Genomic DNA, 71,593 nt, shown 5'->3' with positions numbered 1-71,593 from the left:
ACCAAGAAGGCCACCAAGACTCAGACGTTCTGAAATGCAAAAGCAAGGCAAGACTTTATTCAAGTGAGCTGCAACTCAGGCCTCGTCCTACCCACCAACACAGTGGAGGTTAGGAGGAAGCCCTGAGCTGTGAATGCACAAGGCTTATAAAGGCAAAAAGCAAAGTTACAGCCGTCAGGTGTTCAAGCAAGACAAAAAACAAAATTACAACCATCCAGTGTTCAAGCAAGACAAAAAACAAAGTTACAGCCGTCAGGTGTTCAAGCAAGACAAAAAACAAAATTACAACCATCCAGTGTTCAAGCAAGACAAAAAACAAAGTTACAGCAATCAGGTGTTCAAGTAAGCAAGATTAGGACACGGGTACAAATGTGATTGGCTCAGGGCTCGAGGCACAGGACTCGAGGCATTCTGGGGGCAGTTAGAGTTAAGCATTCCCAGCGGTTAGAGTTCCTGACCGGCTGGGCCCTAATAAGCTTGTCCTGGGTTTGCTCACAGGGCCTGCTTATCTCAGGTTCACGTGGTAAAGTGGGGTTCGCATGGTAAAGTGGGGCCTGACTTCAAAGTCTGGCTCTTCAGTGTATGGGAGGCAAGCACTCTACCCCTAGGCCATATTCCCAGCCCCTTTGCAAATCTTATAAAGAGGAGAAACAGCAGAAAAAAGGATAAAGAAAAGAATAGAGAGAGATGGGAATCCTGTTGTTCTAAAATAAACTAGTCTTCTGACCCCCACACTTCCTTCACTGTTGCCTAAGTTTCCAGAACCCATGGCCAGGGACTTAAGAGATTAAAAACAATTTTAAAAAAATTGTTGGGCCTGGGAATATGGCCTAGTGGTAGAGTGCTTGCCTTGTGTACACAAAGCACTGGGTTCGATTCCTCAGCACCACATATATAGAAAAGGCCAGAAGTAGTGCTGTAGCTCAAGTGGTAGAGGGCTAGCCTTGAGCAGAAAGAAGCCAGGGACAGTGCTCAGGCCCCGAGTTAAGCCCCAGGACTGGCAAAAACAAAACGAAACAAAGCAAAAAACAACAACAACAACAAAAACCCCTAAAAAATAATGTTTTTTGTCAGTCCTGGGACTTGAGCACTATCCCTAAGCTTTTTTTGTTCAATACTAGTGCTCTGCTACTTCAGCCATAGCTCCATTTCTGGCTTTTTTTGGGGGGTGGGGTGGGGGCTAATTGGTGTTAATTGGAGATAACTTTCTAATGGACTTTCCTGCTTGGGCTGGCTTCAAACCACAATCCTCAGATCTCAGCCTCCTGATTAGCTAATATTATAGCCATGAGTCACTGGCACCCAGAATTAAGAGATTTTTTTTTTTTGCCAGTTCTGGGGCTTGAACTCAGGGCCTGGGCACTGTCCCTGAGCCTCTCTGTATTTAAGGCTAACACTCTGCTTCTTGAGCCAGTGCCACTTCTGGCTTTTTCTGTCTATATGGTACTGAGGAATCAAACCCAGGGCTTCATGCATGCTAGCTAGGCAAGCACTTTACCACTAGGCCACATTCCCAGCCCAATGCCTATTTGTTTTTTATTTGTTTGCTTTTTGTCAGTTGTGGGGGAGGGGTGTTGAACTCAGGGCCTAGGCACTGTCTGTGAGCTCTGCAGGCTAACTCTCTAAGCTCTACTATCTTGAGCCACAGCGCCACTTCTGATTTCATTTTATTTATTTATGTTTTTAGTAGAGGCAAATAGGGCACAATTGGAGTGTCATCTGGGAAGTTTCTAGACCTACAAAGCCTTCTAATACCTAATAGTCAGAGGAGCTAGCCATAAGGTTGCCAAGCCACATCTATGGTGCTTGCTGTGGTATGGCCCAGGAAGAAGAAATCTGTCTGAGGCCCAAATCCTGGCACAAAATGGGTCAGTGGGTTGAGGCTGGGGGCATTCAATAAAGGCTAGTGGCTTTCAGACTTGAGACCAGAGACCAGGAGTTCAGGTCCAGGGTTCTGGTTGCCTTTCTGGGACCCCTCTGACTGAGAGCCTGGATCAGGAACTTGTAGCCTCAATAAATGTTGGAACAGCAAGGGATATTGATGAGGTCTTGTAAGAAGAAGGCATCCAGTCCTTCTGTAGACTCATTGGGACTTCACCACCTGCTCTGGGGCACCAGATTCTGAATTGTTATGTTAGGAATGTTCTCTCTTTTTATCTATTAGCGAATGTTAGTTATGCAAGATTTGTTGTTGTTGTTGTTGGTCATGGGGCTTGAACTCAGGGCTGAGCCCTGTCCCTGGCTTCTTTTTGCTCAAGGTTAGCACTCTACCACTTGAGCCACAGCACCACTTCTGGCCTTTTCTATATATGTGGTGCTGAGGAATTGAACCCAGAGCTTCATGTATACATGGCAAGCACTCTACCACTAGGCAATGTTCGCAGCCCAAGGGTTTTTTTTTTTATTAATTAAATTTTGTTGACAAGGTGTTGTGCAAAAGGGGTACAGTTACATAATAGGGCAGTGAGTACATTTCTTGTGATATCTTACACCATCATTTTTATTTCCCTTCCCTAGATCAGGTAGGCATATATACAATACCCAATGTACCAGATCATATACAGTAGCCACGTGGCGTACGCCAAAGGAAATTCACCTAGAACTTTAAATATAATGTCAACAATAGAGTTTGCTTATCCTTGTCATATGTGATCCTATATACATAGCTGTTGAGCTATTGTGATCCACTGAGAGGTTTATTTTAGACCTTTTTATGTTTAGTAGTTGTTTGGTTTTAGATACATAATGTAAGGTCACTGACCCAAATCTGTGGAAATACCATTTGACAAGAAGTTTTTTGTTTTGCAGACCTGGTCTCTACTGTTCCCCCCCCTCCACACACACACCCTAAAAGTCATATATCAAGGATACCATGCCCCTTTGTTCTCTGTGTTCTAGGCTTGTCTCACTCAGCATTATTCGTTCAAGTTCTGACCATTTCCCTGCAAATACCAACATTTTATCATTTCTAATCACTATGTAGTATTCCATTGTGTATAGGTACCACACTTTTTGGATCCATTCATCTGTAGAGGGGCATTTGGGTTGTTTCCATATTTTGGCTATTGTGAATTGTGCAGTGATAAACATGGATGTGCAGATGTCTTTATGATATCCCGAGACCTGTTGTTCAGGATAGATGCCTAGGAATGGTATGGCTGGGTCACAGGGTATGTCTATGCTGAGCTTTTTGAGGAACCCCCAAAAGTGGTTCTCCAAAACTCTCCAAAGTGGTTGTAACAATTTGCACTCCCACCAACAGTGGAGAATGGTTCCTCTTTCCCAAGGTTTGTTTTTTTTTAAGTTAAAATTTTATTTACAAAGCTTTTTTTTTTGTTATACAGAATGTAAAAATGCTGTTGCAATCTTGGTGAAACTGGTAGCCACAGAGGGTTGACTCACCAATCACAGCCATCCACACTACAGCAAGAGTCTTACACAAAAACCTAACAACGCTTACAATTTTGTTGGGGACAAGTCCCCAAGCTTGGTGGATTACCAAGAGGTACTAAAGAGAGGAAGGCGGACCAAGGAAGGCGGACCAAGGTTTTGTTTTTTTTGCCCAGGCTTGCTTTATTTTATTTATCTTTTTATTAATTGGACATAAATTTTTTTACAAGGTGTTGTGCAAAGAGGGTGCAGTTACATAGTAGGGCAGTGTGTACATTTCTTATGATATCTTACGACCTGTTTTTCTATCCCGTGTCTAGGTCAGGTTGACATATATGCAATATACAATGTATCAAGAACATATACAGTATTCACAGACTTGGTCTCTACTGTCTCTCCATCTCCCTTTGTTAACAGTCATATATCAGGGAGATCATGCCCCTTTGTTTTCTGTGTTCTAGGCTTGTCTCACTCAACATTATTTGTTCGAGTTCTGACCATTTCCCTGCGAATAACAGTATTTCACCATTCCTAATCGCTATGTAGTATTCCATTGTGTATAAGTACCATATTTTTTGTATCCATTCGTCTGTGGAGGGGCATCTGGGTTGTTTCCATATTTTAGCTATTGTGAATTGTGCCGCGATAAACATGGAAGTAAAAATGCCTTTTTGATATCTTGGATTTTGCTGTTTAGGATAGATGCCTAGGAGTGGTATGGCTGGGTCATAGGGTAGGTCTATATTGAGCTTTTTGAGAAACCTCCATACTGTTCTCCAAAGTGGTTGTACTAATTTGCACTCCCACCAACAATGGAGAAGGGTTCCTCTTTCCCCACAGCCCCTCCAGCATTTGTTGTTTCCTGAGTTCAGAGTATAGGCCATTCTAACTGGGGTGAGGTGGTATCTCAGGGATGTTTTTATTTGCATTTCCTTTACTAGCAGGGATGTTGAGCATTTCCTCATATGTTTCTTTGCCATTTTTATATCTTCTCTTGTGAAGTCTCTCTTTAGCTCTTTTGCCCATTTCCTAATAGGTTTATTGGGCTTGGAGGGGCTTAGTTTTTTGAGTTCTCTGTAGATGACAGATATCAGGCCTTTGTCTGTTGCTGTGCTGGTAAATATCCTTTCCCATATCGTTGGCTGTCTTTCTATTTTGGTGGCTATGTCCTTAGCTGTGCAGAAACTTTTTAATTTGTAGTAGTCCCATTTGTCCAGTCTTTCCCCTATTTGTTGTGCCCCTGGGACTCTATTCAGGAAGTTCCTTCCTGTGCCTATAAGTTCTAGTGTCTTTCCTACTCTGTCCTTCAGTAGTTTCAAGGATTCAGGTCTGATGTTGAGGTCCTTGATCCATTTTGAGTTGATCTTGGTGCATGGTGATAGGCTTGGGTCTACTTTGAGTTTTCTGCATATGGCTGCCCAGTTCTCCCAGCACCAGTAGTTGAAGAGGCTATGTTTATTCCATTGTATGTCTTTAGCTCCTTTGTCGAATATCAGTTGGCTGTAAGAGTGCGGTTTTATTTCTGGGTCTTCAGTTCTAATCCATTGGTCTTCCGATCTGTTTTTATACCAATACCATGCTGTTTTTGTTATGATGGCCTTGTAGTAGAGCTTGAAGTCAGGTATTGTGATACCTCCTGCACTGCTTTTTTTGCCTAGAATTGCTTTGGCTATTCTAGGTTTTTTGTTGTTCCATATGAATTTATGGATTGGTTTCTCTATTTCAGTGAAGAATGTGGCTGGGATTTTGATAGGTATTGCATTGAATTTGTATAACAATTTGGGCAATATGGCCATTTTCACTATATTGATTCTGCCTACCCATGAGCATGGGAGGTCTTTCCATCTCCTTGTGTCTTCTTTGATTTCCCTTATTAGATTTTTATAGTTTTCATTAAATAGGTCTGTCACGTCCTTGGTTAAGTTGATCCCTAGGTACTTTATTCTTTTTTTGGCTACTGTAAATGGAATTGTTTCCATAATTTCCTTTTCGGTTTGTCTATTGCTGGTGTACAGAAAAGCTGCTGACTTTTGTGGGTTGATTTTGTATCCTGCTACTTTGCCAAATTGGTTTATTAGGTGTAGGAGTTTGGGTACTGAGTTTTTTGGGTCCATCAGGTATAAGATCATGTCGTCTGCGAATAGGGATAACTTGATTTCTTCCTTGCCGATGTGGATCCCTTTGATGTCCTCCTCTTGCCTTATTGCTATGGCTAGGGATTCCAACACTATGTTGAAAAGAAGTGGGGAGAGTGGGCATCCTTGTCTTGTTCCTGAGTTTAGGGGGAATGATTTAAGTTTCTCTCCATTTAATATGATATTAGCAGTTGGTCTGTTGTATATGGCTTTTATTGTTTTGAGGAATGTTCCATCTATTCCTGTTCTCTCCAAAGCTTTTAATAGGTATGGATGTTGTATTTTGTCAAAGGCTTTTTGGGCATCGACTGAGATAACAATGTGATTCTTGATTTTAGTTCTGTTTATGTGGTGAATTACGTTGATTGATTTACGGATGTTGAACCATCCTTGTGACTGAGGGATGAAGCCTACTTGGTCATGATGTATGATATTCTTAATCAGTTTCTGGATCCTATTAGCTAATATTTTATTGAGGAGCTTTGCATCTGTGTTCATTAGTGATATTGGTCTGTAGTTCTCTTTTTTTGTTGGATCTTTGCCTGGTTTGGGGATGAGTATGATATTAGCTTCGTAGAATGAGTTTGGGATTTCTTCCTCCGTTTCTATTTCGCGGAAGAGTTTGAGGAGTATTGGAATTAGCTCCTCACTAAAGGTTTTGTAGAATTCATTGGTGAATCCATCTGGGCCTGGGCTTTTCTTAGTAGGGAGGTTCTTGATTACCTCCTGTATCTCACTGTAAGTTATTGGTTTATTTAGTTGATTTATTTCTTCTTGGTTCAGTTTGGGCAGTTTGTACTTCTCTAAGAATTGATCCATTTCTGTAAAATTATTGTTTTTTGCTGAGTAGAGGTTTTGGAAATAGCTCCTTATGATTGTTTGAATATCGTGTGTACTTGTTATAATTTTTCCTGTGGAGTCCCTGATTTTACGAATATGAATCTCTTCTCTTCTTTTTTTTGTAAGTCTTGCAAGGGGTCTGTCAATTTTGTTTATTTTCTCAAAGAACCAGCTTTTAGTCTTATTTATTTGTTGAATGGTCTTTCTATTTTCAATCAGATTTATCTCTTCTTTAATCTTCGTGATCTCTCCCCTCCTAGTCGTTTTAGATTCTGTCATTTCTTGTTTCTCCAGTTGTTTTAGTTTCATCGTGAGGGTATTCACCTGCTCTGCTTCCATTCTTTTAATGTGGGTGCTGAGTGCAATGATCTTGCCCCTCAGTACTGCCTTAGCTGTGTCCCATAGGTTTCTTTGTGATGTGTTTTCTTTGTCATTGTGGCTTATGAATTCGTTGATTTCATCTTTAATTTGATCTGTGGCCCAAGTGTTGGATAGCAGCATGGGGTTTAGCCTCCAAGAGTGTGTATAGGCTCTGTGGTATCCTTTGTTGTTGAGGGTTACCTTTAATCCACTGTGATCAGATATAATACATGGGATGACGTCAATACTTTTGTATTTGCTGAGGTTCTTTGTGTGGGCTATGACGTGGTCTATTTTGGAATATGATCCATGGGCTGCTGAAAAGAAGGTGTAGTGGGTCTCTATAGGGTGAAAGGTTCTGAATAGGTCTGTTAGATCCATTTGGGAAATGGTGTTATTTAGGTCCTCAGCTCCCTTACTAATCCTCTGGGTGTTGGATCTGTCTCTTGGAGAGAGAGGAGTATTAAAGTCACCCACTATGATTGTGTTTGCGTCTATCTTGCTCTGTAATTCTTTGAGAATTTGCTTGACATATGTAGGGCCTCTTTTGTTTGGTGAGTATACATTTATCACCGTGATTTCTTGATTCTGGATTTTTCCTTGTATTAATATGTAGTGTCCTTCTTTGTCTTTTTGAGTGGACTTTAAAGAGAAGTCCAGCTTGTCTGAGATCAGAATGGCTACACCTGCCGTTTTGGTGGATGCGTTTGCTTGGTAGATCTTGCTCCATCCTTTCACTCGAAGCCTGTTTTTGTCCCTTGCTGTAAGGTGGGTCTCTTGTAGACAGCAGATGTCAACTTTTTGTTTGCGAATCCATTCTGCCAGTCTGCTCCTCTTAATCGGGGAGTTTAAGCCATTTATATTTAAAGAGATCAAGGATAAGGGTGTTTTTTCTCCTTCCATTTTCTTGGTGGGCTGTTTTTTCTTCTTCTTTTTTTTTTTTCTTGTCTTTAGTGAGCTTGTGTTTCTGCTGGACTTTGGCTATTGAAGTTTCTTTCTGATTCTGTCTGTGTGTCTTCTACGATCTCTGTTGGGTGGGGATCCCCTCTTAATATTCGCTGAGGGCTGGTTTTTTATTCACATACTCCTTTAACTCCTCTTTGGTGTGGAAAGATCTGGTTCTCCCTTCGAATGTGAACTCCAATTTCGCTGGATATTTGATCCGAGGTTGTAAATTGTTACTCTGGAGTACTTGGATGGTGTTCTTCCACTCGCTTCGAGCTTGGTAAGTTTGTGTGTATAAGTCGGATGTTATTCGAATCCTCTTCCCATTGAAAAAAGTTTCCTTCTTCGCTTTGGCTGAATTCAGAATTTGCTCTTTAATCTTGAGGTCTGTAGTCTTGAATATTATGTGCCTTGGGGTGGCTTTCCTGGGGTCTGGCCTGCCAGGTGTCCTATAGGCTTCGGTTACCTGGATGGGGTCCCCTGTGAGATTGGGGAAGTTTTCTGCAATAACTTTATTGAGAACATGATTAAGCCCTCTGCTCTGATATTCGGCTCCTTCTTCTATTCCAATTATGCGCAGATTATATCTCTTGTCTTTGTCCATTAGTTCCTGGATTAGTCTTCCCTGAAGCTTCACCTTTTCTTGGAGTGTGGTCATTTTCTGGTTGTTGTCAGCTGCTTCATCGTCCAGGCGAGAGATTCTGGATTCTATGTGGTCTACTCTCTGTGTTATGGTTTCAATTGCGGAGTTTATGGATGTCAGAGAGCTATTTATGGTTGTCATATCAGCTCTGATCGTGGAGATTTCTTCCTTTAAAGAGTTGTATTTTAAATCTATTTTTTCATGCATTTCAATTCTCAGGATGTGGAGATTTTCTTTAACGGCAGCTTGCATTGTATCCATTTTTGCTTCCATTTCTTTAAAGCAGGCTTGCATTGTATCCAGTTTTGCTTCCATTTCTTTCTTGGCTTCCTGGGTGTCCTTCCAGATTTCCGCTCTAAATTCCTGGAATTGTTTTCTGATTTCATTTCTGACGCTTTCGATCATTCCTGTTAACATGGCCTCATTTGCTTTTTTATTCTCCATCTCCTCTTCAGTCGTGCTGCTTTTTGGAGCTGGCGAGTTGGCTTGCCATTTGATGAACTGAGTTATGTTTCTTTGTGATTTGCGCATCTGGAGATCTGGATGGCTTCTCAGGTTTGGTTCTTCCCTCTCTCCTGTGTAGGCGTGTCTAAGGCAGCAGGTGCTGCTGCTGTAGCTCCGCCCACCAGTGCAGGGTACACGCCTACCAGAGCAGGCGCTGTCACCGGGGGCCCCGCCCTCCTGTGCGCTGAGCGTCCACTGCAACAGGCACTTCAGCGGGATATGCCTCCCAGAGCAATTCCTGGGTTGTTGGGTTGTGCTTGTGCCCTCCCACGAGTCCGTTGGGGGGGGGGGGCGGTATGTGTGGGGTCCAGTGGGATCGACTGTCCGGGTGTGGCTTGGCACCTTCAGTCCTCACCTCTGCTGTGAGTGGGGGACGTGATCAGGCTCAGGTGACCCTGCTGGGCTGGTATTGCCCACCAACGCCTGTGGTTTTAGTTGTAAGAGCCTTCGAGGTCCAGGCGCCTCGGGTGGGGTTTGCACAACCAGCCATCTCCCGGCCCCTGTTGGGAAGGGGGCGGGGCCGGTTCTGCCAGTTCAGGAACCTGTGGGGCCTTGGGGCTGCTCCGCCCTTCCCCTGCTAAACTGACTTCCCAGCGCCTGATGGGAGCTTCCCCGCCTGATTTGGGGATTCTTTGTTCCCTCAGGGGTGGGGGTGGGGAAGGGAGGGCACTCACTTTTGCTGCTTTGTGTGTGTGTCCCGCGCAGCCATTGGCCCTCCAGGGGTTGGCTATGTGTCGTGGTGGCTTCCCTGGTTCCCGATTTCTGCCGTGCTGAGTTCCTTTGTCTGGACCCGGTGTGGACCCGAACTTCTCGTCGCTGCCGGTGTGTGTCTTGGTCCGCACCCTGCCTTGTGGCCGTGGGGTCTCCCGCTATATGAATTCTGCGCTCCTGGCAGCCTGTCTGCCGATCGCCGGGTTCCCCTTTCCCAGCCTGACCCTGTTTGGGCCAGGGTCGGCTGGTGGGGGGAGGGTGTCCCGGTGAATCTCCGGCTCCGTGTAGGTTTTCGGTTCTTCTTTTTTGCTCCTTTTTGTTTTCCTGCGTTTCTCCACTGCTTCTGGCTGCTGGTTTTGCTGGGTTCTTGATGGGGTGTTGGGTGTTGGGGTTCCCAGCTCACTATGCCGTTGGAGCGAGTCGGGGTGCCTCCCTATTCTATCGGCGCCATCTTTCCCTTCCCCACGCGGTTTTTAATTGTTACATTTTACATATCTATTTAATCTATTCCAATCAATCTCTCCCCTTCAATCAGTCTTCCTTATCCCCTTCCCCAAACAATTTCAACCGGTTTTATTGTTCTGTTGTCATACATACAAACGATTTCCTTTAACCATATACATACTCATTCTTAGCCCAATCCCGTTCCACTTGTACCTACTCCTAACAGTGCTCATTTCTCTATCCCCTTAAGCCCCTATAGTCAACAACTTTCATTGGGATTCATTATGTTGTTTTCCTTCCTTCCTTCCTTCCTTCCTTCCTTCCTTCCTTCCTTCCTTCCTTCCTTCTCTTCCTCCCTCTCTCCCTCCCTCCCTCCCTCTCTCTTTTTTTTCCCCCAGTCCTGGGCCTTGAACTCAGGGCCTGAGCACTGTCCCTGGCTTCTTTTTGCTCAAGGCTAGCTCTCTGCCACTTGAGTCACAGTGCCACTTCTGGCTTTTTCCATATATGTGATGCTGAGGAATCGAACCCAGGGCTTCATGTATGCGAGGCAAGTACTCTACCACTAGGCCATATTCCCAGCCCCTTCTTTTTCTTTCTTTCTTCCTTCTTTTTGCCTGTCCTGGGGCTTGAACTCAGGGGACCTGGGCTCTGTCCCTGAGCTTCTGTGCTCAAGGGAGCCCTCTGTCACTTGAGACACTTCTGGTTTCTGGTGGTTAATTGGAGATAAGAGTCTCATGAACTTTTCTGCCTGGGCTTGCTTTGTACTACAAGCCTCAGATATCAGCCTCCTGAGTAGCTAGGATTACAGGCGTGAGCCACCAGCACCCAGCGACTCTTTCTCTTTTTTAGTAATTGTCTCTTCTCTGCTATTCCAGGCCTCCTACCTCCTAGATTTGTTTGTCTGTCCCCTCCTTCTCTTCCTTTTCCTTTCTTTTTTTCTTTCCTTTATTCCTTTTTTCTTTTAAGCTGTTCCCTGGCTTGAACTCAGGGCCTGGGCTCAGTCCCTGAGTTTCTCTGTGCTCAAGGCTAGCACTCTACCACTTGAGCCAGAGTTCCACTTCTGGCTTTTTCTGTATATGTGGTGCTGAGGAATCAAACCCAGGGCTTCATGCATGCTAGGTAAGTACTCTAGCACTAAGCAACATTCCCAGCCCATTTTATTTTCTTTTTAGGTCTAAAACCAGGACTCAAACTCTGTACCTGCTGCCTCTTTTCTCATTGGCTAGCACTCCACAAACTGAGCCATGCCTCCAATCTCTCATTCTTTCTTTTTTTGTGCCAATAATAGGGATTGAGGGAAGGAAAAAGAAATCCTTCTGAGAACAATGCTTCCACAAATTAATTCTTCCTTTGACATATTCTAGAAAATTAGCCTCAAATAATCAATGTGACTAAAGAGGTCAAGATGTTCAGATGGGTGCCTTTGATCACTAATACCAAAAGGGAGCATACATGATGTACTTCCTAATGAAAGGACATGGTGCCACCTGTGAAGCAGGAGTGCTCAGAATAATTGATCCAAAGTCAAATCAAGATGCAAATGTAGTACAGGAAGAGATTATCTATCTATCTATCTATCTATCTATCTATCTATCTATCTATCTGTCATCTATTTTTGTGTCAGTCCTGGGGCTTGAACTCAAGACCTGGGCAACTGTCATTGAGTGTTTTTGCTCAAGGCTAGTGCTCTGTCACTTGAGCCACAGCACCACTTCTGGCTTTTTGGTGGTTAATTGGAGATAAATTTGATTTTTCTGCCTGGGATGGCTTTCTACCTCAATCCTCAGATTTCAGCCTCCTGAGTAGCTAGGATTACAGGTGTGAGCCACCAGTGCCTGGACGGGAAGAGGCCAATTTGAGAGACTGCTTGGAGTCATGAAGATGCTGGTTTCAAACAGGAAGAGGGAAGGGTATGAGTCAAGGTGTCAAGGTGACAGTGACTCGAGTGAGTCTTTGGTTGCTGACATCAGGATTTCTCCTGTGACCTCTGAATCGTACAAATTGTTTTGACTTAATTCTCAGATGAAGAGGATTAAGTTAATCACACAGCTCAATTCCTAGTGCATTATAAAGAGTAGTCTGTGCCAGACTCTTTTTCTGTTTGATTTATCCCCTATTAACCCAATGCCACTTGCATATCTTTCCTCTCCCAAGGCCTGCATTCTAATTTACAATTGGCATCTTTGCCTGTACACAGACACATAGACAGATCCACCACATCTGGGGCTTGAACTCAGGGCTTTGGTCCTAAGCTTTTGTGCTGAAGTCTAGCACTCTACCACTTCAGTTATAGCTCCACTTCTGGCTTTTTGTTTTGTTGTAGTTAGTTAGAGATAAGAGTTTCATAGATTTTCTTGCCCAGGCTGGCTTTAAACTGCAATTCTCAGATCTCCTGAGTAGCTAGGATTATAGGCATGAGCCACCGACACTCTGGCACATGTATGCTTTGGTTCACAAACTGTGTATAATATACATTTGGGCATTGTGCTCCAGTGCTGTGAGCACAGCTGTACTGTAAAGTGCACACTGGATCTGTGACTTCTAGAAGCCCATGAGGACAAGAACCAGTTTCAACAAACTATTTGCCTGGGTTTGGATACCCAAATTACCTCTCACTCAGTATGCCATAAATACTGCTTATGTCCTTTTATGTACCTGAGACTATTTATCCTGCAAAAGCCTAAATACTGTGCAAGCTCATTCAATGAGAGCAAGTATTTATTGATTTACATACAGGATTAGGCATGGCACAGGGTCTTGGGCTTATAATGGAAAACAAGACAGACGAGGTGCTTGCTCTTCCACACTCACATTAGAATGTATGAAAACAATAAAAATTTATAGGTAGTAAAAATATTTATGCAGAGAATTATAACATGATGTCGTACTGATTGTTACTTTTATTAAATACGTAAGAATAACCTAGAGTGGGGTGCTGGTGGCTTACACCTGTAAGGAGGTTGGGATCTAAGGATTGTTGATGGAAGCCAGCCCAGGTAGGAAGGTCCATGAGACTCTTATCTTCAATTAACCACCAAAAAACTGGATGTGGAACTGTGGTTCAAGTAGCAGAGCACTAATCCTTGAGCGCAAAAGCCAGGGACAGCTTCCAGGCCCTGAGTTGAAGCTCCAGGACTGTCACAAGAAAGAAAGAAAGAAAGAAAGAAAGAAAGAAAGAAAGAAAGAAAGAAAGAAAGAAAGAAAGAAAGAAAGAAAGAAAGAGGGGCTGGGGTATGGCCTAGTGGCAAGAGTGCCTGCCTCATATACATGAGGCCCTGGGTTCGATTCCCCAGCACCACATATACAGAAAATGGCCAGAAGTGGCGCTGTGGCTCAAGTGGCGGAGTGCTAGCCTTGAGCAAAAAGAAGCCAGGGACAGTGCTCAGGCCCTGAGTCCAAGCCCCAGGACTGGCCAAAAAAAAAAAAAGAAGGAAAGAAAGAAAGAGGGAGAGAGGGAGGGAGGGAGGAAGGAAGGAAGGAAGGAAGGAAGGAAGGAAGGAAGGAAGGAAGGAAGGAAGGAAAGAAGGAAGGAAGGAAGGAAGGTTGAGTCATGGATCAAGTGGTAGAGTACCTTCTTAGCAAGCCTGAGGTCCTGAGTTCAAACCCCTGGACTTCCTAACCCCATAAAAGAGTGGATAACTGCTGTGTTTATATATCAATAAAATCAACTTTTAAAAAAAAGTTAGAAAGAAAGGGGGAGGGAGGAAGGGAGGGAGGGAGGGAGGGAGGGAGGGAGGGAGGGAGGGAGGGAGGGAGGGAGGGAGGGAGAGAAAAGAATAACCATTAGAGATAAGACCTTGACTGATAAGGAAAAGTCTGCTAGACTTGACACATAGAAAGGTCCTTAGGAAGGAACAATTTGGACAGTTGGGGGAGCAGCAAGAAGGTCAGGATAGGTAGACTGCTAGAGATGGAGTAAGATGGAAGATAATTGTATTTATATGTATGATCACAAACATTGCAAGTTAAAGCAAATATGTAGCTTTCAGTTTCTGTAGATGAGGAATCCAGGAACAGATTCACTGGGTCTTCTGTCAAGCTGCAGTTAAGATGTTGGTTAGGTTGGCACTGGGCACTGGTGGCCTCACATCTGTGATCTTAACTACTCAGGAGGCTGAGATATGAGGAGCACAATTTGAAGCCAGACAAGGCAGGAAAATCTGAGACTCTTATCTCCAATATATCACCAAAGAGCTAGAAGTAGAGCTATGGATCAAGTGGTAGAGCACTAGCCTTGAGCAAAAAAGCTCAGGAACACAGTGCCCTGGTCTTGAGTTCAAGCTCCAGGACCACGACCACCACCACCACCACCACCACCACCACACACACACACACAGATGTTGGCAGAGTTTTTATCAGAAGATCTGCTTCCAAGCTGATGTAGTTGCTGGCAATCCAAGCTCTGGATTGAAGGGTTCAACATCGCTTGCTGCCAGCTAGAAGATGCCCTCAGTGTCCTGATGTGTGGGCTTCTCAACATGGCTGCTTGCTTCCTCCAAGCCAACAGAAGGGTCTTCTAGCATCTAATTTGCTATTATGGAAGCGGTACCTCATCCTCTTTGCTGTATTCCATGGTTAAGTCACATCCAGGCCCCGCTTTCCCAAAGGGGAGGGGAACACACAAGAAACAAATACATAGAGATAGGTCCACTTTAGATTGTGGGAGAACTATCTCTGGAAATTTCTTTTAGTGCTAGTACTGGGTCTTGAACTCGGGGCATGGACACTGTCCCTGAACTTTTTGCTCAAGGCTTAGTGCTCTACCACTTGAGCCACAGCTCCACTTCTGGCTTTTTGGTGGTTAATTAGAAATAAAGAGTCTTATAGACTTTGCTGCCCAACCTGGTTTTGAACTGTGATCCTCAGATCTCATACTCTAAAATAGCTCGGATTATGGGGCTGGGGATATGGCCTAGTGGCAAGAGTGCATGCCTTGTATACATGAAGCCCTGGGTTCGATTCCCCAGCACCACATATACAGAAAATGGCCAGAAGTGGCGCTGTGGCTCAAGTGGCAGAGTGCTATCCTTGAGCAAAAAGAAGCCAGGGACAGTGCTCAGGCCCTGAGTCCAAGGCCCAGGACTGGCCAAAAAAAAAAAAAAAATAGCTCGGATTACAGGTGTGAGTCATTGGTGCTTAGTGCCATCTTTTTCTCTTAGGGTGCTGGTAGTTGAACTAGGGTCCCCCACATACTGTGTATTCTACCGCTGAGCTACACCCCACACTATACCATCTTAAGTAAATACATTTTTTTTGTTGTTGTTCCTAAGCAGGAATACCATTAGGAACATTGAGCAAGGTATTCTATAAGATTACATATTCTGAAATGTCCTTCTGCTCCATTGTCTAGAGGAAATGATAGTGGGACCACAGAGGTAAGAAATATAGAGGAAGCCAGGTACTGGTAGCTCAGGCTTGTAACCTAGCTACTCAGGAAGCTGAGATCTGAGGATTGCAGATCAAAGCCAGCCTGGGCAGGAAAGTCCATGAGACTCAACTCCAATTAACCTCCAGAAAACCAGAAACAGAGCTGTGGCTCAAAGTGGTAGAGTACTAGCCTTGAGCAAAAAAGCTCCAGGACAGTGTCCCGGCCCTGAGTGAGAGAGAGAGAGAGAGAGAGAGAGAGAGAGAGAGAGAGAGAGAGAGAGAGAGAGAGAGAGAGAGAGAGAGAGAGAGAGAGAGAGAGAGAGAGAGAGAGGCTTAGAGGAGGATGTTGCCATAAGGCAGCATAAGAGATAGTGGTCTGGCTTCAGGGGTAGTATATACAGAGAGATGTGGGCACAATTGTCATCAACTTGATTTACTGCAAATTATGTTGTTTGCCCAAGTTCAGAAACTCCTTAGAGGACCCGGAATTAGAACTCTGACCATTTCTCCTTCTCCTGTGCCCTGACAGGTGCTGTGACATAGATACAGATTGTCTCCATTCCAACCTGCATTTCCTGCTTCCTCTCTCACTTCCAGTTTAGCTTGACACAAGCAAGCAAGCTTGCTGGTTGTTAAATGGAGGTAACAGTCTCAGGGACTTTCTTGCCTGGGGGGGGCTTTGAACCTCACATACTCAGATCTTAGCTTCCTGAGTAGCTAGTATTACAAGTGTGAGCCACTGGCACCTGGCTTGTTCTCTTCACTTTGTGGTAGACTAAATAATTACTGCCAAGGATTTGGTAGGTAGGATCTAAAACAATTCAATTTGGTGAAATACTTGGACACTGGACAATCATCATCATCATCACCATCATCATCATCATTATCATCATCATTAATTTGCTGCCACTCCTGAGGCTTGAACCCTGGGTGCTGGGTGCTGTCCCTGAGCTTTTTTGCCCAAGGCTAGTGCTCTACCACTTGAACCACAGCTTACTTCTGGCCTTTCTTGTGGTTAATTGGAGACATTCCTGCCCAGGCCGGCTTCACACTGTAATCCTCAGATCTCAGCCTCTTCAGTAGCTAGGGTGGCATGTGTGAGACACTGACGCCGCCTTTTCTTCTATTTATGCAATAATAACTTCATGCAACCTTCTGATGATTTTTTTTTTTTTACTAGTTCTGAGTGCCAATGAGTGGAACTTTTCACAGTCACAAATAACACAGGCTAAATAAAGCCAAACCCATTCCTGAAGGCTGTGAAGTCACCTACTCCACACTGGGAGGACCCTGGGCCTTCTGCTCTCAGTCCTCGTCCTCCTGAGGAACCACGTGCCCTGAGGGGCATTTCAACCGCGGGAACCCACCCAAGCCACAAGGGCATGAGGGCCAGTTTACGTGTCAAGGACGCGGCTCCACGGCGAGATTGAAATCACCTGTTCAAAGTGGGGCAGTCGGTTTGGTCCTGGATACAATCAGGGAGTCGGAAGGGCAGGAGGGGGCGGGGGTGGAGGGGGGGTTGTGTCTGGACTGCCCGCGCGCGTCTTCACGCTTGCCACCGGGTGGCCAGCGATCTGCGCAAGCGCAACGCCAGACGGCCCACCCACGGTAGGCGGGGTCACGGGAAGGAGGCGGGCCTGCAGGGAAGAGGCAGGCCTGGGGGGCTGGCGCGAGAGCCTGAAGGGGCGGGGCCTATGGCGAGTCCTATAAAAGTGGTGCGCGCGCTTGGCGGAAAGGGCGGGCCTGAGCGCGGGCGGCAGCGGCGGCTGCGGCGGCGGAGTCTGTGGTGCCTGTGGTGCCGCAGACTCTGCGGGCGAGGCCAGGCTGGGACGCGGGAGGAGACTGGAGGACACTCGCGAGTGCGGGGGTGGCGCCGGTCCACCTGCGCGGCTCGCCTGGCTCCCGCTGGCTTTCGGAGGTGGGCGCGGGCTGCGGCGGGCGCGGCGGCCAGGGGGAGGTGAAGCTGGCGGCTGGCGGCCTCGGTGGGCGCGGTCGGCGTGGCGAGGGCCGGGACTGAGGGCCGGGACCGGGGCGCCCGCTGGAGCGGGGTCGGCGTCCGGGGCAGCAGCGCCTGCGTTCCCCCAGCGGCCTGGCAGGAGAGACCCTCGCGTCCCCGGGCAGTGGCAAGGCGCCCAGGCGACCCCCCTCAGCGCGGTCGATGTGCAAGGGGCCTGGATTCCTTGACATTGGGGTTCTTGAGAGAGGAACGGAGTGGGGTTCCTAGCTACCAGAGGCCCTTGATGGCACAGTAGAGGGCTCACTCGCCCCAGGGATGAGCTGTTAGGCCACTTGGATTGTGAATGTCTTGGCGTTAGTTTAAAAACCATAGGAAATGATCGTGGGGTGCAGCTCAGGAGAGTTGCCTGGTCATCTCTCCAGCAGTGATGACCTTATCTCCAGGACCTAGAGACCTAACAAGAGCTATCAAAGGGAACTGAGCATTTTGGTCTAGAAACTGTTGGAGATTTTCACGTACCTGTCATTCATGACTGAGGGTGGGCGGTGAGGGGGCCTTGACCATAGAAAATCCAGAATGTGTTTTGTCTTTCTGTGAAGCGAGGAGCTGGAAGCTATTGCTTGATTAGCAGTTCGTCCTCCCTGACTCTGGAAAATCAAACTTCTGGAAGCATCCTCTACGTTGTAGGTTTTGCCAACATAAAGACAATCCTGGGCTGGGAATATGGCCTAGTGGCAAGAGTGCTTGCCTTGTATACATGAAGCCCTGGGTTCGATTTCTCAGCACCATATATATAGAAAAGGCCAGAAGTGGCACTGTGGCTCAAGAGGCAGAGTGCTGGCCTTGAGCAAAAAGAAGCCAGGGACAGTGCTCAGGCCCTGAGTTCAAGCCCCAGGACTGGCAACAACAACAACAAAAAAGACAATCCTTACTAGCTTCTGCTTTGCCATAATTACCTTGAAAGTTGTGGGATAGAAGTGTACTATCTAGAGCTCTATTGATCCTCTTATTGTTTAAATATTTTTTCTTGTCCTTCAGCATCATCTGTTTCCATGGTGCGACTCTCTTCATCCCCTTGTAGTTACCAGTCACCTTCAGGCCATTCAGAGGAGGGAAGATACCGGAATATGAAGTCAGCCAAGCCCCAAGTGAATCACAGTCAGCCTGGGGAAAGCCAGCAGGCTTCCCTTGTTTCTGCTGCATCTCCTTCCCAGGCATATGAGACCTATATTGATAATGGACTCATATGTCTTAAACACAAAATTAGGAACATCGAGAAAAAGAAGGTAACTCTCCCCTCTCCCAAACTTGTATATGCACAGGTTTAAAGAGCTGACGTTTTCTTGATATTAACTAGCATGGTCTTCCTTCCTGACAGTTTGACTAGCCTTGGGATTTACTTGCCTGAGAATAAACAAGCTGGCTAAATGGTGACTGTATGAAATGCTTGTTTCATTTATCAACACAGCTGAGTAATGATTTTCTTTAGAGTAAAATTATTATGAATGCTGAGTTTGAAATGTGTTAGCTGTTTTAGGTTACATAGATTCCTTGAGTGTACTAATGTGTCTTCTCCTAGATGAGTAATGTCCTAATTTTTAAGCATGCTTTCCTGTGACTTTCTGCAGAGTGGATATTGCAGTGGAGCTGCTGCAGTCCTTGGAAGCTTTAACCATGGTGGAGCCAGAAAAGTGTTTCAACACTAATTTTTGTGTTGCTAGGTATTGGTTCAATATTCATTGGTGAAAGTATTGTAGAGAGCCTTGTAAAGAAACTCAGGAATAATCATCATCCTGATGTTACAGTAAGTGCTGATATAGGGATCCAAATCATTTTCATTTCCTGAGTTATGTAGGCTGTGAAACAGTGCTTCATTTTGCTTTGTAGTGTCATGATTCTTCTGTTTTCAACAGTTAAGCAGATAATTAAGGTTGAGTGATTCACTATATGCACCTATATACTGGCAGACATTTTTTGTCCAAGTCCTAGTTAAACCTTAGGAAAGTTACTTTTGCTGGAGGGATTTGAAGAGGTGTGTGTGGGTGTGGGTGTGTGCGCGCGCACGTGAGCATTTGTGCTTGAGTCCTGGGGCTTGAATGCAGGGCTTGCATGCTGTATCTGAACTTTATTTGCTCAAGGTTAGCACTCTACCCCTTGAGCTACAGCTTCACTTCTGGCTTTTTTGGGTAGTTAATTGGAGAGTCTTGCTCAGGCTGGCTTTGACCCACAATCCTCAAATCTCAGCCTCATGAGTAGCTACGATTACAGGTGTGTATTAGCCAATTCTGTCTTCTTGCTGTGCTTTTAAAAGCTAGGAAGCTAGTGAAGGAAGACCAGTTGCTGGTAGCTTTTCTAGCTCTCACCGGTTAGCTCTTGAGTGAATGTAGTTGATCACAAGTATGATAAAGTGTGGGTTTTCCCAGTCAGTACAAATCCCTACCACTGTGAGAATCAGTCACCGGATGTACTAGTGGAGATTCACTAATGGCCTTACTGTTTGAAAAATAATAGGAGAAACTGCCTATGTGGCTATCTATGCACTCTAGAGTGACAGTAGTACCTCTTTCTATTTGAATTCCTGTCTGGAAGTATTGGTGCTTTTAGTTGAAGCTTCTGGAACAGTGTTGTTGTTTTGTTTGTTTCGTTTTGTTTTTTGGAACAGTGTGTTTTGAGTTTTTTTGTTTTTTTTTGGCTAGTCCTGGGGCTTGAACTCAGGGCCTGAGCACTGCCCCTGGCTTCTTTTTGCTCAAGGCTAGCACTCTACCATTTGAGCCACAGTGCCACTTCCAGCTTTTTCTGTATATGTGGTGCTGAGAATTAAACCCAGGGCTTCATGTATGATAGGGAAGCACTCTACCATTAGGCCACATTCCCAACCCCTGGAACAGTGTTTTAAGACTTAATTTTATTTATTACTTATTTTTGTTGGCTGTAGGACTTGAACTCAGGGCCTAGGCACTGTCCATGAGCCAATTTGTGCTCAAGACTAGGTGCTCTAACACTTGAGCTATAGTGCCACTTCCAGTTTTTGAGTGGTTAATTGGAAATAAGAGTCTCAAGGAGACTTTTCTGCCTTGGCCAGCTTCAATACATGGTCCTCAGATCTCAGCCTCCTGAGTAGCAAGGATTATAGGAGAGAGTCTCTGGCACCTAGCTGTTTTAAGACTTTTAAGCCTATGTAAGAAGAATCTGAAAAATACTTGTGGACTACTGTAGATATGGTTGGTCTTTGTCACTGTGGGCCAAAAAAATGCAATTTAGTTTTCATGCATTAAATAGCAAACCTAGTATAAAAATAGCCTTATATTATAGCTGCTATAATGCTAGAAAAGACAGTTTTACATTTCTGTATTTCCACTGGAGAGTTTTTTGTTAGGAAAAGAACACATAATTCAACTTAACTGAACTAGTAGTTTCAGAGTGAAGTTAGAGCAGGACTACTTAGCCTGGACACTACTGACATTTTGCCAGATAATTCCTTGTTGTGAGGCTGCCTGGGCATTGTGGAATATATAGCAGTATTTCTGGCATTTACCCACAAGATACATTGTCCATCTTTCCCTGACTCCCTGAGTGATGAAAATTGTTCCTGATAGAGTGCCACAGAAGTGAGGGCCTGTGATGGACTAGGTAAATCCAGTCCCTGTGCTTTAAGTAGTCTAATTAGAAGTTGAAGCCATTAAAAAACTACTATCTAGCTCTTTCCTTTCCTTTCTTACTTTCTCTTGCTCTCTTTCTCTTCTTCCTTCCCCTCTGTTCTCCCATGCCTCCATCTTCTGTGGGCTGGCAGTTTGCTCTCCCTCCACAATAAACTCTTCTCTGCCTGCAAAAAACCCAAAAAAGACCACTATCGAATATTGGTAATTTCACGTTGGTATTATTATTATTTGTGCTGGTCCTGGGGCTTGAAATAGGGCGTGAACACCCTGCATTTTTGCTCAAGGCTAGCAGTTTACCACTTGAGCCACTTTTGGCTTTTTTGGTAGTTAATAAGAGACTCACAGATTTTCCTCCCTAAACAAGCTTCAAATTTTAATCTTCAGATCTCAGCCTCCGGAGTAGCTAGGATTACAGGTGTGAGCCACCAGTGCCCAGCAAGCCACCAGTGCTGGGCAATAGCTTGTATTCTTTTTTTTTTTTTTTTTTGCCAGTCCTGGGCTTGGACTCAGGGCCTGAGCACTGTTCCTGGCTTCTTTTTGCTCAAGGCTAGCACTCTGCCACTTGAGCCACAGTGCCACTTCTGGCCGTTTTCTGTGTATGTGGTGCTGGGGAATTGAACCCAGGGCCTCATGTATAGGAGGCAAGCACTCTTGCCACTAGGCCATATACCCAGCCCTAGCTTGTATTCTTAACAGCTGTGCTGTGATGCCCCAAATTCCTCCTCCCCTAAACTGAATATCAAACAGGTACTCAAAATATCTGTTTTTATATTATTTTATGTTCCCTGGGATCCCATTAGTCACATGGCCAAAATGTTACTGCTATTAGGCTCCTTGTTCAGGAATCTATTCATATGTGGTAGGAACTCTGCCATATGCCTCATTTCTTTGTCAGTAAAATGAGACTATTACCTATATCAGAGTGGTGAGAACTAAATGAAAAGAGAAGCCACACTACCTGTCACCTCCCGCTGCTGTCACTTTGCGGTGGGTGCTGGACCCACAGCTCCTACCAGTATGAATATTTACCACCTTAGAGGCACTGTGCTATGGAAAGAGTGGTAAGGGGGTAAGTCAGAATGTTTGAAATGTCAGCATCAGAGCAACCCAGACCTCATGACTTGTACTTGACGTTTTTGATCTGTTCTGAGAGCGGAGACCCTTGCATCTTTGGAGACAAACTCCTGAAGCCCCAAAGTCAGCCAGGCTGGATTGGAAGGTTTCTCATTTCCTTGGCCAGCACCCCAAACAGCCTCCTTGATTCCATGGGACAAAGTCCAGCTACTCAAAGCAGGCTATTGTTTTCCCCTCCCAGACTGGAACTCATATACAGTAGCTGTCTGTCTGTAGTAAAATAATATTTTTTAGTTTGATAGCTTACTCAAGAATCTTCCCCGCCCCCCCAAAAAAGGAATACGATCTTGTATTGTTTATTTGCCTTAATTTTGTAGCACACTATAATAGATGTTTTGTTTTCTAGCTCAAACTGGAAGATTACAAGGATCGCCTAAAAAATGGAGAGCAACTTAACTCAGACCAGTTGGTAAGTAGCTTATGATCCTTGGTCAGACCTGGTTTCCTGTTCTCATTAAAACTCTAGGTGGCTTTAATGATAGGCTGAAAGGGATTTAGAATCTGCTGGCTCTCTAAAGATTGTGTCATCTTTGTTATATCTTACAGATTTTTCTGTTGTCTGATAGGTGGTTTAGATGGGGGTATAGTGGCAAGAGCGCTTGCCTCGTATACATGAAGCCCTGGGTTTGATTCCTTAGCACCACATATATAGAAAAGGCCAGAAGAGGCGCTGTGGCTCAAGTGGCAGAGTGCTAGCTTTGAGCAAAAAGAAGTCAGGGACAGTGCTCAGGTCCTGAGTCCAAGGCCCAGGACTGGCAAAAAAAGGGGGGGGGGAGGGGCTGGGAATATGGCCTAGTGGAAAGAGCGCTTGCCTTGTAGATGGGGGGTATAGGTTAAATAGTAGTGAAAATGTTACCAGTGCTCAGTTACCAGGTAAACTTAAATTTGATGCTAGGTTAGATTAAAGGAGAAGTTTTTTTCAGTACTTTTTCTTAGTATTCACTGTAGCTTGCCTCAGGTATCTCCAGTTGCTTACCCTTGCTTTATCATGGTTTCCCAGTACTTTTCTACTTTGGATTTCCATGACCCTGGTAGGCATGATTAGCTGATAACTGTCTGGCTTACCTCTGTTTTTTTGTCTTGGAGATTGAATTTTGGGCCTAATACATGCTAAACATATGCTGTACTTCTGAGGTATACTCCCAGCTCTGATATCTAGCCTTTTAAAATATAACCTTGGTGAAGTTGGGCCCTAGTGGTTTGTGCCTGTAATCCTAGCTATTCATGAGGCTGAGATCTGAAAATTGAGGTTCAGAGAGTCAGCCTGGGCAGGAAAGTCCATGACATTCTGTTGTGCCAAGTTGCAAGACCACCCCCAAGAAGACCACCGAGATTCAGACACTCCGAAATGCAAAAGCAAGGCAAGGCTTTATTTAACGAGCTGCCAACTCGGGCCTCGTCCTACCCACCGACACAGCGGAGGTTAGGAGGAAGCCTCGAGCTGTGATTACACAGGGCTTATAAAGGCAAAGAACAAGGTTACAACAATCAGCTGTGCAAGCAAGATTAGAACACAGGTACAAATCTGATTGGCTCAGGGTTCGATTCTAAAATGGGGTTCACGTGGTGGGGCCTGACTTCAAAGTCTGGCACCTCATTTCCCCCTTTTTCTTTTTGGTACCTTGGGAGCCAATCATGGCTCCATTCTGTCCATTTCAATGGCTTGCATGTCTAGGGGATGATATAGAGGTAAGGCATGGGCCAGTAGGGCCAAAAGTAGTATCCGAAAATAACTCTGGTCCCTCGGTTTTAAAGGGGGGCTGATGGGTGAAGATCATCCATCTTCTGTAACTTCTTCAGGCTGACTCAGGGGCGTAGACCTTACCTAGCCAGGAACCTATAACCTTAGTCTCAGTCTTGAGGCGAAGGCAAAGCGGCTGAGTTGGGTGCTTGGAGACCTCCCATGTTCCATCACGGTAGTTGTCATCCAGGGCAAAGGGGTCAGCTGGCCTGGCGTGGAAGCAATGAACCCAAGTGGCGATGCCGTCTAGGGTCCCTTCCACCGTGGTTCTAAGGAGTTTAGTCTCCTGGGTAGGATTTCTTTCAGGATCTTCTTAGCCACTACATTCGCAGTCTCATGCTTTGTTGGATAGACTTCAACCCATCCTGAAAAGGTGTCTACAAAAACTAGCAAATATTTGTAATTTCTGTGAAATCTACTTCCCAATACACGCCTGGCCTATTCCCACAGAGGCAAGCTCCTTTAGTAATCTGTTGATTGGGGGCATTGGTAAGCTGACAGATCTTGCAATTTTTAACAATATACCTTTGCAGGCCTTTAACAGATCTCAATAAGGACACAATCTCAGGTCTACAAGCTTTCTTTACTAAACAGATGTATGAGCTTAAAATTCTCACTGCCAGTCAGGGCTTTGAGTAAATGCGGGGGGTGAGATTTTAATCTATCCTCTCATTTGACAAACTTACCCTTACTAACCACTATCACAGATGACTGGCAAATTCCTGCCCAGTAGACAGACATGGGCATTGGAAAGGCATGCTTATGAACTATTCTTCTAGGACTTCCCGGCTTTAACTTTTGAAAGGCCAACAGTAGTGACTCTAGGATCTGACACCATCTCTGCCATCCAAGCAGTGGCTTACTGCCTCTGGATGCTCCATCACTTTTGTCCCAGGAGGAGTGACTTTCGACTTGGACTCAGGGCCTGAGTGCTGTCCCTCAGCTCTCCAGCTCAAGACTAGCACCGTACCACTTTTGAGCTCCACACTACTCCATTCCCAGCACTCTGCTGGCTGATTAGAGACAAGCCTCTCACAGGGACCTTTCTTTGCCCGGGCTGGCTTCGAACCGCAGATTCAGATCAATGAGTCTTATAAGGGGCCACTTTACTCCAATTATAAGCAACAAGGTGGTCCACACAGAAGTAGTTTTTAAGCATGCTCTCTTACCTGGAACTTATTAAGGGTCAGTATTAGATCTTGACAAACTTGTAGGAATCACCTGTGCTTCTCTGTGGGCCTGCTGGAAACTGTTACAAAAAAACCTACAAAGAAGCTGGAATGGCAATTAAACATTTTGGTAGCCATAATTCTCCTTTTCTCACTTTGCAATAATTATTTAGGACAATTTTACTTCCAAATTTCTTCCAAAAGGCTACAAAAACAAAACAATTAATACAAAAGGAGGAAAACACACAGGCCTAAGAAAAGTTACGAGTTGGAGATCTCCCAAGCTGGCCCACAACCTCCTACAAGGGTGCAGAAGGAATGGACCCGAGTTGGTCCACAACCTCCTGCAAGAAGGAGTGCACCCGAGTTGGCCCACAACCTCCTGCAAGGGTGCAGAAGGAGTGGACCCGAGTTACGAGTTGGAGATCTCCCAAGTTGGCCCACAACCTCCTGCCAGGGTACGGGAGGAGTGGACCCAAGTTGGCCCACAACCTCCTGCCAGATAAGCAGAAGGAGCAGACCCAAGTACAAGGTGGGCGGGTTGAGTCTCGTTTAGGAGGTCCTCCTGGTCAGTTCCGGCCAAAAACCAAACTGACTCGCGCCCTACAAGCAAAAGCAAAACAGACAAATTACAGGACAAGACAAATGAACAGTGCTGTTTTCTTACCTTCGGAGTCTGGGATCTCGGGGTCTCTGGGGCTATCCCGGACGAAACCCCAAATGTTGTGCCAAGTTGCAAGACCACCCCCAAGAAGACCACCGAGATTCAGACACTCCGAAATGCAAAAGCAAGGCAAGGCTTTATTTAACGAGCTGCCAACTCGGGCCTCGTCCTACCCACCGACACAGCGGAGGTTAGGAGGAAGCCTCGAGCTGTGATTACACAGGGCTTATAAAGGCAAAGAACAAGGTTACAACAATCAGCTGTGCAAGCAAGATTAGAACACAGGTACAAATCTGATTGGCTCAGGGTTCGATTCTAAAATGGGGTTCATGTGGTGGGGCCTGACTTCAAAGTCTGGCACCTCATTCCAGTTAATTTATAAAATTGGATTACCACCAAGTAGTCATTAAAAAAGCCAAAAGTGTAGCTGTGGTTCAAGTGGTAGAGTGCTAGCCTTGAACAAAAAGGGTACAACACATAGCACTCAGGGCCCTTATTTTAAGCCCTAGGACTGGCACACACGCACAAAATTAACCTTACTATATAAAAATGGTTGAAGTGTGACTCAACTGGTAGAACACCTGCCTTGAACACAAAAGCTGAGAGAGAATTATTCTTCAAGTCCCTAGTATTGGCATTCACATCCACACATAAATAACCTTAGGGTAAATATGAAAATATTCATTGTTTTTCTTTTACATTATTTAACTTGGCCCACAGTATACCTGGTAACTGCAGATTTTATCTAATTTGTGAAGAAGAGTCTTTACAATATGGGATAAAAGAATACGTCCTTGATGTTTTCTGCTTTTTTGTTTTTGTTGTTTTCTTTGGTTGGTTGTGGGGTTTGAACTCTGGGCGTGGGCACTGTCCTTGAGCTCTTCAGCTCAAGGTTAGCGCTCTACCACTTTGAGCTGCAGCAATACTTCCCGTTTTCTAGTGGTTAATTAGAGAGAGATAAGAGTCTCACAGCCTTTCTTACTAGGGCTGGCTTTGAACCATGATCCTCAGATCTCAGCCTCCTGAGTAGCTAGAATTATAGGTGTGAGCCACTGGTGCTGGCTTGTTTTCTGTTTTGAGTTGATCATATTCCTGGTTTCTTTTTTTTTTTTTTTTTTTTTGTCAGTCCTGGGGCTTGGACTCAGGGCTTGAGCAACTGTCCCTGTCTTCTTTTTGCTCAAGGCTAGCACTCTGCCACCTGAGCCACAGTGCCACTTCTGGCTGTTTTCTATATATGTGGTGCTGAGGAATTGAACCTAGGGCTTCCTGTATGGGAGGCAAGCACTCTTGCCACTAGGCCATATTCCCAGCCCAGGAATTTTTTTTTTAAACTTTTCTTTTTGTGCCTGGGCTTCACAACATAGTCTTGGTTGTCCTTAGACTCAAAATCCTCCTGGCTTCACCAGCTGGAGTGCTGGGTTTACAGGCATATACTACCATGCCCCACCAGGCAAACTGTTGTTGGACCCGGGTAGCTGCAGCCGTAGTCAGGACATAGGGGATGCAGAGGCGAGTGGACCAATGCACACTTTATTTTAGGAGTGCCAGGGTTTATATAGGGTTAGAAATCAATCCACAACTTCAAGAGTAAAATTAATACAGAAAGATATCCATATCAATACAAAAATTGCAGATGTCGCTACTACTAGGGATGTCTACTGCAAAGGATGTTGCTATGTCGCTACAACAAAGGGGTCAACACTACAACAAAGGATCAAACCAGTCAAGGCAAAACTCTATCACCTAGCTACTATTTCCTCAATTGACTTCCCTATTTACTGTAAAAAGCTTTCCCTGGAGCAGCTGGGCAAACAAGTCTCCCCAAGGAGGCTCTATTCAGGGGAGGAGACTCTCATGACAAAGTGGCTTCCTTTGGCCAACAAACACAGGAGACTCTTTAATGGAGATGTTTTCCCATTGGCCTATTAGTTTGCTAATAAGGCATCAGAATATCTGTGCCGAGGCTAAGTCCTCCACTGGTCAGAGAAATTATTCTCCAGCAAACTGTAATCTTCATATTTCATACCTTCATAACCACTTCTTGTTTCTGTAATAAATATATGAATATTGATTTCTTAAGTAATAAGCTGACAGTTGCCAACTTTCTATTGCATAGAGATCAGTCCTCTGAGGTGTGTGCTTTGTTGAGATGGGTTCTCATGAACTTTTTACCTGAGCTGGCTTTGAACGTCAGGAGTAACTTGGATTACAGACATGAGCTACCATACCCAGCTGAAGTTGCAACTTTTTTTGTTTGTTGTTTTTTGTTTTTTTTGTCAGTCCTGGGGCTTGAACTCAGGGCCTAGGTGCTGTCCTTAAGCTTCTTTTCCTCAAGGCTAGCAGTCTGCATTTTGAGCCATAACTCTACTTCTGTTTTTTTTCTGTTTATATGGTACTGAGGAATTGAACCCAGGGCTTCATGCATGCTAGGCAAGCACTGTACCATTAAGCCACATCTGAGACTTATTTATTTATTTATCTATCTATCTACCTATCTATCCATCTATCTATCTATTTATTTATTTATGGTCAGTCCTGGGGCGTGGACTCAGGGCCTGAGCACTGTCCCTGGCTTCTTTTTGCTCAAGGCTAGCACTCTGCCACTTGAGCCACAGTGCCACTTCTGGCCGTTTTCTGTATATGTGGTGCTGGGGAATTGCTCATGTATACGAGGCAAGCACTTTGGCCACTAGGCCATATCCCCAGCCAACACATCTGAGACTTCTAAGCATGGTACTTGAGGACATTTCAGATTTTTTCACTTGAGGATGAGGGATGTTCAACTGGCATATGACTGTTCAAATGATTTAAATTCTGTTCAGATTGCAGCATTTTTGAGGCAGTCAACAGAATACCTACTTCAGATGTGCTGTCAGTTATAGTATCTAGTGTGAGCTTTATGTTCATGGACTTGATCATGAACAGAGAGGAAACAAGCAAATAAATCCATGTGGAATTGTGGTGGAGTGCTCAATAGTGAAGTACTTGACTAGCATATGCAAGGGCCTGGGTTCCCAAATCAACCCTGGAAAGAAACAAGTAAAAGGAAGTAATCAAATACAAATACAAGTTGTTAGGAGAATGAGATATAGTGATGTAGGGTCTAGTCTAGTATGGACTGTTTCCCTGAGCAAGGAACGCTTCAGCTGAGGCTGAAAACATGGGTAAAACTTAGCTGAAAATAGGGGGAAGGAAGAAGAGCAGCTGGCTTGGCAGATGCTAGCACGTGCTTGAAAAAGAATGCAATGTTTTCATGAAGACCTTTTCTATGAAACTGGAAAGGAGGCCTGAGTGTATATAGTGATAAAACTGAGGGGAAGTTCACATGATTCTCCATGTGCCATGGATGCTCAAGGCATCAGAAAATGTAGGAGTGGCTTAAGCGAAGAACAAATACAAATTTTCAGTTAAAAAAAAATCACTTTTACTGCAGGTTAAAGAATGATTGGAAGCCAGGAATTGGTGTAATCCTGGCTACTCAGAAGACAGATCTGAGGATCATGGTTCAAAACTAGCCATGGAAGTGGTAGAGCGCTACCCTTGAGCAAAAAGAAGCCAGGGACAGTGCTCAGGCCCTGAGTTCAAGCCCCAGGACTGGAAAAAAAAAGCAAACAAAACAAAAGTAGCCATGGAAAGAAAGTCTATCAGACTCTTATCTCCAGTTAGCCAGCAAACAAACTGGAAATGAAGCTGTGGCTCAAGAGATAGAACACCAAACTAGAGGGAAAAAGCTCAGGAACAGTGCCCAAGCCTTGAGTTCAAGCCTCAGTATTGGTACAAACAAAACTACTTTGATTGCAGCATAAAGAATGATTTGGAGATAGTAAATTTAGCAATCTAGGGGAAAGGTTAGGGTAACTATACTGAGGAAGTAGGGAAGAGGTTGAATCGAGTAGCTGAATATGAGAGTTAAATTCCATATGGTTTGATAAGTAAATGTAGGAACAGAGAGTAGAGCCAAAAGTCCTTTCTGTCATACTTGAGTGGTTTGGTGGATGATAAAACATTGTATGGAATGAAAATATTGGGAGAGTAGATGGTTTCAGGAGTATGGGTAGACAACTGATGTTAATGTTCCTATGAGTAATCAAGGGGTCATGTCTAGTAGATATTTAAGTATATAAGTCTGGACCATAAAATTCAGTCTAGATATACATCACCAGTATGGCTGCTAATTGAACCATTAGAGAAGAGTCTATCATGGGCAAGAGTATAGAAAGCAGAACAGAAGCCAAGGACAGAGTCCTGAGGAGCTCTGACATTTAATGTTTGGATAATAACAGCTAGAAATAATTCCATAGCACTTACAGGGGTCAGGCATCCTTCTGAGTGTCCTATATGTATTAAATCATTTAATTGTACATCATCTATGTGAATTAGCCCTATTATGTCTGTTTTTTATGGACACTAAAAACAGGTAAGAAGTTAATGGAAATTTTATTGGTAAATTATTGGAGAAATGAGAAAAAAGGGAAGTTTAACAGTATAGAAAATAGAGAAAGAGTCAGGTGTCTTACTTATGCCTGTAATCCTAGCTACCCAGGAACCTGAGCTATGAGGATTGAGGCATGGTGTGTTTTTTTTTTTTTTTGTTGTTGTTGTTGCCAGTCCTGGAGCTTGAACTCAGAGCCTGGGCACTGTCCTTGAGCTTCTTTTGCTTAAGGCTAGCACTCTAACATTTGAGCCACAGTGCTACTTCCGGCTTTTTCTGTTTATGTAATGCTAAGGAATCGAACCCAGGGCTTCATGTGTACTAAGCAAGCACTCTACCACTAAGCCACATTCCCAGCCCCTCAAGGCTGGCTTTTTGCTGGTTAATTTGGAGGTGGAGTCTTGTATTTTTTTTTACTCCAACTGGCTTTGAACTGTAATTCTACATCTCAGTCTCCTGAGTAGCTAGAATTGTAGGTGTGAGCCAAAGGCACTTGGCTTTCCACAAAGATTTGAGTTCACTTCCCATCCTTCTTCACCCCTTTACCCCCTGCTTATCTTTTATCAGTTTGCAGCATTTAAAAACTTGCTTAAGTTTTTAATAAGAAGTGATATTTTTAGTATCACTTGTTATTTCTCTTATAATAATTATGTCTTTAAGGTAATTATTTCCCTGTATTTTCTATCTATCTATCTATCTATCTATCTATCTATCTATCTATCTATCTATCTATCTATCTATTTATTTATTTATTTATGGCCAATCTTGGTTCTTGGACTCAGGGCCTGCGCACTGTCCCTGGCTTCTTTTTGCTCATGGCTAGCACTCTGCCACTTGAGTCACAGTGCCACTTCTGGCCGTTTTCTGTATATGTGGTGCTGGGGAATCGAACCCAGGACCTCATGTATACAAGGCAAGCACTCTTGTCACTAGGCCACATCCCCAGCCCCTTCCCTGTATTTTCTATCGTATTGTAAATGTCTTTAGGTAGCCTATTCTGTGAGATACCTTGTACTACTACTTTTCAGTGGCAAATGAGTATTGACAAAGGAATCTTACTGATGTGGTGCTTTTGAAAATCTACAGACATCTAACTTAAATCCTCTATAAAGGGCTCTATTAGAGCTCTGATTTTCAATGTAAAAGTAGATTTTTTTAGCACTAAAATTTAATCTCTAGCCTATTTTTGCATTTAACTTTATATAACTTTTACTGATAGTTTTCTTTACACTTATTTGTGAAAATTTTATTATAAAGGTGATATACAGAGGGGTTACCATTTCATAAGTCAGATAAAGAGTACATTTCCTTTTGGACAATGTCACCCCTTCCCTTACTCTCTCCCAGTTTTTCCCTCCCACCCCCACTCATAAGTTGTATAGTTCATTTTCAACATAGTGTCTAGTGAATACCACTGCCCTACTGATTTTTTTTAGGTAATTACTTTTCTGTGTTTCTGAAGTTAAACAGGTAGTTTATAAAATCTTAACTTTTGTGATACATTTTTCTTAAGCCGCATCTCCAACCCTGCTGTGTTATTAGAACACTTATTTTGAGATATTTGTTTTTACGTAGTCACAGAATTGATGTTTTCTTATCTGATTTGATAGGAAGCAGTAGAAAAATATGAAGAAGTGCTACATAATTTGGAATTTGCAAAGGAGCTTCAGAAAACCTTTGCTGGACTGAGCCAAGAAGTGAGTATGTTTGCTTTTCCCCAAACACTTTCAACCACTTACCTTGAAGAAAATGTTAGTGTCTACTAATGATACTTGTTATCTTTTGGATTTCTGTTAATATTGTACTGGGGGTGGGAGATTGAAAAGAGCAAAATTTTTCAAGTTTCTAGAATCTAAAGGGAGAATGCATGCCTCTTGTCTTTCTATTTGAGATAGGATTTCACTATCTTGCCCAGACTGTCCTCAAACTTATGAGACTCCTGCTTTAGTCTTAGTGATGGGATTAAAAGCATGTGTTACCATGCTTGACTGAACATCTTTTTTTTTTTTTTTTTTTTTTTTTTTTTGCCAGTCCTGGGCCTTGGACTCAGGGCCTGAGCACTGTCCCTGGCTTCTTCCCGCTCAAGGCTAGCACTCTGCCACTTGAGCCACAGCGCCGCTTCTGGCCGTTTTCTGTATATGTGGTGCTGGGGAATTGAACCTAGGGCCTTGTGTATCCAAGGCAGGCACTCTTGCCACTAGGCTATATCCCCAGCCCCTTGACTGAACATCTTTCAGAGAGTATATTGTTACTATATCAACAACACATCTATTAAAATCTTAAGAGTTTTTGTTTATCTTCTTGTTGGAAAATATCCAGTGTTATGAAACATTGCATTCAAAACCTACAAGAGGCTGGATGTTGGTCGTTCATGCCTGTAATCCTAGCTACTCAGGAGGCTGAGATCTGAGGATCGCTGTTCAAAGCAAGCCTGGAGAGAGAAAAGTGTACTCAGAAAAAGCCAGAAGTGGTGCTGTGGTTCAAGTGGTAGAGCACTAGCCTTAAGCACAAATAGGCTCAGGGATAGTACCCAGGCCCTGAGTTCAATCCCCAGGACCAAAAACCTACAAGAGGAAAATTATGTTCTTAGTGGAACTAATGTAATTTTTTTTTTTTTGTACTGTGGGGCTTGAACTCAGGGCTTGGGTGCTGTCTTTGAGCTTTTTTGCTCAAGGCTAAATAAAGGCTGGTGTTCTAACACTTGAGGTGTTGCTTTTACTCTGGCTTTTTTTTTGGGGGGTGGGGTTAGTTAATTGGAGATTAAGGTCTCATGGATCCTTTATTTTGGAAAATTTGAACTTTGGAGTAATTATGTATTTGTAATGAGTTATTTTGAGGCTAGGACTGAAATCTTAATATGAACATCATTTGTGTTTTACATATATTTATACACATAGCCTGAAAGTAATACACTGTGTTTGGTGCATCTACAATTTAACTGTGACCCATCGCAGTCAAGTGCCTTACTTTCAAATCCTTAATCTTTAGCCAATCTTTGATTAGTTGCAAACCGACTTTTAAATCACAGGAGATCAGATGTGAATTTTCTACTTGATATGACATATTGGTGCTTAGTAAATCTTAGATGTGTGTATGTGTGTGTGTGTTTGAATTTAGGGCCTTACACTAAACAGTATTTTACAACTTAAGCCATGTGCTTATCTCCAATTGTGGAGTTTTCAGACAGGGATGTTCAAAATGTATGACCTTTCTAAGACATTTTATGTATCTATTGAGGGTTTTTTTTTGTGGTGCTGATAGTGGAGCTTAAACTTAGGACTTTTTTGGTCAAGGCTGGTACTCTACCATTTGTATTAATACCGCCACTTCTAGCTTTTTGCTTGTTAATTGGAGATGAGTCTCACAGACTTCTACTCAGGCTGGCATTGAACATTGATCCTCAGATCTTAGCATCCTGAGTTGATAGGATTATAGGCATGAACCTACCTTGCAAGTCATCATTGTTTAGCCAGTCTTCTATTACTGACTTCTAAATTATTTCCCTCTGGGGAACAACTCCAAATTATATTAAAGCTTTTTTTTTTTTGCCAGTCTTGGGGCTTGAACTCAGGGCCTGGCCATTGTCCCTGAGCTTCTTTTTGCTCAAGGCTAGCTAGCACTTTACCACTTGCGCCACAACACCACTTCTCTTTTTTTCTGCTTATGTGGTACTAAGGAATTGAACCCAGGGCTTCATGCATGCTCAAGTGGTAACTTGAGCCACAGGTCCACTTCCAACTTTTTGGTGGTTAATTGGAGATAAGAGCTTTACAGACTTTCCTGCTTAGGCTGGCTTTGAAATGTGATCCTTAGTTCTCAGCCTCCTGAGTAGCTAGGATTATTATAGGCAGGAGCCACTGGTACCCAACCTAAAATAATTTTTTAAGGGTAGCATTTTATTTATATATATATATTGCCAGTCCTGGGGCTTGGACTCAGGGTCTGAGCGCTGTCCCTGGCTTCTTTTTGCTCAAAGCTAGCACTCTACCACTTGAGCCTCAGTACCACTTCTGGCTTTTTCTGTTTATGTGGGGCTGAGGAATTGATCCCAGGGCTTCATACATGCTAGGCAAGCACTCTACTGCTAAGCTACATTCCCAGTCCTAAAATGATTTTTTAAACATATTTACCATAAAAGTCTTTACAAGCATAAATAAGGAAATGTTGTATGTTGATAGTATGGACATCATGGTTGATATCTATCCTGCTATATTAGAGGGACAAAATGTAACCTGGAATTGAGAGTCAAATATTGGGGTTCATTTGGCTCTGGTTACCTGAGACAAATCGGTTTGTTATTCAGTGATTTCTTAGCTGGCAAAGGAGATAAATTCAACAAACGGATTGATGGTTGTGAGAATTATCGTCTAGTCTCAGCTTTCTGGGGTTCAATTCTGTAGCATATGAATTGCTGACACGGATAGTGGACAATTGTCAACCTGCATTTGTTTTAACAGCTACTGAAAGCACAGAAAAAGGCCCAGAGAAGGGAACAAATGCTAAAACTTGAGGCTGAGAAGAAAAAACTTCGAACTATACTCCAAGTTCAATATGTATTGCAGAACTTGACACAGGAACATGTGCAAAATGACTTAAAAGGGGGCTTGAACGGTGCAGTGTATTTGCCTTCAAAAGAACTTGACTACCTCATTAAGTTTTCAAAACTGACCTGCCCTGAACGAAATGAAAATCTGAGGTAAGCTAATGAACACCTTTTCTTGAACTAGAACACAAAGCACTTTAATCTTGTTTTTTAGTTGTGTGTGTGTGTGTATTGAGGACAATGGTACAATGCCAAACCAGGCAGAAAAGTTCAGAAGTTCAAGAGATTCCTTCTGAAAGGAGAGCTAGACCTAGTGACACTCACCCACTATCCAGCCAAGATGAGAAGCTTGACAGAGGCAGATCCAGCATTGGGCAGGAATTGAGTTTCTGTCAAAAATAACCAGAAAAAAAGAACAAAAAAACTCCAAACAGGTCTAGTGGTATGACATAACAGTAGACTGCCTGGGTAGCAAGTTCAGGCCCTGAGTTCAAACCCCAGTACCACCAAAAAGGATCCACTTTGTACAATTAACATACACTAATAAAAATAATGAAAAAAAAGTTGGTTGTTTTTTTTTTTTTGTTGTTGGTGGTGGTGGTGGTCGTCATGGGACTTGAACTTGGGGCATGGGTGCAGTCCCTCAGCTCATTTTGCTTAAGGCTAAGACTACCACTTGAGCCACAGCACCACTTCCAGCTTTTTCTGTGATTAACTGGAGATAAGTCTCATAAACTTTTTTGCCTGGGTTGGCTTCAAACTGCGATCCTCAGATCTCAGCCTCCTGAGTAGCTAGGATTACAAATGTGAGCCACCAGCCACCAGCTAATACAATTCTTAATTACCCATAGATAGCTGCATATATTTTTATTTCTGTGTTGATAGTCTATCATTTGCTTTCTCCTCACTTTATTATTCTGTTGCTTCCCCCTGCCCCCCCCCCTTCCTGGGCTGACTCAGGGACTGGGCACTATCCATGAGCTTCTTTTTGCTCAAGGCTAGCACTCTACCTCTTGAGCCACCACGCCACTTCTGGCTTTTTCTGTTTATGTGGTGCTGAGGAACTGAACCCAGAGCTTCATGCATGCTAGGCAAGCACTCTACCACTAAGCCAGATTCCAAGCCCCTCTCTTCACTTCAGTAGATTCAGAGATACAGCTGTCAGCAAAACATAATTTGAGTAATGTTGCTCTCTTTACAGTTAAATGGGGCTCTTAATGTTTCCATTGCATTTTCTTTCCCTTGAGACATATATTTGCTAACCAATGATACTATAGTGCAGCTTTAACTCTTGATCTATTTTTGATACTTTGATTTGGTATATGTAATCTTTATTTTAGTAAATTTAGGGAAAAATTTGTATCCTTGAAGTTCTTAAATGGGCATTTAATCACCTTTTATACATCCCTAGTTTTATTTCCAAAGATTAACAGGGCAGAATGAATACTTGAATACTGCTGTTAGATTACATTGCATAAATGGTACCAATCTGTGATATGTATGTTCTGCTGCTGCTTTCCTTGGCAGTGTTGAAGACCAGATGGAGCAGTCATCCTTGTGCTTTTGGGACCTTGTGGAAGGTAGTGAGAAAGCAGTGGTTGGAACAACATGTGAGTCTCCTCTACTCTGGACTTAGACAGTAAATATTAAGCTTGATGTCAGGAAGTTTAGTATGATATGGAGGGTCTAAACTGTGTCTGTGCATCAGAATTTATGCGACTGACAATATCGTCTATCTTACTGGGAGAATGGTCCCTTTGTTTAGTTGTGTTCAAAGCAGTTATGTGGTCTTGCACTCTAAAACAGGCCTTCAGGAGAATGAATGTGAAGTGGCACATCAGTATGATTTGGAATAAGCGTTAAGTACCACTGCTGGCTTCCACACTAGCTTGATTGTTTTGGTGTTCTGTGTCCTGATTGGTGTAGCACCAGTACTGTTTAAGAATCCATGTATCAATAAGAATGCTTAACCACCAGAAAATATGAATGGCTTGTTAATGATTTGAAGATAACTTGGAGACACGGGGTCTTTTTGGCTTCTTAACTAGCCATTGGGTCAAATGAGCAAGTACAAATGGCCAGACATGAAGAATGAAATTACATCATGTGTGATAAAACCTACACTAATAAACTTTTGTCACTTATTTCTTCCTGTTTAAAAAATACCCAAGCATGTATAACTTTCCAGATTTCTCCTTCTTATGTTTAAACCATAAGTGTACTTGTATTCCCAGTTACTGACAGGCAGAGGCAGAAGGATTGCCTGAGATGAGTTTGAGGGTAGCCTGATTAATATAGGGAATGACATCTCCAACAAAGAAGAGAAAAGAAAGAAAATGTCTTGGAAATTGTTTGGCAGTTTTGAAACATGAGATTTTATGTTTTTTTGATGTCTCTGTCTGTCTATCTAGTGTGCCTATTATGAGGCTTGTACTTGGCTGGGAATTGTCCCTGAGCTTTTCACTCAAGACTAGCTAGCACTCTACCACTTGAGCCACAGCTTCACTTCTGTCTTTTTTTTGGGGGGGGGGTAGGGCGGGGTGGATAACTAGAGATAAGAGTTTCATGGTCATTCCTGCGTGGGCCAGCTTCAAACTGTGATCCTCAGATCTCAGCCTCTTGAGTAGGTGTGTACTATTGGCACCTGGCTGGTAGTTCTAATAATATTAAATTATACTTTCTGTACAATCAAGTAATAACACTTCATTACCTAAAGGAAATGCAAATATGTTCAAACAAGTACCTGTGTGTGAATATTCTTCCTTTTTCTATTCTTTTTTTTTTTTTTTGTCAGTTATTGTGCTTGGGACTGGATGTTCTCTGAGCTTTTTTGCTCAAGACTAGCACTCTACCCCTTTGAATCATAACATCACTTCCAGTTTTGGGTTGTTAATTGGAGATAACAGTTTCATGGACTTCCCTGCTGGCTTTGAGCTGTTATCATCAGATCTCAGCCTCTCGAGTAGCTAGGATTACAGGCATGAGCCATCAGCTCCCAGTCCTGTTTCTATTCTCAGTAGTTCCCAGCTGGACACAGTCTTGATTCACATCACTGAGGCACACAGTAATTGGCAGAGGAAACAGTATAGATGAATCTCAAAACAATTATGCTTGGTGAAAGAAGACAGACAGTAAATGAGTGTTTATTGTATTATTTCATCTATATGAAATTCTGACAAAGGCCTTTGGTTGCCAGGAACCAGAGTAGGGGATTAATTGTAAAGGAATATGAAGGAACATTTGGGAGTAGAGGTTAAAATGCTTTATATCATGGTTCTCCGGGTGATAAAATGAGTATGTGTCTATTAGAATGATGCACTTAAAAATAAGTAAATTTTGTCTTTCAAAGATATAAATAAGGGAGTAAAATCAAGTTATGGGGGCTCTGCTTAGTTTGGAATTATGTTTTTACTGGATATTTAAAACGAAATAGTCTTTAGACCTATACGTCATAGTACAGCAACCTTAATCGCACCTTAAGATTTTTCCTGATCATCTAATGGTGATGTTCTAGGAGTGTCATAAAGTTTAAGTCAAGGAAAATATTTAATTACAGATTTCTAAATTTATTTTTTGTGCTGGTCCTAGGGCTTGAACTCAGGGCCTGGGTGCTGTCCTTGAGCTTTTTTGCTCAAGGCTAGTGCTGTATCACTTGAGCCACAGCACCACTACCAGCTCTTCTGGCAGTTAGTTGGAAATAAGAGTCTCACAGTCTGTCTGAGATGGCTTTGAGCCCATGATCCTCAGATCTCAGTCTCCTCAGTAGCTAGGTAGCCTAGTAGCTACAAGCATGAGCCACCAGCAATCTGGCTTTTGTTATGGGATTTTGTAGTTTAAAGATACTTAAGGGGCTGGGAATGTGGCTTAGTGGTAGAGTATTTGCCTAGCATGCATGAGGCCCTGGATTCAATCCTTAGTACCACATAATCAAAAATTAATAATAATTTTTTAAAAAGATACTTAAGGTCCTGGCATGGATGCCTATAGTCCCAGCCAACTTGGGGAGTGGAGGTAGGCGTATGATCTCAGGCAAAAGCTTGAGACTATCCGAAAAGTAAGCTAAAGCCAAGGGCTGTTGGCATGGCTCAAGTGATAGAACACTTATCTAGCAAGTGTAAGGTCCTGAGTTCAAAAATCCTAAACTTAAGCCAGTGTGGTGGTACATGACTATAGTTACAGCACGGGGGGAGCCTGAGGCAGGAATATCAAGAATTCAAGGCCAGCCTGGTCTACATGGGGAGTTCTAGTTCAGCCTGGACTAAATAGTGAGACCCTGTCTTGGGGAAAGAAAAAACCCTTGAAGAGCTGGAGGCATGATTCAGTGGTAAGCACCTGCCTAGCAAGTTCATAGTCCTGAGTTCAAACCCCAGTACTTCCCCAAACAAAACAAAACAAAAAACAACAAGGGATTGCTCCAGATAGGGTTTTAAATGGGTTATATTTGAGAAGCTAACTTTTCCTTAGCCAAAGCTTAAATTGATGAGGAAGAATAGTTGTTAATGACATTGTTTGAGGAGCAGATAGGAAAAGTGCCTTCTCTCTCTCAGCCTAGGGAATCAATGTATGCTTCTGTGACACTAGTGTTTATTAGGATCTCTGATGTTTGTTTAGTCATTTTCAAATGGTAGAAATGGAGGCCGAGATGAACTTCTGTGATTTGCTCACTTTTGAGATCCTTATCTTAAAAAATTTATGTTGCTTCAGCATAAAATAGAGATGGACTACCTATTAACTTTTCATGGTACTGACAATTCCCAGTCTCTCCAATGTAAACTATATCCTATAATTAGGATATAAGAAGGTTTAGGATATAATAAGGATTGAATATAATAGGATAAAATAAAGATTCCTATTTCTTAGAATTTTAATAAACTGTTTGATGATGTGATAACTAAGACTTAATCACTCTTTCTTAGACAAACACTTGAAAGATCTACTGTCTCAGTTGCTCAACTCAGGTTATTTTGAAAGCATCCCAGTTCCCCAGAATCCTAAGGAAAAAGAAGAATCATTGGAGGAAGATATGCTAATACAGTCAAAAAAGAAAAAACAATTATTGAAGACTGAATCTATGAATGAGTCAGGTTTGTTGTAATCTCTGAAATTCTTTGTAGTTGCATTTTTTTCAAGAATTTACCTTTACTTTATTTGCTTATTGCTAGAATTTGTAGTTCTCCATATCTACCAATTATACCACCTTATAATTTGGATTTTATATCTATGTAAACCTTACAAAATTTGATATTTGTATGCATTAACTTGAAGACCATTGGAATATTGATCGTTATACTAATCATTGTTTAAAACATTAATTCTGAGCAGACAGGAATGTAGTTGCATTTTTAAGATCAACTTAAAATTTTTTTTTTAGTGTGCAATTAGCTACACAAGAAGAGATTTCATTGTGACATTTCCATGCATGTATACATGTTCCAATCAGTCTGCTCTCCCATCACCCTCTCCCTTCCTAATAATTTCAACATTTTCTTTTCTTTTTTAGTTGGTCATGGGGCTTGAACTCTGGGCCTGGATGCTGTCCCTGAGCTCTTCAGCTCAAGGCTAGTGCTCTACCACTTTGAGCCACTGTGCCACTTCTGGTTTTCTGGTAGTTAATTGGAGATAAGACTTTCCTGCTCAAGCTGGCTTTGAACTGCGATCCTTAGATCTCAGCCTCCTAAGTAGCTAGGATTACAGGTGTGAGCCACTGGTGCCTGGCCTCATTGTTTTATTTGTTTTCTCTTTTGACTATATTCATCCTCTTTCACTCTCTTAACACTGCATTTTATTTTATTTATTTATTTATTTATTTATTTTTGGCCAGTTCTGGGCCTTGGACTCAGGGCCTGAGCACTGTCCCTGGCTTTTTTTTTTGCTCAAGGCTAACACTCAGCCACTTGAGCCACAGCGCCCCTTCTGGCCATTTTCTGTATATGTGGTGCTGGGGAATTGAACCAAAGACCTCATGTATACGAGGCAAGCACTCTTGCCACTAGGCCATATCCCCAGCCCTTAACACTGCATTTTAAACAGTCATGATTTTAATTTGTTGGATTAGATGGATGGAAATCATTACTTGCTGCAAGATAAGCCTAGGTTTAGGAACAATTCTAGTCTTCATTGTTAGAAGTTACAAAGTGAACCCTAATAGAAATGTTACATTATTTTTTTTTTCTGAGAAAGTACATTAGTCCAAAATGAGGCATTTGTGGAATCTGAATGAACTGTTAAACTTATTGTAGGATAATTCCATTTAAAACTGTAGTTTAAGTGTAAATTATGGTAGAAACAAATACTGTTGTAGACTGAGAATATAAATAACCTAAGGTTAATGTGTTGATGTAGGGGGAGAAAACTTAGGAAAGGAAGTATACTCCACAATTACCATTTTGTTGGAAAAGACATACTTTAAGCAAAATTTTTGCTTTTTGTTTATTGGGTTGTATTTACTAAACAAATAATCTTTCTATAGAGGTAGACAAGGAAGGGCTTTTTAGGTCTAGTCTGTTCCTGTGTTTACTTTTCTCTCACCTATCTCCTGACGTTAATCTGGCTTGGAAGACGTTTTATTTATTTGTTTATATTAAAAAATTTAATTGTGGGCTGGGAATGTGACTTAGTGGTAAAGTGCTTCCTAGCATGCATCAAGTTGAATTCCTCAGTATCACATACACAGAAAAGGCCAGGAGTGGCACTGTGGCTCAAGTGGTAGAATGCTAGCCATGAGTAAAAAAAGCTCATGAGTTCAAGCCCTAGGACTGGTAAAAAAAAAACAAAACATACACACACACACACACACACACATACACACATATATATAAATATATATTAAAGGTGATGTACAGAGGGATTACATGGAAGATGTTTTAAGGCTCTGTTTTAAATTGAGATAACTATGCCACAAGACCTGAGCTATAACATTATTTATTTATTGCCAGTACTGAGCTTTAAGTTAGGGCCTGGGCACTGTCCCTTAGCTTTTTTGCCCAAGGCTGATACTTTGCCATTTGGGTCACAGCTCTACTTCTAACTTTTTGGTTGACTGATAAGAACTTCAGGGTCTTTACTGTTTTCAAACTGCAATCCTTGTATCTCAGTCTCCAGAGTAGCTAGGATTAGAGGTGTGAACCACTGGCACTTGGCTATAATTTCAGTTTTACTAAATCAACATTTGTGGGTAGGAGAATAAATTGATGGTGCAGTAATGTAATCCCAGCACTCTGGAGACTAAGGTAGGAGGATCATGAGTTTGGAGCAAGCCTGGTCTATAGCACGACCCTGTCTCAAAAAAATAAATTTGTAGCTAAAACCTGACCTTAGTGTTATTTTTTGTTTTGTATGTATGTATGTTGTTCTTTGGATTTTTTTTTTTTGGTGGTGGTACTGGGGCTTTGTGCTTGTTAGGTAGGCCTTCTACCACTGGAGCCACACCTGCAACTCACAAGTGTCATACATAGGAGAGACATTTGAGTCAGTGACCCTGAGCCTAGTGCTTTTTCTTTTGTTTTGCAGTGAGGGGGATTAAACCAAAGCCTCATGAATGCTGGAGAAGTGTTCTACCACTGAGCCCTTCCCAGTCCTTCTATAGGTTTTTGACCAATAGGCAGTCATTAGCATTATCTTGCAATAAATGTACTTAGTTATATTATCCATCCTCTGAAATATATTCCTGGAATGAATCCACTTGTAGTCCATCTAAAACTTGTCATTAGCCAGTATTATTGAATATTGTCTTATCTTGCAGAGTGTCTTATGGAGCTTGCAGAGCCAGCGATACAACCACAGGAGGTAAGAGGCTAGGAGGCAATCTGTTGGTGGCTGATTTCTATGTAGAGTGCTGTGGTAAGGAGCCAGACTGCCTGAGCTAATGTCCTGCCCATGTAGCTCATTAACTAACTTAGTGACTTTGAGCAAGAGACTCTGTTATCTGTGTACCTAAGATGAGCATAATAATAATAATACCTGATTGGTGGGGTTATTTATTGTAAGGTTTAAAGTGGTTAACCTAAATTAGTTAGATTTTTGGTCTGATATACAGTGACATTCCAGTGTTCACTGTTATGTGTATGTGTGTGTATATATATATACATATACATATATACATATACACATATATATATTGATCCCTATGTTAGAATTCAAAGATGTAGGGCTGGGGATGTGACTTAGTGGTATAGTACTTGCCTAGCATGCATGAAGCCCTGGGTTTGATTCCTTAGTATTACATCAGAAAAGCTGGAAGTGGCTCTGTGGCTCCAGTGGTAGAGTGCTAGCCTTGAGCAAAAGAAGCTCAGGGACAGTGCTCAGGCCCTGAGTTCAAGCCCCAGGACTGGCAAACAAAAAAATGTGCAGGATTTAAATCTCTTCAGGATTTACTCATATCGGTAGGAGAAGAGGTTGTATTTGCTCTCTTCCTAACTAACATGGAAATTTGTGGAAGCTGAAAAGAATGTGAGGGTCCTATGGCTGGCAAAGGCAGTCTGGGTAAATCAAGGATCTAAATCAAGTAGTTGTGGTACCATACTGTGCAGTTGGTAGCATTAAGTAAGTTAAAATTGCTTTTGAAGTGTCAAAGTTTGTATTTTTGTTGAAGTCAGCTTTTTCAAGTAGTTATGGACAAAAGTTTCATGTCATCATAGTGAATAGATTGAACACATAAGTTCTATGAGTCCTGTGACTCAAGTAATTATTTTTCTGGTTAAGTTTCTGAACAGACGCTATGTAACAGAAATAGATTATTTGAACAAACATGATGAGGAGCGATCTTGGGAAGCAGATTTTGCCAAAAAACCAAATCTCCCTAAATGTTGGGATACACTTAGTCAACCAGATGTTCAAGAGAAGAAACAGGAATCCTTAAAGTCCTGGGAGTCTCCTGTGAAGCACCAGATTTCCTTAGAACAGAGGAAACAAGAGATTCCCAAACTCAGGTCAACTCTGCAGGAAGGACAGAAGCAGCAGCAAGAGATCTCCCAGCCCAAACCACTTCCTAGCCAGTGGAAGCAAGAAACCCCAAACTCCAAAGCAGGACACCCCGAAGAAGAGCAGAAGCTAGAGACACCAAAGCTTTGGGTCACTCCACTGCAGAAAGAACAAGAGCCAAAGAAACAGATTCCAAAGTCCTGGACATCCCCTCCCCAGAGTGAACAGTGTGTCAGCAAGTCGTGGACTACTCCTATAAGCAAAGAGCAGTACTCAAAACAGCCAGGGACTCTCAAATCCTGGGAAGACAGTGTTGAGAGTCAAAAACACTCCGTTACACCACAGTCACCACATTCTCCACAGCCCTGGGGAGCAGCCACCGCAGGCCTACCAAATGACCAGCTCCTGTCTAGAAAGTTTAATACAGAACCCAAAAATGTGAGTAGATTCAAATGTCTGTTGTCAGTAGAGGCCTACCAGGAGTTGTAATAGTAACTTTCTAGTTATCTTTTCATATCAGCAATAAAACCCATGTGAAATTTATGTAATATACTTAACTCTTTAGTTAAGTGTATAGTTAAGATTAGATTTATTGTTTTCTCTAGAACGCTGGAAAATGTCTACAATTATATAAAAGGGTGTTTTTTTTTTTATTTTGGGGGGCTTAAACTCGGGGCCTAGGTGCTGTCCCTGAGCTCTTTCACGCAAGGCTAGTGCTCTACCATTTTGAGCCACAGCTCCATTTCTGGTTTTCTGGTGGTTAATTGAAGATAAGAGTCTAATGGACTTAACTGACCGAGCTTCTTTTGAACTGTGATCCTCAGATCTCAGCTTCCTGAGTAGCTAGGATTACAGGCATAAGCCACCAGTGCCCAGTTCACTTAGATATTTGCTCAAGACTGGCACTCTACCACTTGACTCATGCCGGGCTAGATTTACCTCCCCTGGTGCTGGGATGCTAAGCTTACTCCCTTATCAGTGCTCCCCTTTTCACCCTCTCCCCTGGGCACCTGACCAGCGGGCAGCCAAGGTGGAGCAGAGGGACACGGGCTAGCCTAAGGTGCACGTGGCCGAACGAGATCCCCTTTTCCTCCCTCCTTGCCCACCAAGGAAGCCAGGCGCAGACGCGGAGACGCTTCGGAGAGCAATCCAATTTAATCGGGAGGGACTCACAGTAATATAGTAGTGATGACGAGGATTGAGCATGAGCTGGCGATAGGCTGGCGAGCTTGTCCATACAAGAGCAGCTCCCAAGGACCGCCCTCATGGCCTAACGTCATTTCCCATAGTACCGCCCTGTGGGCAAAGCCCACCAAAAAGAGAGCACACATGCTTGCTGGCGCAAGGTGGGGGATGGTCTCAAAGCTACCCCTTCTGGTTCTGGACCCAGAAGGAGATAGGTGTGGCTCACTTCCACACTGCCCCAGGGCTGGGGGAAGGGCGGCGTCTCAGGAGCGCTCTCCTCACCCTTCCCCCCTTAAGGCCAAGATGAATCCCCAACAGACTCATAGCTCCTCTTCCAGCTTTTTGCGAGTTAATTGGAAGTAAGAGTCTCCTGGACTTTACTTCCAGGGCTGGCTTTGAACCATGAGCCTCAGATCTCAGCTTTTTGAGTAGATAGGATTACAGGTTTTAGCTGTCAGCACCTGGCAGCTTTATATTTCTCTTTCTTTATTTTTGTGCCAGTCCTGGGGCTTAAGTTCAGGGCTGTTTCTGAGCTTTTCCCTCAAGGCTAATATTCTACCACCTGAGCCATGGCTCTTCTTCCAGTATTTTGGTGGTTAATTGGAGATGAGTTTCACACACTAAGCTGCCCAGGCTGGCTTCAAATTGCGATTTTCAGAACTCAGCCTCCTGGGTAGCTAGGATTATAAACATGAGCCACTGGCACCTAGCTCCTGCTTTATATTTCTGTGCCATTTTATTTGTTTTATTTTTTGACCAATCCTAGGCCTTGAACTCAGGACCTGAACACTGTCCCTGGCTTCTTTTTGCTCAAGGCTAGCACTCTGCCACTTGAGCCACAGTGCCACTTCTGGCCATTTTCTATATATGTGGTGCTGAGGAATTGAACCCAGGGCTTCATGTATACGAGGCAAGCACTCTTGCCACTAGGCTATATTCCCAGCCCTTACGATTTTTTTTTTTTTTTTGGCTAGTCCTGGGCCTTGGACTCAGGGCCTGAGCACTGTCCCTGGCTTCTTCCCGCTCAAGGCTAGCACTCTGCCACTTGAGCCACAGCGCCGCTTCTGGCCGTTTTCTGTATATGTGGTGCTGGGGAATCGAACCTAGGGCCTCGTGTATCCGAGGCAGGCACTCTTGCCACTAGGCTATATCCCCAGCCCTACGATATTTTTTTTGAGACAATAGTTTTGCTATATAGTCCGACCTCAAACTTGTGAACTTGTGATTCTTTGGCCTCACCCCCTTGAATGGTGAGATTCTAAGCATTGTATTCTTCTCTTTTTGGTTCACCATTACTTCTCTTCTTCTTCAAGTGCTAATGTTAATTTATCTTCTATACACCTTAGAAGATAGATAGTCACCTTTAATTCACTAGATATTTACCATACAAGAGTAATTGTAGTGTGATAACTGTTTTGAGAAACTTATATTGAAAATCCCAGTTTAATACCTCAAGAAAACTTTTTGAAAACCGAATTTGAATTTCTGCTAGTCTTGTAACAAGGCTAAGGCTTTACCATTCTAGAATACTAATAACATGCTATGTTTTGGGTGGGATTTAAAGTAGAGGTCCTTAGTTGGAAAGGCTGGAATTCATATTTAATTTGCCTTTATGGCAAAGAGAGCATTATAATTTGTCGTGTGTGTGTGTGTGTGTGTGTGTGTGTGTGTATTTAACTCAAAGGACAGAGTTACTAATGCAGTTTTTGTCTGCCTTTGCAGTCTCTGCTTTGCTTGGAATACAACTATAGTCAAGGACACAATAGGGTTCAAATCCAAAAGACTATATAGCCCAAAGTTCACCACTACAGCTAGTACTTTTCTCCCCAGCCATCTTACAGACCCAAATGTTTTTCTGGCACTTGTGAAGATAGGCTGATGCATACAGGCATGCTGATAGCTCCAAGAAGTCATTGTAAAGTGTAGTATTATAGGTTTTTTAAAAGTTGAGAGATATACCACAACTTTTAGCATTTTAGCATGAGAGCTAAGCACTTGAAAATGTTAATAGCACCTAACAATGTATTTTCTTAATTCCAGGTGTGTGTATGTTTTATCTATGTGTCTGTGTATGCTTATATATACATACATCTTAATGTTTCTGAACTTAAGTGCATCTTAAAGATGGGGTGTATGGTTAATGTGATGGTAACTTTTTCCTTGGGAAAAATTAAGATGATTGGTGGAGGTCATGGTCAGTGGCATCTTACCATAGAGAAAATAATGGTAACTGATATCTGTAATGAAAGCACTATTAAAATGTTTCTTTTCTTTTTTTCTTTTTGGTGCCAGTTCTGAGGCTTGTACTCAGGGCCTGGCATTGTCCCTGAACTTTTTTGCTCAAGGATAGCACTTTAACATTTGATTCATACCTCCAGTTCCAGCTTTTTTGAAAGTTTGAACTGTAGTCCTCAGGTCTCTTACTCCTGAGTAACTAGCATTATAGTTATGAGCCACTGGCACCTGGCTTTCCTACATTTAAAAATATATATATACAATAATAATACAATGAGGTTTTATGAAAACAGTCTTAACAATGGAATTCTATTATTGTAGATCTTCCTTTTAGAAATAAAATGTTTATTTTAGGAAGATTTGTTTTATATTAAAGTTTTTCTGAACAGGAAAAACTAAAATTATTTTAAAATTTTTTCTTTTTTTTTTTTTTTGCAGTATTGGGGTTTGGATTCAGAACCTTGTGCTTGCCAGGCAGGCACTGTACGTTTGAGCCTTGACTTTTGCTCTTTTTTTCTTTCATTATTTGAATTTATGCCCGGGTTGGTCTGGGCTGTGGCCCTGCTATTCACACTTTTTGCAAAGCTGTGTGCTACTATTTAGTTTTTTTTTTTTATTGGTTGAGAAGTAGTCTGGCAACCTTTTTCTTTGGGCCTTAAACCTAAATCTTCCTGATCTAGATGTCTCCTGAGTAACAAAGATAATGGGTGTGAGGCACAGCAAATAATTCATTTACTTGGAAATTCTTTACTGGTGATAATTGTAACAAACATCCTTTCTGTTTGTTTTGGTTTCATTGATGTAGTGGTAACCTAAGATTCTTGACTTAGGCTATTGACTTTGAATTTCACTTTTATACATGATGGGTTTGTCTTGTAGGTGCCTAAGCCAGTGCCTCAGCCTGTAGGTTCTTCCTCTGCCCTTCCAAAGGATCCAATATTGAGGAAAGAAAAACTGCAGGATCTGATGACTCAGATTCAAGGAACTTGTAACTTTATGCAAGTATGAGCTGTTTTTAAAGAGATTCTTAAGTGATATTCATGGAGCTATTAATTTCTAGCTGAAGCTGTACAGTCAGATTGTCAAACACATAGATTCTGCTGTGCAAATGAGCAAGAGTCCTTGTTCTGCTGGTACCTAGCTCCCAGAGCAAATAACTTACTCTGTGCCTCAGTTGTTTTATTTGAAAAATTAAGGTAATAGTCAGTATTTTCTGACCCATTCATGAGTAAAGACATGAAGTAAACATGGAAATGCCTCAAGCATGATTCCTGCCACAGGTCAAGAATAGTTGCATGTAGCCTGTGAGAACCTGCTCCTGCCTGGTCTTCTATGTATTGAAGACTGGAATATATCCAGGGATGTAGCATACCTCCAGACATAGTAGGTTGTAAGCTTGAGCAAAATCAATAGTTCAATGCTAAAATTGTGGGAAATTACATTTAAGCTGTGTCATACAGACTCTTAACAGAATTACAGAAATACAAAGGGCAAATAAAAATATATTTTTAAGAGAATAAGATGTTTTTGCCTTTTTTTTTTTTTGCCAGTCCTAGGGCTTGAACTCGGGGCCTGAGCACTGTCCCTGATGTCTTTTTTGCTCAAGGCTAGCACTCTACCACTTGAGCCACAGTGCCCTCTTCCAGATTTTTCTGTGTATGTGGTGCTGAGGAATCAAACCCATGGCTTCATGCATGCTAGGCAAGCACTCTACCACTAAGCCACATTCCCAGACCTATTTTTGCTTTTGATTTAGGACTGGAATTAAATTCCATTCCTGTCACTTGACAGCTGTATTCAAGATGAGTTATTTAACTTCCAACTCTGTTTATTTGCAAAAATCTTACAGGTTACTTAAAGAACTAAAATGCTTACTCTAAGTGTGTAACTAAAGTAAGTAAAATGTGGGAGATTTCCCTAAGAGCAAGTCATGCAGACAGGAGAAGAGAATGCTTTCTCATCATAAAAAGGTTTAACAACAACAAAAAAGGTTTAACAGCACAATCCAGTGAATAGTTGACAAAGGTAATTAGATCCTCTTCTTGATGGGTATAATGGAAATCAAAGTTCAGCCTAGACTAGAATCAGTGCTTTTCTGCTTAAGATTTCAGATCAGGAGTGACTTTTCCCAAAGTTAGGCCTTCAGATTGCTGTTATGGTTTTAATTCAACCTTAAGGTATGACATTCGTTTTAAAGTTAATCTTTGTGCTGATACTCAGGCTTTATGCTGGCTCTGCTTGTTTGCTCATGACTGGCACTCTATACTTCAGCAGCTTTTTGCTGGTTATTTTGGAAATGAAATAGATTTTTCTGTCAGGCTGGCTTCCTTGAGTAGCTAGGATTACAGGCTTGAGCCACCAATATCAGCGTAGAGTTTATTTTTGACTCTTAATTTCTTCTGTAAAGAGTAAGTTAACATCTTGAGATAGTTATTACCTAGCTACCTACACTTTAGCTAGATACTTCAAACTAATAAGCTAATAGTAACTCCATGAATAACTTAATGATAACAGCTTTTAAACGGAGTAGTTTTTGTTCATCCTCACAACTTAAAATTTTGTGACTAGGAGTCTGTTCTGGACTTTGACAAACCATCAAGTGCAATTTCATCCCAGCCGCCAGCAGCTCCGCCAGGTAGCCCATTAGGTATGTAATCATTGGAGACATAGAACAAACAGCTTTAGAGCTTATAGTTGGTTCTTCTTTTGTTCTGGTCCTGGGCTTGAACTCAGCCTGGGAGCTATCTCTGAGCTTTTTTGCCCAAGGCTAGGGCTCTACCACTGGAGCCACAGCTTCACTTTCAGAGCTAACAGTTGTTGGTTTTTTGTTCCCCTCCCCCAAATCATTCACTCTAGCTAGCTTGAACTAGTGGTCTTTATGTTAACTTATTCTAGTTGTGCCTATCTGTCATCACTGGTTAAGATGCCATTAGGGCAGTGTTGGCTTACATTGGCCTGTTTGCAGTTTTTGGAGCAAATCTGTAGGTATGTGAATGGAAATGGCTCATAGCTGTTTCTGCAATGAAAGAAAAAAAATGTCCTTGCATTGATTTCTGACTAGAACTTGATTGACTTACCTGGACTCTAAATCTATTATGAAGGCTCATGGATCCTCACTGTACGTGAGATTACCTCAGAGCAGAGATTAACACAGCCACTAATGCTGTAGCTTGTGTGGGAATCTTGTGTGGTGCGTCACAGTTTAGGCTTTCTGCGCATGCCAGCTTTTCTTAGATGAGGGGGCTTGGAACCATATCCATTATCCAGCTGTCATGGGCGGTGAGCACCAACCTGAGACTGGTGCAGTAATATTCCTAGAAAATATGTAACAGAAGTGATGGACGTTGAAAGAGACAGAACTGAGAACTATGTGGTTAGTTGCAAAGCCTGTTAATGTACAGAACTAGAGAGAGAAAGAAACCCTGGATAACCTAGCGAAGACCTAGTGGTGAAGCTTAATTGTATCAGTTAATGACTGTTCTTCATACATCAAATTTTCTCTCCCATTAGTGTTACCAGTTATATTTAAAAGGTAGTTTTTTTTTTCTTTTGGAAGCCTTTCTCCCGTGTTACATTAAAACATCACACGTATCACAGATGGGCTTGGTCTTTCCCACTCCTGTACCATCTGTGCAGATGCAGAATTCTAGGGCTCTCATAGAAAGTATATGTTGGGGCTTACGACCTAGCTCTTTCCTCAGTGTTTACTTTGACACTGTATACTTCACTTTCTTCCCATGATGTCCATTGACTTCTTCCTTGGTTATTTTACCCTACAGCATCTACAGAACAAAATGTGTCCAGTCCAAGTGATTTTCTTCAGGAGCCATTACAGGTAACTTCTAGATTTGCCCTTCCTTTACTCTTTGCTATCTTGCTTTGGCAAGAATGAGCTTGACTTTTTGGTTCTGATATAACTGACTTGGTAAATGTGTTCTAAGAATATCTAGTGTTTTAAATTAAACACAAGTGGTCCTTAAACGGTTCTATGATGAGTTGTGTTGCAAAAATTTGTTATAAAAGAAAAGGTTAAAAAAAAAGGTTATCTAATATTAGTGAGGAAAGAGCAAGCCTGAAGAGTCTGAGGTAGGTGCCTTGTCTGGAACATTACATGGCTGTTGTGCTAGAAAGTCACTTAGTCTGTCAGCACAGGAAAGGATCTGAAGAAAGGAACTAGTTCTGTTTGGTCTATAGTTAACTAGTTCCTCCCTCATCCTCATAAGAATTCATAATCTGAGAAATTAATCTTTATAGAATGCACTTAGGAACTCAAAGGGACAGCCAGGCGCTGGTGTCTCATGCCTGATATCCTAGATACTCAGGAGACTAAGATCTAAGGATTGTGGTTCAAAGACAGCCTGAGCAGGAAAGTCTGTGACACTCCTTTCTCCATTTAACCACCAGAAAACCGGAAGTGGTGCTGTGGCTCAAAGTGGTAAAGTGCTAGCCTTGAGCAAAAAAGCTCTGGGACAGTGCCCCACGACTGACCCAAAAAAAGAAAGAAAGAAAGAAACCCAAAGGGACCCGACTGTTGAGAGCTCTGACTGCCACATCACATTCCCTTCATTAAGGAGTCCTAGGTTCCCTGGTGTTCTGGTCATTACCATTTTTTGTGTGTGCCAGTCCTGGGACTTGAATTCAGGGCCTGGATGTTTTCCCTGAACTGTGGCTCAAGTGGTAGAGTGCCAGCTTTGAGCCCAAAAGCTCAGGGACAGCTTCCAGTCCCTGAGTTCAAGCCCAAGACTGGTACAAAAAGAAAAACATGCCTTTTACAATGTTGTATACCTTTCTGTGTCTAGGCTACTTCTTCTCCAGTTACTTGTGGTTCAGATGCTGGCTTGGTGAAGACTAATCAGACTTCATCAGAATCTGAAGCGGATTTTATAACCTCACAGACTACTAAGGTAGTAGAACAACAATTGTCTTCTTTTCCTTCTAAACGAATAGTAGAACTAGCAGGGTGCTGGTGATGCATGCCTGTAATCCTAGCTACTCAGGAAGCTGAGATCTGAGGATTGTGGTTCAAAGCCAGTCAGGGCAGGAAAACCATTGAAACTCTTTATCTTGAGTTAACTATCCAGAAACCACAAGTGGCGCTGGGCTCAAAGTAGAGTATGTGCATATTCTAGAACTTGAACTCATATCCTGGGTACTTTCCCTGAAATTTGTTGTTGTTGCTGCTGCTGCTGCTTTTGCCAGTCCTGGGGCTTAAACTCAGGTCTTGAGCACTGTCCCTGGCTTCTTTTTGCTCAAAGCTAGCACTCTACCACTTGAGCCACAGTGCCATTTCTGGCTTTTTCTATATATGTGGTGCTGAGGAATCGAAACCAGGGCTTCATGTATATGAGGCGAGCACTTTACCACTAGCCATATTCCCAGTCCCCCCCCCCCCCCCGATTTTTTGTGCCAAAGGCTAGAGTTCTTATACTTGACATTTTGGTGATTAGTTGGAGATGAGTCTCATAGACTTTCCTGCCCAGGCTGGCTTTGAACTGTGATCCTCAGAGCTCTTCCTCCTGAGTAGCTAAGAGTTTAGACATGTTACTGGTACTCAAAGCTGTGCTTTCAATTCTAAGGTGTAGTTTTTGCCATTTGAGCAAAGCCTTGAGCTAGACATAGTAAAATAGGATGAATATGGAGGACATGGATGAGAATATGTATTCATTTCTAGAATGTAAGAGAGCATAAGTAATCACTAACTTTTATGGTACTAACTTTTTTTTTTTGGCCAGTCCTGGGCTTGAACTCAGGGCCTGAGTACTGTCCTTGGCTTTTTTTTGCTCAAGGCTAGCACACTGCCACTTGAGCCACAGCGCCACCTCTGGCTTTTCTATATATATGGTGCTGGGGAATCGAACCCAGGGCTTCATGTATACGAGGCAAGCACTCTTGCCACTAGGCCATATTCCCAGCCCCATGGGACTGACTTTGTCAAAATTGAGATAACCTTATTCTTTTTTTATGCTCTGTATAATTTTTAATGCATTTATTGTATGATCAGAGGCACATAGACTGGGCCTTTGTGTTCCTCTACTACAAACCTGGTTCTTCTTAAGAAAAGGAGGGGGCTGGGAGGTAGCTCAGTGGCAAAGCACTTCCCTAGCAAGTGCAACGTCCTGGGTTTGGTCCCAGTACCAAAAAGAGAAAAGAAAAGGAGGAAGTGATATTTGCGTAGTGATTCACAATCATCTGCTTCATAATCTGGTTGAGTTTGGGTTTTGGTATCTTTTTAAGATTTTGACATCTGTACATCAAAAACTAGCTTGCTTTCTTGATTACTCAAATCAGATCAGAATTGCTTTTCTTCAGACAGCTGATTTAGAAATCCACTGGTGTATCTTTAAAAAGTAACACTTAAGTATTCTAACCCTAGGTTTTACCTAGGCCAAATTGTGCTGGATAAATTTTTAATGCTATTAGATTCTTCTTTTTTTTTTTTTTTGCCAGTCCTGGTGCTTGGGCTCAGAGCCTGAGCACTGTCCCTGGCTTCTTTTTGCTCAAGGCTAGCACTCTGCCACTTGAGCCACAGCACTTCTTCAGGCCTTTTCTGTATATGTGGTGCTGAAGGAATCGAACCCAGGGCTTCATGTATATGAGGCAAGTACTCTTGCCACTAGGCCATATTCCCAGCCCGCTATTAGATTCTTAATTCAAAAATAGGATTTCAGAATATGAAAGATCTAGGTGCTTGTAAAAAGTTGAGCTCATTTTTTAGACTGATTATTAGGGAGACTCATTGACTCAGTCAGCAAGCCATGCAAAGCAAATACTAGTGTGCATCCTCAGCAACTGAGATTTGAAGTTGCAAGCAAAAACTATTGTCTTTCATTCCAGCATTCAAATGTCAATCTAAAGAATTGCTGACTTTTGCCAGTTTGGAGTTGAGTGTAAGTTCACTGGTTGTTATATGGCAGGTAATTGGCTGATGGTGCATTTCTCCTCTCCAGGCTGCAGTTCCCTCAAGCAAACCTCCATCTTGCCTGGTGTCCCCCAACCCTTCTGTGTCAAAGGGCTCTGAACAGGGCTTCCAGTCACCTCCAGCAAGTAGTTCACTAGCCATGAACACAGCTCCCTTTCAAGCCATGCAGACAGTGAGTATGAATCTGGAATGAGAACTGCAGTTCAGTGTTCCATTGAAGACTCATTGGTTCTCTTAGGTCTGTTGGGATTATACGAAAAGGCTTCCTTTGGACTGGCAGTATATACAAATTTTGTCCAATGGAAATACTATTGGTGATAGAGGAATATTAAATCCGCAACCTATAGAATTTTGAGTAAGTGTATCCAAACATTGTTTCCTTTCTGACAATTAGGAGGCAAATTGTGAACCAGTGGGTGATTCAATACCCAGCACATTCATACCAGAAAGAAAAGCAAAACCTAGCATAATACAGGGGTGGGGTGAAAAACATGCTTTTCTGGCATCAGCTGAACAATATTGATGGGACAGTGGTATTCAGGAGGATGGGGAACCTGGAACCTGGAAAGGACAGGTACTTGGGTATATGTCATTGTAGAACCTTTCTTTGCCTTCACCCTGATCTTCTTGCTGGTTCTGAGAACTTTTTTTAGCTTTGTGTGGTGTTTTATTTATCTGTCTATCTATCTATTTATTTATCTATTTATCTATTTATTTATTTTTGCCAGTTCTGGGCCTTGGACTCAGGGCCTGAGCACTGTCCCTGGCTTCTTGCTCAAGGCTAGCACTCTGCCACTTGAGCCACAGTGCCACTTCTGGCCATTTTCTATATATGTGGTGCTGGGGAATGGAACCCTGGGCTTCACGTATATGAGGCAAGCACTCTTGCCACTAAGCCATATTCCCAGCCCCTGTGTGGTGTTTTAAATGACCCTCTATTTCTCTACAAATGGTAGTTAAAACTGGATTTATATTTCTAAACACAAGAGGACCATAAAATAGTTCTTCACAGGGGAAAATCTCTTAGTGAGCCATTACGTGTGGCCTTGTGCCACACTCCAGGTGGTATGCAGTGAGGCGGTAGGTGTGGCCCTTGACTGGCAGTGGGAGCAGGTGCAGTGCTGGGAGATCAGCTGGGGGACTTATCAGTGCCTGGCCTGTTACTTCGCTTGCTTTCTTTCTCTGGTGGTTCATCTGGCACATGGCTACTTTGGATTTATCTTTTATTTTTTGTCAGTCCTGGGGCTTGAGTTCTGGGCCTAGGTGCTGTTTCTGAGCTTCTTTTGTTCAAGGCTAGCACTCTCCCACTTGAGCCACTTCTGGCTTTTTTATTGGAGATAAGAGTCATGGACTTTCTTTCCTGTCTGGGTTGACTTTGAACTGTGATCCTCAGATCTCAGCCTCTTGAGTAGGATTACAGGTGTGAGTCACTGGCACCTAGCAACTGTTGACTCTTAAATAAATCCTGGTGCTTGACATAGGCTAATCAGTAAAAATCTAGAAGTGGAGCTGTGGTTTAAGTGAAAAGGTAAGGTAAAGCACCCAGGCCCTGAATTCAAGCCCCAGTACTGGTGGTCTGGTCCAAATGAAATTGAGCTCTTTACCTTTTGGAGCCCTGGGTAACCTGCCAGACTCATCCTCTGGGCTTGCCTTGGCAACCCTGTCCTTTCTGCTTAGGCCGCTTTTCTGCTCTGCCTGTTTGAAGCCTGGTCCAAATTAGTTCTCATTCACTTGTTTCTGAAGCTGGTAGTTATGGATCTGGGCACGTTTTTTAGTCAGTGGGTCTAGCAATAAAAACAAGAGGATGCTCAACAAGCTCAGGTTTTACCAGAGGTGGGGGCATCAGAGAGACAATTAGCTTTCATCTGGGTGCCAATGGCTCAGGCCTGTAATCCTGGCTGTATGCAAGAGACTAAGATCTGAAGATTGTGGTTCAAAGCCAGCCTGGGCAATTAAAAAAAGCTGGAATCACAAAAAGCTGGAAGGTGAGTTGTATCTCAAATGGTAGAACACTAGCACAAAAGCTTGGAGACAGAGCCCAGGCCCAGAGTTCAAGCCCTAGGAATGGCACACACACATTAAAAATCAGCTTCTATGCCCAGTAAGGAAAAGGGGAATGGGATCAAGAAGCTAGAGTAATACATAGTTACTTTTATGATTGTTTACCAGAAGCTATGAGGTCATGGCCTACCATGTGGTAACTTAGTAAATGTTGTAAGTTACTTCATTCTCCTCCTACCCCTCCTTGTTGGGGATTGAACCCTGGGTCTTATCCATGCCAGCACTCTACCTCTGAGGTAGTACCTTCAGATCTTTTAGCCCTACTTTCTAGTACTAGGTTGGTACTTTAGGCCTTCCACTTGCTAGGTAGGTGCTGTGCCAATTAAGCCATGCTCTCCGCCCTTTTTATTTTAGGATTTGGAGTTTTTGCCAAAGACATAGCTCAGACCAGGATCCTCCTGTTCATGGCCTCTTGTGTAGGTGGGATTACAGGCATAAGCCACCGTGCTCAGCTGTTTTAATGGACTGCATTGAAGGTCTTCCCAATCCCTGCCGGCTGGGGTTACTCGTGTGAAATCCCTTCAGTGAACCTCCTTTTCATTTTTTTTGAAAAAGACACTTTCCTCTTGAATGATTTTCATTCTCAGTGAGCATTATTATAATAGAAGAATTATTATTATTATTTTTTTTCCAGTCCTAGGCCTTGAACTCAGGGCCTGAGTACTGTCCCTGGTTTCTTTTTGCTCAAGGCTAGCACTCTGCCACTTGAGCCACAGCGCCACTACTGGCCGTTTTCTATATTATGTGGTGCTGAGGAAGCGAATCCAGGGCTTCATGTATACCAGGCAAGCACTCTTGCCACTAGGACATATTCCCAGCCCCATGATAGAAGAATTAACTCTTGAGTTTCACTTCTGATGGGAATCAGAATTTTTGTTTTGGTTGATTGTGAGGCTTGAACTGTGGGTCTGAGTGCTGTCCCTGGGCTCTTCAGCTCAAGGCTAGTGCTCTACCACTTGAGCCACAGTACCACTTCCAGTTTTCAAGTGGTTAATTGGAGGTATGAGTCTTACAGCCTTTCCTGCCTTGTTTGGCTGATCCTCAGATCTCAGCCTCCTGAGCAGCTAGGATTACAGGCATGAGCCACTGGCACCTGGTTTAGAATTCTTGTTTCTTTACTGTGGTACATAACATAAATATACATAACATATTTTTTTTTAATTTTAGCCCTTTTAAAGTGTTTAATTCAGTGGCATTAATTAACTCAGTGGCACATTCACAGGAACTATTATCATTATTTCCAGTACTTTTTTTCTGTTTGTTTTGGTTTTTTTTTTTTTTTTTTTTTTTTGGCTAGTCCTGGGGATTGAATTTAGGGCCTGAGCCCTGTCCCTGGCTTCTTTTTGCTCAAGGCTAGTACTCTACCACTTAGCCACAACGCCACCTCTGGCTTTTTCTATATATGTGGTGCTGAGGAATTGAACCCAGGGCTTCATATATACAAGGCAGGCACTCTACCATTAGGCCAAATTCCCAGCCCCCAGTACTTTTTTTCTGAATAATTATTTATTTATTGTCAAAGTGATGTATATCCAGCACTTTTTCTTTTTTAATTTAATTTATTTATTAATTGAACACAATTTTTTTTGACAAGGTGTTGTGCAAAAAGGGTACAGTTACATAGTAGGGCAGTGTGTACATTCCAGCACTTTTTCTTGATCTCAAACAGAAATACACTGAACTCAAGGAGTAACAACTCCCTAATTCTCCTCATCTCCAGCCAGTGGTGATTGAGCTCTGTTTTACCTTCAGGTTCTTGGAGTTTACCTATTAAAATTACCTCATGTAACTCAAGTCATGGAGTTCTTTTTCTTTGGGTGTCTGGTTTGTTTCACTTAGCACCATGTTTTTAAGCTCATGTCTATGGCAACATGTGTATTTATGACTAAATAATATTTTCATTTTATGTACATACTTTGTTCATCTATTGATAGATATTTAGATTGTTTTTACTTTTAGCTTTTACAAATAATGCTGCTATAAATATGGTATTCAAATGTCTGTTCAAGTTCCTGCTGTCAGTTCTTTTGGAACTGTAATTGAAGAAATGTAATTGGTGGATCATATGGTAATTTATGCTTCACTTTTTTGTGTGTGTGCTGGCACTGAGGTTTGAACTCAGGGCCTGGGTGCTGTATCTTAGATTTTTCCATTCAAGGCTGGTACTCTCCCACTTGAGCCACTCCTCTACTTCCAGCTTTTTGGTGGTCAATTGGACATAAGAGTCTCACACTTTCCTGCCCAGACTGGCTTTGAACTGTGATCCTCTGATGTCAACCTCCTGAGTAGCTAGGATTATAGTTGTGAATCACTGGAACCCAGCTTAGTTTTACTTTTTGAGAAACCACCATATTGTTATCCGTGGTGGCTGGCAGTGTATATAAGTTCCAGTTTCTTCGTATCCTCCCAGCTTGTTTTCTGTCTTTGCCAGCAATGGTCCTAATGGGTATTATGTGGGATCTGTGGTTTTGGTTTACATTTTCCTAATGACTAATAATGTTGGGCATATTTTCATGCACTCATTAGCCTTTTCATTTCTTTGGAGAAATGTCTGTTCAAATCTTTTGCTCATCAAATAGAAGCTTTAAAATTCTATGGATGTTTGCTCTATGCCTTTGCAAGGAACCTTCACTAATAGCTTCTTATAATTTCTCTATCTTTTCAGGTATTTAATGTGAATGCGCCTTTACCTCCTCGTAAAGAACTAAAAGAACCTCCTTATTCACCTAGCTACAATCAGAGTTTTACTTCAGCCAGTACACAGACACCACCCCAGTGCCAACTGCCATCTATTCATGTAGAACCAACTGTCTTGTCTCAGGATGCTGGTGAGATCTTTGCATATATTTTGGAGACTTAGACAATTAATGAACTGAAAAGCAATCAGTGGGAACCCTTTCAAAGTACTTTCCTGCCTGTAAGAGTTATTTCTGCACATGTCCCTCAAGGGTTGAGAAGGCCCTCATGCCTTTACTGCGATGTGGGGTCTTCTGTTCTATAAGTAAAATGTGGATGATTTTACTATATAGGCTTTTGTTTTTTAATCTACTTGTTTGTTTACCCTACTTAGTGATTGTAGAACCAGTCTATTACACCCCCACCCCCCTTTTTTTTTGCCAGTCCTGGGGCTTGAACTCAGAGCCTGAGCACTGTCCCTGGCTTCCTTTTGCTCAAGGCTAGCACTCTACCACTTGAGCCACAGCACCACGTCTAGCTTTTTCTGTTTATGTGATGCTGAGGAATTGAACCCAGGGCTTCATGTATGCAAGGCAAGCACTTTACTGCTAGGCCATATTCCCAGCCCCTGTCCTCCCCTTTTTTTCTTTTTTAAAAAAGATATTATTGCTGGGTACTGGTGGCTCATGCTTGTTTCTGCCATTCATCAGCCTAGGCACCCTTTGAACCGCAGTCCTCAGATCTCAGCCTTCTGGGGAGCTAGGATTACAGGTATGACCTGTACCTGGCTCACTCCTAGATTTTTAGTGTTGTCATTTCAGTCCTCTATTGATTTTTCTAAAACTTAAGTCTGAACAAACAAATTAAACATTTTAAGTATTTTTTCTGAAAATGTTCCAGTCCTGGGTGCTTGAGCTCTGGGCCTTGAGCCACAGCTCTACTTCCAGTTTTCTGTGTGCTTAATTAGAGATAAGAGTCTCCTGGACTTTCTTACCTGGGCTAGTTTGAAACTGCAGTCCTCAGCTTTTAGCCTCCTGAGTAGTTGGGATTATAGGTGTGAACCACTGGCATCCAGCCCCTGAGCTTTTTTAGTCAACATTAGTGCTCTAACACTTGATCCACATTCTTTTGGCTTTTTCGGTGGTTAGTTGGAGATAAGAGTGTCACAGACTTTTCTGCATGTCCTGGCTTTGAACCATGATCCTTAGATCTCAGCCTCCTGAGTAGTTAGGATTACAGGCATGAGCCCCTAGCACCTGGCCCCATCTTAACCATTTTTAAGCATAGAGTTTTATTACATTACATTCAAATCATTAGCCATCTTTCTCTGGAACTTTTCGTCCTTCTCAGCTGAAACTCAGCCCTCATTTAACCCTGACCCCTCCTCTCCTTCTAGCCCCTGATATTCACTGTTGTACATTATCACTCTGACTTTGATTACTCTAGATACCACTTGCTTCTTTCTTTCTTTTTTTTTTCCTCTTGCCAGTCCTGGGGCTTGGGCTCAGGGCCTGAGCACTGTCTCTGGCTTTTTTTTTTTTTTTTCCTCCTCTGCCACTTGAGCCACAACACCACTTCTGGCCTTTTCTATATATGTGGTGCTGAGGAATCAAACCCAGGGCTTCATGTGTACAAGACAAACACTCTTGCCACTAGGCCATATTCCCAGTCCCTAGATACCACTTTGAAATGGCATCATAGAATATTTGTCTTGTTGGAATTGCCTGATTTCACTTAGCAAAATGTCCTCAGAATTCATACATGTTGTTGCAAGTACTAAAAATTCCTTCCTTTGTAAGGCTAAATAACATTCTATTTCATACATATACATATATAGATAGATTACACATACACATATATAGATACATATGTATATAGTGGTTCTTTTTGTTAAGGGAGAAGATAATATTTTAAAGTTTTTGATTGACTTTTAAACATAAAGAGTATTGGTCCATTGTTTTGTTTTTTTGTCAGTCTTGGGGCTTAGACTCAGGGCCTGAGCACTGTCCCTGGCTTCTTTGTGCTCAAGGCTAGTACTCTACCATTTGAGCCACAGCGCCACTTCTGGCCTTTTCTATATATGTGTTGCTGAGGCATCGAACTCAGGGCTTCATGTATATGAGGTGAGCACTTTACCATTAGGCCATATTCCCAGCCCAGTATTGGTCCTTGATTACCAGTTAACTCTTGGATTCTATAAAACTTTTTTCTTAAGCTTCAAGTCACCACCCTGATGGAGCTATTCAAGTAAGCAATGGGAGCCTTGCCTTTTACCCAGCGCAGACAAGTGTAGTCCCTAGACCTACTCAGCCATTCATCAGTAGCCGGGGAACTGTGAGAGGATGTCCTCGTGGCGGGAGACTGCTCACTAATTCCTTCCGGTGTCCTGGTGGTTATAAAGGTAGGCTTTGAATCTGCTTTATGTGTCCTGAATTTGTTTTTGTCTATATTTACTTGACCCAAAATAGTTTTATCTTATATTATTTCCTTTCACAATTGCCATTTATAATGTTAAAAGACTTCTCTGCTAAACAGTATTTTTATTTATTTATTTATTTATTTATTTATTTATTTATTTATTTATTTATTTTGGCCAGTCCTGGGGCTTGGACTCAGGGCCTGAGCACTGTCCCTGGCTTCTTTTTGCTCAAGGCTAGCACTCTGCCACTTGAGCCACAGCACCCCTTCTGGCCATTTTCTGTATATGTGGTGCTGGGGAATTGAACCCAGGGCCTCATGTATATGAGGCAAGCACTCTTGCCACTAGTCCATATCCCCAGCCCTAAACAGTATTTTTAATATGCCTATTCTTTGTAACATAACATCCATGTGAAAAACAGATTAATTCTGGAACTGAAGTAGAAAAGTAGATTATCTTGTTCTTGTTGTTTCCCGTCCCAGGGCTTGAACTCAGGGCTTGGGCACTGCCCCTGAGCTTCTTTTGCTTGAGGATAGTACTCTACCACTTGAGCCACAGTGCCATTTCTGGCTTTTTCTGTTTTTGTGGTACTGAGGAATCAAACCCAGTGTTTCAAGCATGCTAGGCAAGCACTCTACCACTAAAGCACATTCCCAGCCCAATTATCTTGTTTTTTAAGGGATGAATTTGGTTTTTTTATATTTGAGTGATTTCTTTTTGTATTTTGTCAATTGAATTACCTCTGATAAAAATATGTCATAATTAAAGCTAGGTGTTGGTAGCTCATGCCTATAATCCTAGCTACTCAGGAAGATGTGATCTGAGGATTGTGGTTCAAAGCCAGCTGGGGCAGGAAAGTCCTTAAGGCTCTTATTGCCAACTAACCACCAAAAATCCAGAAGTAGAGGTGTAGCTGGAGTGGTAGCCTTGAGCAAACAAGTTCAAAGACAGTGGCAGTGGCCAGGCCCTGAATTCAAGCTCCAGAACTGGCACCCCAAATAAAATATTTAGACAGTACTTATTTTTCTAGTTATTGTCTATTAGAATATATCACAGATAAGAACATAGAACTTAAAACTATCAGAATGATTGTTAGTGATATCCTTTTGTATTTTTGCCAGTGCGGGGGCTTGAACTCAGGGCCTGAGCACTCGCAATCAAGGCTTCTCTCAAGACTAGCACTCTACCACTTGAGTCACAGTGCCACTTCTGGCTATTTCTGTTTATGTGGTGCTGAGGAATTGAATCCTTGCCTTCAAGCATGCTAGGCAAGCACTGTACCACTAAGCCACATTCCCAGCCCCAATTCTTTTAAGTTTTATTTATGATTCCAAGTATTGTGGTTTCTGATTGTTATTAACAAAAGTCCTCAAGACAGCATTCTTAATACCACTGGGCACTAGTGGCTCATTCCTGTAATCCTAGTTACTCAGAAGGCTGAGATCTATAGATCTCAATGCCTATGGCAGAAAAGTCGGAGACTTTTATCTCTAGTTAACCACCAGAAAACCAGATGTGGAGCTGTGGCTCAAAGTGGTAGAGTGCTAGCTTTGAGCACAAAAGAATTCAGGAACAGGACCCAGCCCTGAGTTCAAGCTCTAACACACACACACACACACCCTCCCCCCCAGTACTTATTCCCTAATTGCTTTCATAACAGTATACTTAACGTATACCTCTACCCTTTCGCACCCCCCTCTCATCTATATTCGGTAGCAGTAAATTTCTGAACCTGGTTTGTTAGCAATCACAAGCAATAGTTTATAAATGTAGATTTTAACTGTGGCAGCAATTTCAATACTTAAGGCATAAATCTAATGAGAGGATTATTAGTAGGTTATTTTAGCTTTAAAGCTGAAAAATTCAGTATGCTCTTGTTCATCATTTTTTGTAAGTTGCTATTTATTTATTAGGTTTTGATAGTTATAGAGGACCTTCTTCAATTTCCAATGGAAATTATAATGCCCTGCAGTTGCAAGCTAGAGAATATACTGGAGCACCTTATTCTCAAATGGTAAGTAAGAATAGCTGTCTTTATTTAGTAGAGTTGTTGACTAAACACCGCAGAGTCTTTGTTTTGTAGTAGTGCAATCTTTATTTTATTTTATTTTTATTGGGGCTTGAACACTGGGCCTGGGCGCTGTCCCTGAGCTCTTCTGCTCAAGGCTAGCAGTCTACCACTTGAGCCACAGTGCCACTTCCAGTTTTCTGGTGCTTAATTGGAGATAAGAGTCTCATGGACTTTCCTGCCCAGGCTGGTTTTGAACCACAATCCTCAGATCTCTGCCTCCTGAGTAGCTAGGATTATAGGCGTGTACCAGTGCCTGGTACAATCTTCACTTTAGAACTACATGTCAGTCCTGGGGAAGTTTGAGGTGGATAGCTTTTCTAATTGTCCAAAAATGATAAAAATCAACTGCTTGCTACATGGAATTTGAAAGCATCAAGGACATTATTAATCATGTTGCTGCTGGGTGCCTATGGCTCATGTCTGTAATCCTAGCTACTTGGGAGGCTGAGGTTTGAGGATCACAGTTCAAAGTCAGCCTGGACAGGAAAGTCCTTGAGACTTATCTCTAATTAACGGGCAAAGAGCAGGAAGTAGAGATATGGCTCAAGTGGTAGAGCACCAGCCTTGAGCAACAAGGATAAGCTACAGTGAGAGGCCCTGAGTTTGAGCCCCCATACTAGCACACACACATACGATTTTTTTTTAAAAAACATTAACTCATTTATTCCTTCACCTTAAAAGGAAAACGAGTTCAGAGATTAAATAACTGACCGAAGGTCACTTAACAGGTAGAACTAAGACTGGATTGAGAATCTCTTGATTCCAGGGTTCATGATCTTTATCCTGTCCCTTTCTTTATTAAGTATCCAGAGGGCCTTCATTACGCATATAAAATGTACTTGGGCCAAATTTACCTCCTCTTATCCTTTCTCACCCCATTTCCTTATTATTATATTTTCATACAGCCTTCCCCTCTCCCAGGTTTCATGGTTTTACTAGATTGCCCTCAGATTAGCTTGCTATCAGTTATGCTGAAGCTCATCCTATGTTTAAACTCTTGTTTATTCTACTTCAAACAACTCAGATTTTCTTTACTACATGTGATAAAAGATTGATGGGACTTTGGACATTCCACTTTAACAGACCTTGGGAATTATTATTGGTCATATGTGGATATAAATTTATGTACCATATTAACATTTTCAGCTTTAGAGTTTTTTAAGCTTTGGCATATGTACAAATGGTGGTTTGACTTATGATTTTTACTTTATGGTGGCATGAAAGTGATGCATTCACTAAAAACTGCACAGGAGCCACAGTTCCTAGTCACCTGTGCAGTCATTAGGATAAATAATCCATATGTGCTGCTTATCTATGCTGTTCCAAAGGTTAGGGGAATTAAATGCATTTTATTTTCTTTTTGAAGTACTGAGGTTTGAACTCAGGGCCTTATGCTTGCTTTGGCTTTCTTGCTCACAGCTAGCCACTTGAGCCACACCTCCAGCCCAGCTTTTTTTCTAATTAATGAGAGATGGAGTCTTAGGGCCTTTTCTGCTTGGAGTGACTGCAAATCCTTCAGACTCAGCTTCTTGATTACCTAGGATTACAAATGGGAGCCATTGTGCCTGGCTTAAATGTTTTTTTCATTAATTTTTTTTACCCTCCCCCTCAAATTTTTAAAATTTTTGGTAGTCTCTTTTCTCTTTGGTTTCTCCTTCCTCTTCCCTCCTTCCACCCTTCCTTCCTCCTTCCCTCTCTTCTTCTCTCTTTCATTATTATTGAGGATCAAATCTATGTGCCTTAAACATAGGTGAACCTCTACCATTGTCTTTAGCCCAACTTTATAATGCTTCCAATTTATGACATTTATTAGAACATAGGCTTATCATAAATCAAAATGCATATATACGTGTGCACCTTGACATATATGTGACTGTATATGTTTCTGTGTATGTGTGTGTATGCATATACATTGAGCTATGCTGCAAGTACATTATATTGGTACTGAAAGTGCTTATTTCATGAGGTAGATGTCTATGCAGAGGTAGTACTGGAAATAAGTGAGGAACACAACTTGGAATCTAAATGATTGGAGTGTGATCCCTGATCAGCAGTTCTGTAGCCTGTAACACTGGGTGTGTCACCATCTCAGTTCTGTAGTTACTCTTTTTTTTGGCCAGTCCTGGGCCTTGGACTCAGGGCCTGAGCACTGTCCCTGGCTTCTTCCCGCTCAAGGCTAGCACTCTGCCACTTGAGCCACAGCGCCGCTTCTGGCCGTTTTCTGTATATGTGGTGCTGGGGAATCGAACCTAGGGCCTCGTGTATCCGAGGCAGGCACTCTTGCCACTAGGCTATATCCCCAGCCCCTGTAGTTACTCTTAACTGAGGGGTGGTGAGGACTTCTTTGTGAGGTACTCTGAGGACCAGATGAACTAATACCCAGTGTTCAGTGCCCAGTGTAAGCTATATGTGTGACACTGGATATTAGCTTTTATTACATGATCTGCTGGGCCTGTGAGGAAAGACTGTTGATTCACATGGACTTTAGTGTTAGATTTGTTCTAATAATGCATACTGTGTTTTTTGTTTACTGCTTTAAATTTCTTTAAAGAAATATAACACTGATAATGGTTGCTGTTGTGAGAGGGCTCTGGGAGTCTATGTAATGAGACATAATTACTTTTTTTGTAGTGAAGTTGTTTTTTTTCTATTATCAGAATGATGTACAGAGGGGTTACAACTACATGCTTAAGGTAGTGATTACATACACATTTCTTGTCATACCAGTTATCCTTCTCCTCGTTTTTCTCCTTCCTTTCCTCCACCCTACCACCTTTGCTTTCTTAATTATTTTTTTCAAAGACCAAAACATGAAGTAAAATGAACAGATCTTATCCTTAATGTCCATTGTCTATCTAGTCTACAGTGCTTATGCTCTCTATGATTAGTAACTGTAGGACAATTCCTTCCATATCAGGTATATATGTATATATATCTTTTTTTTTTGCTTCATGTAATCTGTTCCTCCTCCTCCTCCTTCTTCTTCTTCTTCTTCTTCTTCTTCTTCTTCTTCTTCTTCTTCTTCTTCTTCTTCTTCTTCTTCTTCTAATTTTCCCCCTTCTGTTTTCTTTGTCATGTCTCTTTGTTGTTTTTTTTTCCTCCTAACATGCACATATCAGGGATACCATGCACCTTTGTTCTCTGTGTTCTAGGCTTGGCTCACTCAACATTATTTGCTCAAGACCTGTCCATTTCCCTGCAAGTGCCATTATTTCATTATTTCTAATTGCTGTGTAGAATTCCATTGTACAGGTACCACATTTTTGGATCCATTCATCTGTAGTGGGGCATCTGGGTTATTTCCATATTTTGGCTATTGTGAATTATGCAGCAAGACATGGATGTACAGGTGTTCTTGTGGTATCCTGGATCCTGTTGTTCTGGATAGATGCCTAGGAGGGTATGGCTGGGTCATATGGTAGAGAGACATAATTATTTTTATTGTGCCCTGTGCCTTGTTTTTATTGCATTTTATTGCCTTGTTTTTTTTATTATTTTCATGAGTTGTTTGGAGACTGACTTCCTTTGTATTTGAGAGAATATTTTCCCTTAACATTTATTTTAATATTTTGAATCATATTTCTAGGCAATAGATACATTTACACAATCTCTCTCTCTCTCTCTCTCTCTTTGTTGGTCTTGAACTCAGGGCCTGGGCTCTGTCCCTGAGCCTCTCTGTGCACAAGTCTAGTGCTCCACCACTTGAGCCACAGTATCACTTCTGGCCTTTTCTCAGTAGTTTATTGGAGATAAGAGTCTCACAGACTTTCCAACCTGGGCTGGCTTTGAACCAGGATCCTCAGATCTCAGCCTCCTGAGTAGCTAGGATTATAGGTGTAAACTACCAACACCTAGCTTGCTCGCTCCTTCCTTCCTTCCTTCCTTCCTTCCTTCCTTCCTTCCTTCCTTCCTTCCTTCCTTCCTTCCTTCCTTATTTCCTTCCTTCCTCTCTTTCTCTCTTTCTTTCTCCCTCTCTTTCTCCCTTCCTCCCTAATTCCAAACCCCCCCTCTTTCTTTCTTTTCATGCCAATAACTGGGGGGCTTGGGGTGTTGTCCCTTAGCTTTTTTGCTTAACAGTAGAGCCAGTGCTCTACTGTTTGAGCTACACCTTCACTTTCAGCTTTTTCTGTGATTAATTGGAGATAAGAGTCTCAGGAACTTTGTTGCACAGGCTGGGCTCCAACCATAATCCTCATATCTCAAGTTTTCTGAATAGCTAGGATTACAGGCATAAGCCACTGATGACCCACTCACAGTATAACTAAAACAAAGAACTCCCTCTGATATAATTTGTATTAGTCTTTGAAGTTTCAGAAGCTGGTTTGGAGAAGTCTGCTCTTGTTCTGGCTTTCCCATGTCCTTTTATGTTGAGGAGGGACCTAGGACCTAGGTTGCACTTCTTTTTTTTTCTGAATAATTATTTATTGTCAAAGTGATGTACAGAGGGGTTACAGTTTCATACGTAAGGCAGTGGGTACATTTCTTGCACGATTTGTTACCTCCTCCTTCATTTCCCCCCACGGTTACACTTCTTAATTTCTGTCACCTAGCACTGTGCTTTTTGTATGGTATTCTGCAAATGCTTTATTATTTTGGAAATAACATCTAATTGGTCAGGTTAATTAACAGAAGAGCAAAATTGCCACTGTCACCCTTCATTTGTTTTTCCTAGTGCTTGTCAACATCTCTTTGATGGGAAAGGCTAGATGAAGAATTAAGAGGATTTAGAAGCCAGGCACCAAGGTGGTTGACACCTGCAGTCCTAGCTACTCATGAGGCTGAGATGTGCAAATCTCGGTTCCAAGCCAGCTGGAGCGAGAAAGTCTATGAGACTCTTACCTCCAATTAATCACAGAAAAAGCCAGAAGTGGCTCTCTGGCTCAAGTGGTAGAGCAAAAGGAGTCCAGGGACAATGCCCAGGCCCAGAGTTCAAGCCCTAGGACCAGCAGGAAAAGAAAAAGAGGATTTAGCTGAGCACAGTGGCATATGTTTGTAATCCTAGTACTAGGGAGGATGAGATGGGAAATGAGTTCTAGGCTAGTCTGGGCTACATAGTGAGACCTTATCTCAAAATTGACTTATCAGTCAATAATCCAGTTTTATGTACTATATTTATAATCCACTGTAATTACTATTATCTGGTAGTTTTGGTGCTATGGTAAATATTCATGTGTTCATTTTAGGATAATTTCCAGCAGTGTTATAAACAAGGAGGGGCATCTGGTGGTCCTCGAGCAAATTCAAGAGGTAAGGGAACTGAGTAGTTTGTGTCTCCAAATTTTTTCTAGTTTCTAATTCATTCTATACAACTGTTACCATCTTTCCAAAACACATTGCTTTCAGCTCTTGTTGAAGTTTTCAGTTTGCTTAAATACACTACTAAATTATCAAAGGAGATAAAAGATTACTAGAAAAGCTATAGAACCCAAAATTGTAAATATAGTTAAAAGCGTGTGTCTTCTTTTTTTTTTTTTTGAGGGATACACACTACTTTTATTACAGAAGAATGATAAGGCTGAGAAATGAGCACTCAACTCTGGAAAAAAACATACACATAGAAGGGACCTTTTCACTAGAATTTCAGATAACTCACACAGGCTCCAGGGGCTCTCATCTGGGGGAAGAAATGGCTGCTTTCTCTCACTGTCCCTGAGCATCTTTTCCTCAAGGCTAGCACTCTACCACTTGAGCCACAGCTCCACTTTCAGCTTTTCCTGAGTAGTTTTTTTTTTGCCTGTCCTGGGCCTTGGACTCAGGGCCTGAGCACTGTCCCTGGGTTCTTTTTGCTCAAGGCTAACACTCTGCCACTTGAGTCACAGTGCCACTTCTGGCCATTTTCTGTATATGTGGTGCTGGGGAATTGAACCCAGGGCTTCATGTATATGAGGCAAGCGCTCTTGCCACTAGGCTATATCCCCAGCCCCTGAGTAGTTTTTTTTAGATAAGAGCCACAGACTTTCCTTCCCATGCCGGCTTTGAACTGTAATCCTCAGATCTGACTCCTGAATAGCTAGGATTACAGTTGTGAGCTAGCAATGCCAGGCTAGAAACACTTTTGAAAATGCAAGGGGCTATGAAAAGATTCAGTTAAATTGAGAAAATAATTACTGTAACTGGGTGTGGTGGCTTAGTTCTGTAACCCTAGCTACTTGGGAGGCAGTGATCAGGAGAATCATGGCTCAAGCCCAGGCCAAAAAATTCTTTAGGAACCCTATCTCAACCAATAAAAAACTGAGCATGGTGACTCATCTGTCATCCGAATTATACAGGAGGCATAAATAGGATTGTGGACATAAACTCCAGACTTTATATTGAAAAATAATTAAAACAAAAAGGATGTATGACATGGCTCAAGTGATAGAGTACATGCTTGGCAAGTACAAGGCCCTGAGTTCAAACCCTTGTACTGCCTTCTCCCCCCTAAAAAAAATAGTGTTCAGTTTTTTAGATTTAATATTTGTTAATCTTAGTTACATTTGGGAAGTTTAACCTTTTTGGGACCCAAAGGCAATCGGATAAGATCATCTAGGTCCCTTGTAGTTTTAGAACAGTATCATAAACCTATTGGCCAAAAAAAAAATCTAGGAAAGTTTAATCTAGTCACATTTTATTGCATTTTCTTTGGAATTTATTATTAAATGTATCTTTATCTGTGTTTCAGTACCCGACTAATGTTAAATGTTGTGTTCAAAGCTAACTGCTTCATTATGAGAAACTCACTGTTGCTAATAAAACAGCAGGGTGGAGTGACTCCTCGCAGGTGAGCAGCCCAGAGCACGATGATACCTTTCACAGCGGTGACTCTGGACAAGGAGACTCTCGCAGCATGACCCCCGTAGAAGTGCCGGTGACAAGCCCAGCGGCCACCATCCTGCCTGTGCATGTCTATCCCCTGCCTCAGCAGATGCGTGTTGCCTTCTCGGCAGCCAGAACCTCCAACCTGGCCCCTGGGTCTCTGGACCAACCAATTGTGTTTGATCTTCTGCTGAACAACTTGGGAGAGACCTTTGATCTTCAGCTAGGTAGATTCACTTGTCCCGTGAATGGCACTTACGTCTTCATTTTCCACATGCTGAAGCTGGCTGTGAACGTGCCCCTGTATGTCAACCTCATGAAGAACGAGGAGGTCTTGGTGTCTGCCTACGCCAACGACGGTGCTCCAGATCATGAGACGGCTAGCAACCATGCTATTCTTCAGCTCCTGCAGGGAGACCAGATATGGCTACGCTTGCACCGGGGAGCCATTTATGGAAGTAGCTGGAAGTATTCTACTTTTTCAGGCTATCTTCTTTATCAAGATTGAGCCAGTAGTGAATTGGCCATGAAAGAATGGATGGTGTTCAATTTAGTGAGAGGGAAGGAAGGAAAATGGGCCTTGCCCTGGTGACTGGTTTAGGAAAATGGTTTCATTCCTGGAGAAAGCAGGAGGTCCTTCCTTTTTTGTTTTCTTCCTGGGTAGGAAATTTCAAGCTGAATGACAGCACTAACCTGGCACTTTATAATTTGTGCTGTAGCCTCACTAGTCAGGCTGTGAATGTGTATCGTTTGCACTTAATCCTTTAACTGTATTAAAGTTCAGCTTACTAAAACTGACTGCCTCAAATTTGGGCAAGTTACAATGCCTTGTTGTGCCTCAATAAAAAAACTTACCTGCACTGTTGGTTGTTCTTACCTGATTAAACATTTAGCTGGTAAGCTAATTTTTAAAAAATAAGCACTGACAACACTGGGTTATTTATTTATGTGTTCATGCCCTTCTTTAAAATATGAAGACTTACATATGAGGACATTGTAATGTCATTTTATTAGAGATTTATCATTAATCTGTTAATGCATTTAATTCATTAAGTGATCTGATCTGTCTTCCATGGACTGAGTCCTTGAATGCTCTTTTTTTGGTAATGGATCAGATTCTTGGAGTGGGAGACATGGCTCAGTTGGTAGAGTGCTAGCAAATGAACAAAAAGCGTCAGGTACCAACTTTGAGTCCCTGTCTCAGACGTTAAAAAAAAAAAAAAGGAAGAGCATATTCTTCCTTTACCAGATGCCTTTAGCACCTACCGTGTGTGTCATAGACAAGATACTATAGGGAATTCATAGGTGATGCTCTGCTCTACACTGGCAGGACTTAATTCTCCCTGTGGAAGGGCTTCAGTGATCCTCCCTGCTTCAACTGGCCTAGTTCTGGGATTACAAGTGTGTATTGCCACTCCAGCTTCTCAACTTAGATTTAGTTTGAATAGACAAAGTGCTGGGCTGGGAATATGGCCTAGTGGCAAGAGTGCTTGCTTGCCTTGTATACATGAAGCCCTGGGTTTGATTCCTCAGTACCACATATATAGAAAATGGCCAGAAGTGGCGCTATGGCTCAAGTGGCAGAGTGCTCAGGCCCTGAGTCCAAGCCCCAGGACTGGCTAAAAAAAAAAAAAAAAAAAAAGGCAAAGTGCTAAGTCATGAAAAAGTATTGTTA

The 71,593-nt window shown here is 42.3% G+C and overlaps 1 protein-coding gene across 1 annotated transcript; it reads left to right on the top strand.

The window, feature by feature from the left end:
- Positions 1–17,098: 17,098 nt before the first annotated feature.
- On the top strand, positions 17,099–70,768 carry Caprin2 (caprin family member 2). Its single transcript, XM_048366938.1, has 19 exons — positions 17,099–17,293; positions 18,333–18,582; positions 22,436–22,498; positions 31,706–31,792; positions 34,553–34,791; positions 36,166–36,248; positions 39,555–39,722; positions 42,380–42,423; positions 43,339–43,995; positions 47,857–47,979; positions 49,546–49,624; positions 50,757–50,812; positions 51,777–51,881; positions 53,925–54,068; positions 58,623–58,785; positions 60,849–61,034; positions 62,966–63,066; positions 68,307–68,370; positions 69,861–70,768. Exons 2-19 carry the CDS (start codon positions 18,349–18,351, stop codon positions 70,424–70,426), a joined length of 3,162 nt encoding a protein of 1,053 aa, XP_048222895.1. The 5' UTR covers positions 17,099–17,293; positions 18,333–18,348; the 3' UTR covers positions 70,427–70,768.
- Positions 70,769–71,593: the final 825 nt, after the last annotated feature.

This window comes from Perognathus longimembris, chromosome 1 (genome assembly GCF_023159225.1).
Source record: "Perognathus longimembris pacificus isolate PPM17 chromosome 1, ASM2315922v1, whole genome shotgun sequence".
In the NCBI taxonomy this organism is placed as follows: Eukaryota; Metazoa; Chordata; class Mammalia; order Rodentia; family Heteromyidae; genus Perognathus; species Perognathus longimembris.
The sequence above is the reverse complement of the archived record's forward strand: the minus strand, read 5'-3'. Positions and strand labels throughout refer to the sequence as shown.

Bases quoted from the DNA above. Each gene is read 5' to 3' on its own strand.
- Caprin2 (XM_048366938.1), top strand. From the start codon at position 18,349: ATGGTGCGACTCTCTTCATCCCCTTGTAGTTACCAGTCACCTTCAGGC. The intron at 18,583-22,435 runs GTAACTCTCCCC...TTTGTTTTCTAG, and splicing joins GGAACATCGAGAAAAAGAAG to CTCAAACTGGAAGATTACAA. The intron at 58,786-60,848 runs GTGAGATCTTTG...TTTTTTCTTAAG, and splicing joins TGTCTTGTCTCAGGATGCTG to CTTCAAGTCACCACCCTGAT.